The sequence below is a fragment of the Pongo abelii genome, chromosome 17, assembly GCF_028885655.2.
Source record: "Pongo abelii isolate AG06213 chromosome 17, NHGRI_mPonAbe1-v2.0_pri, whole genome shotgun sequence".
NCBI lineage: Eukaryota > Metazoa > Chordata > Mammalia > Primates > Hominidae > Pongo > Pongo abelii.
Window position 1 is genome coordinate 6,808,212 of NC_072002.2, and position 72,089 is coordinate 6,880,300.

The following is a 72,089-nucleotide window of genomic DNA, read 5'->3' on the forward strand; positions in this document are numbered from 1 at the left end:
TGGAACGTGGAATGGAATATGGAGTGGAACGTGGAATCGAAAATGGAATGGAATGTGGAAGGGAATGGGGAATAGAATGCGGTATAGAATGGAATGGAATGGAATGTGGAATGGAATGTGGAATGGAATGGAATGGAATCTGGCATGGAATGGATTGGGATGTGGAATGCAATGGAATGTGGAATGAAATACAATGTTGAATGGAGGGCAATAGAATATGGATTGGAACGGAAAGGAATGTGGAATGTAATGGAAAGGAATGGAATGCGAAATGGAGTGTGGCATGGAAAGTGAAATGGAATATAGTATGGAATGTGGAATGTAATGAAATGGAATGTGGAATGGAATAGAATGGAATGGAATGTGGAATGGAATGGAATGGAATGTGGAATGAAATGGAACGGAACGTAGAATGGAATGTGGAATGGAATTCGGAATGGAATGGAATGGAAAGGAATGTGGAATTTAACAGAATGGAATGTGTAAAGGAACGGAATATTATGTGGAATGGAATAGAATGGATCGTAGAATGGAATGTGGAATTGATTGTTTAAAGGAATGTGGAATGGAATGGAATGAAACGTGGAATGGAATGGAATGGAATGGAATGTGAAATTGAATGCGTAATGGAATGTGTAAACGAATGTGGAATGGAATGAACTGTAACGAGGAACGGAGTGCAGTGGAACGTGGAATGGAATGCAATGGAACGTGGATTGGATCGTGGAATGGAATGTGGAATGGAATGTGGAATGGAATGGAATGTAGTGTGAAATGGAATGTGGAGAGGAATGGAATGGTATGTCGAGTGTAATGTAGAATGGAATGGAATGGAATGTGGAAAGGAATGTGGAATGGAATGGAATAGAACAAGGAATGGAATGTGGAATGGAATGTGGAATGGAATGCAACGGAATGTGGAATGGAATTGAATGGAATGTGAAATGGAATGTGGAACAGAAGGTGGAATGGAATGTGGAATGGAATGGAATGGAATGGAATTCGGAATGGAATGTATAATACAAAGGAATGGAATGTATAATAGAAAGGAATGAAATCTGGAATGGAAAAGAATGTGGATTGGAATGTATAATGGAAAGGAATGGAATGTGTAATGGAATCGAATGGAATGTGAAAAGGAATGTGGAAAGGAAGGTGGAATGGAACTTGGAATGGAATGGAATGAAACGTGGAATGGACTATGGAATGTAATTCTATGAAACGTGGAAGGGAATGGAATGGAATGTGGAATTGAAAGTGGAAAGGAACGTGGAATGGAACGTGGAATGGAACATGGAATGGAATGTGGAATGGAACTTGGAATGGAATGGAATGGAATGGAATGCGGAATGTAATGGAATGGAATGAGAAATGGAATGGAATGGAAATAAAAGTGTAATTGAATGGAATGGAATGTAGAATGGAATGGAATGGAACATGGAATGGTATGTGAAAAGGAATGTGGAATGGAAGTGGAATAGAATGGAATAGAAAGTGAAATGGAATGGAATGGAATGTGGAATAGAATGGAATGGAATGGAATGTGGAATGGAATGTGGAATGGAATGTGGAATGGAATGGAATGGAATGTGGAATGGAACGGAACTGAATGTGGAATGGAATGTGGAATGGAATGGAACGTGGAAAGGAATGGAATGGAATTTGGATTTTAAATAAATGCAATGTGGAATAGAATGGAGTGTAATGGAATGTGTAATTGAATGTGAAAACGAATGTGCAATGGAATGAATTGGAACGTGGAATGGAGTGTAGTGGAACGTGGAATGGAATGTAATGGAAAGTGGATTGGAACGTGGAATGGAATGTGGAATGGACGGTGGAATGGAAAGGAATGGACTGGAATGTGAAATAGAATGTGGAGTGGAATGGAATTTAATGTCAAATCGAATGTGTAATGGAAGGGAATGGAAAGTGGAATCAAAAGTGGAATGGAATGGAATATAACATGGAATGGAACGTGGTTTGGAATGGAATGGAACGTGGATGGAATAGAATGAGACTTGGAATGGAATGTGTAATGGAACGTGGAGTGCAATGTGGAAGGGAATGTGGTATGGAATGGAATTGAATGTGGAATGGAAAGTGGAATGGAATGGAAAGAAATGTGGAATGGAATGGAATTTGGAATGGAATGTAATGGAATGTGGAATGTAATGCAATGGAATGTGGAATGGAATTGAATGTTATTTGGAATGGAATGTGGAATGGAATTGAATGGAATGTGCAATAAAATAGAATGGAATGAAATGGCATGCAAAATGAAATGTGGAATGGAATATGTAATGGAATGTGGATTGGAATGTGGCATGGAATGAAGTGGAACGTGGAATGGTATGGAAAGGAACGTGGAATTGAATGGAATGGATTGTGGAATGGAACATGGAATGGAACGCAGAATGGTACGTAGAAAAGAATGGAATGGAATATGGATTGGAATGGAATGGAATGTGGAATGGAAAGTGGAATGGAATGCAATGGAATGTGGAATGGAAAGTGGAATAAAATGGAATGGAATGTGGAAAGCAATGGAACGGAATGTGGAATGCAATGTGCGACGGAATAGAATAGAATGTGGAAAGGAAATTGGAATGCAATAGAATGTGTAATGGAAAGTGGAATGCAATGTGGAATGGAATGGATTGCAAAGTGGAATGGAAAGTGGATGGAATGTATGGAATGTGGAATTGAATGGAATTGGTTTGTATGGAATGTGGAGTGGAATGGAATGGAAAGTGAAATGGAACGTGGAATGGAAAGTGGAATGGAAGGTGGAATGGAAGGTGGAATGGAATGTGGAATGTAATGGAAGGGTGTGTGGGTTGGAATGCAATGGAATGTGGAACGGAATGGAATGGAATTGAATGGAATGTGAAATGGAATGTGGAATGGAATGTGAAATGCAATGAAGAATGGAATGTTGAATTGAATGACACGGAATGTAGAATGGAATAGAATGGAATGTGGAATGGAATGAAATGGGATGTGGAATGGAATGAAATGAGACGTGGATAGGAATTTGGAATGGAACGTGGAATGGAATGTGCAATGGAATGCGGAATGGAACGTCGAATGGAATGGAATAGAACGTGGAAGGGATCGTGGAATGGAATGGAAAGGAAAGTGTAATGGAATGCGGAATTGGTCGTGGAATGGAAAGTGAAATTGAATGGAATGGAATGTGGAATTGAATGTGGAGAGGAATGGAATGGAATGTGGAATTGAATGCGTAATGGAATGTAATGGAATGTGGAAAACAATGAGCAATGGAATCGAATGGAATGTGGAATGGAATGTGGATTGGAATGGAGGGGAATGTGGAATGGAATGGAATGCAAAGAGGAATGGAACGTGGACAGGAATGCAATGGAATTTGGAATGGAATGTGGAATGGAAAGCAATGTGGAGTGGAATGTGGAATCGAGAGTGGAATGGAATAGAATGGAACGTGGAATTTAATGTGGAATGGAACGGAATGTTATGTGGAAATTGGAATGGAATGGAATGGAATGTGGAATGGAAAGGAATGTGGAATGGAATATTGAATGGAAAGTGAAATGGAATGTGGAATGGAACGTGGAAAAGAACGTGGAATGGAATGTGGAATGGAACGTGGAATGGAATACGGAATGGAATCTGGAATGGAAAGTAATGGAATGGAAGATGGAATGGAACGTTGAATGGAATGGAATGGAACGTGGAATGCAAACTGGAATTAAATGCGGAATGGAATGTTGAGTGGAACATGGAATGTAATGGAGTGGAACGTGAAATGGAAAGTGGAATGGAATTTGGAATGGAACGTTAAGTGGAATGTGGAATGGAATCTGGAATGGAAAGGAATGGAATGTGGAATGGAATAGAATGGAATGGAATTTGGAATGGTATGGAATGGAATGGAATTGGGAATGGAATGGAATGGAATGTTATGGAATGTGGAATGGAATGGAATACAACGCGGAATGGAACGTGGAATGGAAAGTGCAATGGAATGTGGAAAGGAAAGTGGAATGGAATGTGCAGTGGATTTGAAAGGTATGTGGAATGGAACAGAATGGAATGTTACGGAATGTGGAATGGAATGGAATACAACGCGGAATGGAACGTGGAATGGAAAGTGCAATGGAATGTGGAAAGGAAAGTGGAATGGAATGTGCAGTGGATTTGAAAGGTATGTGGAATGGAACAGAATGGAATGTTATGGAATGTGGAATGGAATGGAATACAACGCGGAATGGAACGTGGAATGGAAAGTGCAATGGAATGTGGAAAGGAAAGTGGAATGGAATGTGCAGTGGATTTGAAAGGTATGTGGAATGGAACAGAATGGAATGTGGAATGGAAAGGAATAGAATATGGAAGGGAATGGAGTGGTATGGAATGTAGAATAGAATGAAATGAAATGGAATGGAATGTTGAATGGAACGTGGAATGAAATGGAATGGATTGTGGAATGGAATGGTATGGAATGTTTAATGGAATGGAATGGACTGTGGAATGGAATGGAAAGGAATGGAATTCAGAATGGAATGGAATGGATTGAAATGAAATGCGGAATGGAATAGAATGGAATGCGGAATGGAATGGAACGGAAGGGAATGGAATGTGGAATGGAATGGAATGGAATGTGGAATGGAATGGAATAGAAGGGAATGGAATGGAATTTGGAATGGAATGGAATGGAATGGAATGGAATGCAATGCGGAATGGAGTGGAATGGATTGCGGAATGGAATAGAATGGAATGGAATGGAATGGAATTTGGAATTGAATTTACTGGAATGTTAAATGGACTGCATTGGAAAGTGGAATGAAATGGAATGGAACGTGGAATGGAATCTAGAATGGAATTCAGGTTGGAATGGAATGGAATGGAATGTGGAATTGAATAGAATAGGATGTGGAATGGAATGGAGTGGAATGTGGAATGTCATAGAATAGAACGTGGAATGGAATGTGGAAAGGAATGTGGAATGTAATGCAATGGAATGTAGAATGAAATGGAATGGAATGTGAGATGGAATGTAACGTGGAATGGAAAGGAATGGAAAGTGCATTGGAATATAAAGGAATGTGGATTGTAATGGAATATAATGTAATGGAATGTGAAATGTAATGTGAAATGGAATTTGGAATGGAATGTGAAACGTAATGAGGAATGCAATGTGGAATGGAGTGAAATGCAATGTGGAATGGAAAGGAATGGAACGTGGAATGGAATGGAGTACAACAGGTAATGGAACTTAGAAGGGAACGTGGAATGGAATGTGGAATGAAATGGAAAGGAATGTCTTCTGGAATGTGGAAAGAAATGGAATGGAAAGTGGAATGGAATGTGGAATGGAAATGAATGGAAACGAATGTGAACTGGAAGGTGGAAAGGAATGTGAAATGGAATGTGTAATGGAATGATGAATTGAATGTGTAATGTAATGGAATGGAATGTGAAATGGATTGTGGAATGGAATGTGGAATGGAATGAAATGGAAAGTGGAATGGAATGGAACGGAATGGAATTTAACGTGGAATGGAACGTGGAATGGAATGCTGAATGGAATTTAATGGAATGTGCAATGGAATGTGGAATGGAATGGAATGGAATGCTGAATGGAATGTGGAATGGAATGTGGAATGGAATGTGGAATGGAATGTGGAATGGAATGGAATGGAATGTGTAGTGGAGTGGAATGGAATGTGAAATGGAATGTGGAATAGAAGGTGGAATGGAATGTGGAATTTAATGGAATGGAATGAGGAATGGAATATGGAATGGAATGGAATGGAAAGTGAAATGGAATGTATAATGGAAAAGAATGGAAAGTGGAATGGAATTGAAAGGAATGTGAAATGGAATGTGGAAAGGAAGGTGGAATGGATCGTGGAATGGAATGGAATGGAACGTGGAATGGACTATGGAATGGAATGGTATGTAACGTGGAATGGAATGGAATGGAATGAGGAATCGAACGAGAAATGGAACTTTGAATGGAACGTGGAATGTAACGTGGAAAGGAATGTGGAATGGAACGTGGAATAAAATGGAATGCAATGCCATGGAATGGAATGCAGAATGGAATGGAATGGAACGAGGAATGGAATGGAATGGAAATCAATGCGGAATTGAATCGAATGCAAAGTAGAATGGAAAGGAATGGAACGTGGAAAGGAATCTGAAATGGAATATGGAATGGAATGTGGAATAGAATGGAATGGAAAGTGAAATGGAATGGAACGGAATGTGGAATACAATGAAATGGAATGGAATGTGGATTGGAATGTGGAATGGAATGTGGAATGGAACAGAATGTAATGTGGAATGTAACGGAATAGAATATGGAATGGAATGGAATGGAATGTGGAATGGAATGGAACATTTAATGGAATCGAACGGAATGTGGATTGGAATTGAATGCAATGTGGATTAGAATGGAATGGAATGGAATGTGAAATGGAATGTGTAATGGAATGTGGAAACGAATGTGCAATGGAATGAACTGGAACGTGGAATGGAGGGTAGCGGAACGTGGAAAGGAATGCAATGGATCGTTGTTTGGAACGTGGAATGGAATGTGGAATGGAATGTCGAATGGAACGGAATGGAATGTGAAATGGAATGTGAAGTGGAATAGAAAGGAATGTCAAATGGAATGTTGAATAGAATGGAATAGAATGTGGAATCAAATGTGGAATGGAATGGAATAGAACATGGAATGGAACGTGGAATGGAATGGAATGGAACGTGGAATGGAATGGAATGCAAAGTGGAAAGGAATGTGGAATGGAACATGGAGTGCAATGTGGAATGGAATGTGGTATCGAATGGAATTGAATGTGGAATGGAAAGTGGAATGGAATGGAGTGGAATGTGGAACGGAATGGAATGGAATTTGGAATAGAATGGAATGAAATGGAACGTGGAATGGCATGGAATGGAATTTGGAATGGAATGGAATGAAATGTGGAATGAAATGGAAAGGAATGTGGAATGGAATTGAATGGTATGTGGAATGGAATGTGCAATGGAATTGAAGGGAATGTGCAATGGAATAGAATGGAATGAAATGGCATGAGAAATGGAATGTGTAATGGAATGTGAAATGGAACGTTGATTGCAATGTGGAATGGAATGAAGTGGAACGTGGAATGATATTGAATGGAACGTGGAATTGAATGGAATGGAATGTGGAAAGGACGGTAGAATGGAACGTGGAATGGAACGTAGAATGGAACGTGGAAAGGTATAGAATGGATTCTGGAACGGAATGGAATGGAATGTGAAATGGAAAGTGGAATGGAATGCAATGAAATGTGGAATGGAAAGTGGAATGGAATGGAAAGGAATGTGGAAAGGAATGGAATGGAATGTGGAATGCAATGTGGGATGGAATGCAATGGATGTGGAATGGAAATTTGAATGCAATGGAATGTGGAATCTAAAGAGAAATGCAATGTGGAATGGAAAGGATTGGAATGTGGAATGGAAAGTGGAATGGAATGTAATGGAATGTGGAATGGAATGGAATTGGTTTGTATGGAATGTGGAATGGAATTTGATTGAATGTGGAATGGAATGTGGAATGGAATGGAATGGAAAGTGAAATGGAACGTGGAATGGAAAGTGGCATGGAACGTGGAATGTAACGTGGAATGGAATGTGGAATGTAATGGAAGTGAAAGTCGAATGAAATGGAATGGAATGTGTAATGGAATGGAATGGAATGGAATGGAAGGTGAAATGGAATCTGGAATGGAATGTGAAATGGAATGTGGAACGGAATGTGGAATTGAATGAAATGGAACGTGAATGGAATGGAATGGAACGTGGAATGAAATGAAATGGGACATGGAATGGAAGGTGGAATGAATGGTGGAATGGAATGTGGAGCGGAATGCGCAATGGAACGTGGAATGGAATGGAAAGGAACGTGGAATTGATCGTGGAATAGAATGGAAAGGAACGTGTAATGGAATGTGGAATTTGTCGTGGAATGGAATGTGGAAGGCAGTGGAATGGAATGTGTTATGAAACGTGGAATGCAACGGAATGGAATGTGGAATGGAATGAGCAATGCAATTGAATGGAATGTGAAAGGAATGTGGATTGGAATGGAGGGGAATGTGGAATGGAATGGAATGGAAAGTGGAATGGAATGTGGACAGGAAAGCCTTGGAATTTGGAATGGAATGTGGAATATAAAGGAATGTGGAATGGAATGTGGAATCAAAAGTGGAATGGAATGGAATGGAACGTGAAATGTAACATGGAATGGAAGGGAAATGTATGTGGAATGGAATGTGGAATGGAAAGTGGAATGGAAATTGGAATGGAATGGAATGGAATGGAATGTGGAGTGCCATGTGGAATGGAATGTGGAATAGAATGGAATGGAATGTGGAATGTAGTCTGGAATGGAATGTAGAATGGAACGTGGAATGGAATCTGCAATGCAAAGTGGAACGGAATGTGGAAACGAATGGAATGGAACTAGGAATGGAATGTGGAAACGAATGCAATAGACAATAGAATGGAATGTGTAATGGAAAGGAATGGAATGTGCAATGGAATGTAATGGAAAGTGGAATGGAATGGAATTGAATGTGGAATGGAATGAGGAATGGAATGGAATGGAATGTAAAATGGATTGAAATGGAATGGAATGTCTAATGGAATGTGGAATGGAATTTGGAATGGAATGGAAAGGAATGTGGAATGGAATGCAATGGAATGGAAAGTGGAATGCAATATAATGGAATGTGGAATGGAAGGGAATGTTTTGGAACGTGGAATGGAATACAATGGAATGTGGAATGTAACGGAAAGGAATGGAATGGAATGTGGAATGGAATGAAATGGAATCTGGAATTGAAAGGAATGGAATGTGGAGTGAAATGAAATGGAATGGAACGGAATGTGTAATGGAATTGAATGGAATTTAATGTGCAATGTAATGGAATGGAATGTGGAATGGAATGGAATGGAACAGAATATGTAATGGAATGTGGAATGGAATGGAACGGAATGTCAAACGGAATGGAATGGATTGTGGAATGGAATGTGCAGTGGAGTGGAATGCAATGTGGATTGGAATGTGGAATGGAATGGATTGGAATGTGGAATGGACATGGAATGGAATGTGGACAATAACGTGGAATGGAATGTGGAATGGAATGCGGAATGGAACCTGGAATGGAATGGAATGTAAAGTGGAATGGAATCGAAAGGATTGTGAAATGGAATGGAATGGAATGAGGAATGCAATGTGGAATTGGTGGGAATTTGGAAAGGAATGGAACAGAATGGAATGTGGAGTAGAATGGAATGGAATGTGGAATGTAGTGGTAACGAATGTTGAGTGGAATGGAATGGAATACGGAATGGAATGGAATGGAATGTCGAATGCAATGGAATGCAATGGAATGGAATGGGATGTGGAATGGAATGGAAATTGGAAAGGAATGGAATGGTATGGAGTGGAATGCAATGTGGAATGGATTGGAATGGAATGTGGAGTTGAATGGAATGGAATGGAATTCAATGGAAAGTGGAATGGAATGGAATATGAAATGGAATGCAAAGGAATGACGAATGGAATGTAACGGAGTGTGGAATGAAATGGAATGGAATGTGGAAAGAATTGGAACAGAATTGAAGTAAATGGAACCTGGAGTGGAACGGAATGTGAAATGGAATGTAATGGAAATAGGAATGGAATGTAATGGAATGTGGATCCGAATGTGGAATAGAAGGGAAAGGAATATGGAATGGAATGGAATTTAACGTGGAATTTAATGTGAAATGGAATAGAATGGAACGTGGAAAGGAAAGTAATGGAATGTGGAGTGGAATGGAATGGAATGTGGAAAGGAACGTGTAAGGTAATAGAATGGAATGTGGAATGGAATGGAATGGAATGTTACATGGAATGTTGAATGGAATGTGCCATGGAAAGTAACGGAAAGAGGAATGCAATGTTGAATGGAATGGAAAGGAAAGGAATGGAATGTGGCATGGAAAGTAATCGAATGTGAAATGGAATGTGGAATGGAATGGAAAGGAAACTAGAAAAGAATGGAAAGGAATGTGGAATGCAAAGTGGGATGGAATGGAATGGAAAGTGGAATGGAAAGTTTAATGCAATGGAATGTGGAATGGAAGGTGGAATGCAATGTGGAATGGAATGGAAAATGGAATGTGGAATGGAATGTGTAATAGAATATAATGGAATGTGGAATAGAATGGAATTGTTTTGTCTGGAAGGCGGAATGGAATGGAATACAATGTGGAATGAAATGTGGATTGGAATGGAATGGAACGTGAAATGGAACATGGAATGGAACGTGTAATGGAACGTGGAAAGGAACGTGGAATGGAATGTGGAATGTAATGGAAGGGAATGTGTATTGGAAAGGAATGGAACGCTGAAAGGAATCTGTAATGGAATGGAATGGAAATAAATGGAATGTGGAATGGAATGGAATGGAATGTGGAATGGAAAAGAATGGAATGTGGAATGGAATGGTATGGAATATGGAATGGAATGGAATTGAAAGGAATGCTGAATGGAATGGAGTGGAATGTGGAATGGAATGGAATGTGGAATGGAATATGGAATGGAATGGAAAGGATTGTGAAATGAAATGGAATGGAATGTGGAATGGAGTCTGGAATGGAATGTGGAATGGAATCTGAAATGGAAAGTGGAATGGAACGGAATGGAATGGAATGTGTAATGGAATGGAATATAATTTGAAAAGGAATGGAAGGGAATGGAATGGAATTAAATGGAACTTTTAACGGAATGGAATGAGAAATGGAATGGAATGGAATGAGGAATGCAATGTAATGAAATGTGGAATAAAATGGGATGGAATGTCGAATGGAATGTGGAATGAAATGAAATGGAATTGGAATGGAATGTGTAATTGAATGGAATGGAACGTTGTATGGAATGGAAAGTAATTTGGAATGGAATGTGGAATGGAAAGTGGAATTGAATTTATTGGAATGTGAAATGGAATTGAATGGAACATGGAATGGATTGTGGAATGGAATGGAGTGTGGAATGGATCGCTGAAAGGAAAGTGGACTAGAACGTGTAATGGAACGTGAAAGGGAATGGAATGGAATGTTTGGGAAAGTGGAATGGAAAGTGGAATGGAATGGAGTCGAACGAGAAATGAAATGTTGAATGGAATGAAAAGAGGAATGGAATAGAAATGAATGGAATGTGGAATGGAATGGAATGGATCGTGGAATGGAACATGGAATGGAACGTGAAATGAAATGGAATGAAATGTGGAATGGAATGTCTAATGAAATTCAATGGAATGTGGTATGGAATGAGAAATTGAATGGAATGGAATGTGGAAGGGAATGTGGAATGCAATGAATTGGAATGTGCAATGGATTGTGGAATGGAATGGAATGGAATGGAATGTGGAATTGAATGGAATGTGGAATGTAATGGAATGGGGAATTCAATGTAATGGAATGGAATGTGGAAAGGAATGGAATGGAATAGAATGTGGAATGGAATGGAAAGGAATATGGAATGGAATGTGGAATGGAATGGGATGCATTGTGGAATGGACTCTAGAATGGAATGTAATGAAATGTGAAATCGAATGGAATATGGAATGGAATGTAGAATGGAATGGAATGGAATGTGGAATGGAATGCGGAATGGAATGAAATGGGAAGCGGAATGGAATGTGGAATGGATAGGAATGGAATCTTTATTGGAATGCCATGGAATGTGGAATGGAATTAAATGGAATGTGTAATGGAATGGAGTGGAATATGCAATGGAATGCAATGGAATGGAATTGAACGTGGAATGGAATGTGGAATGGACAGTGGAATGCATTGGAATGGAATGTGGAATGGAATGGAATGGAAGGTGAAATGGAATGGAATGGATTGGAATGGAATATGGAATGTAATGGAATGGAATGTGGAATGGAATGGAATGGAATATGGAATGGAATGGAATGGAATGGAATGTGGAAGAGAATGGAATGGAAAGGAATGGAATGGAATGTGAAATGGACTGGAAATTAATGTGGAATGGAACGGAATGCAATGTTGAATGGAATTTGGAATGGAATGGGATGGAATCTGGAATAGAATGTGGAATGGAATACAATGGAAAGGAATGTGGAATGGAATGGAATATAAAATATGGAAAAAAATGGAATTGAAGATGGAGTGGAATGGAAAGGAATGTGGAATGGAATGTATACGGTAATGAATGGAATGTGGAACGGAATGCAGAATGGAATGGAATGGAATGAGGAATGGAATAGAATGGAATGTGGAATGGAATGGAATGGAATGTGGATTGCAATGGAATGGAATGTGGAAAGGAATATAATGGAATGTGGAATGGAATGGAATGGAATGTGGAAGGGAATTGAATGGTGTGTGGAATGAAATAGAAAGGAATTTGGAATGATATTGAATGGAATGGTATGGAATGTGGAATGGAATGTGGAATGGAATGTAATGGAATGTGCAGTGGATTGTGGAATGGAATGGAATGCAATGGGACATGCAATACGGAATGGAAAGGAATGGAATGTGGAATGGAATGTGGAATGGAATGGAATGGATTGAAGAATGGAATATGCAATGGAATGGAATGCACTGTGGAATGGAATGAGGAATTGAATGTGGAATGGAACGTGGAATGCAAAGGAATGGAATGTGGAATGGAACGTGTAATGGTATTGAGTGGAACGTAGAAGTGAACACGGAATGTAATGGAATGGAACTTTGAGTGCAGTGTGGAATGGAATACGGAATGGAATGTGGAAAGGAATGTGGAATGGAATGGATCGGAATGTGCAATGGAATGGAGTGGAACGTAGAATGGAATGTGGAATGGAATGGAACGGAATGTAGAATGTAATGTGGAATGCAATTGAATGGAATGGAAAGTAATGTGTGATGGAATTGAATGGAATGTGGAAAAGAATTTAATGGAATGTGTAATGGATTGTTGAATTCAGTGGAAAGGAATGTGGATTGGAATGTTCAGTAGAATGGAATGGAATGGGGAATGCAATGGTGTTGAACGGAGTGAGGAATGCAATGGAAAGGATTGTCGAATGGAGAATGGAATGGAATGGGATGCAATGTGGAATGGAATGTGGAATGGAATGGATTGGAATGTGGAATGGAATGTGGAAAAGAATGAGAAACAGAATTGAATGGAATGTGGAATGGAATGTGGAATGAAATGGATTGAAATGTGGAATGGAATGTGGAATGGAATAGAAAGAAATTGATTGGAATGTGGAATACAATGTGGAATGGAATGGAATGGAATGGAATGTGGAATAGAATGGAATGGAATGTGGAATGGAATGGAATGGAATGGAATCTGCAATGGAGAAGAAAGGATTGCGGAAAGGAATATGGAATGGAATGGGATACAATGTGGAATGGAATCTGCAATGAAATGAAATGGAATTTGGAATGGAATGTGGAATGGAATGGAATGGAATGGAAAGTGGAATAGAATGGAATGGAATGGAATGTGGAATGGAATGGGATGCAACGGAATGTGGAATGGAATGCAATGGAATGGATTGTGGAATGGATTGTTGAAAGGAATGGAATGGAATGCGGAATGGATTGTTGAAGGAACTGAAACGGAATGTGGAATGGAATGTGTAGTGGAATTGAATGGAATATGGAATGGAATGGAGTGGAATGCAATGTGGAAAGGAAAGGAAAGGATTGTCGAATGGAATTTGGAATGTAATGTGATGCAAAGTGGAATGAAATGTGTAAAGGAATGGATTGGAATGTGAAATGGAATGTGGAATAGAATGAGAAATAGAATTGAATAGAATGTGGAATGGAATGAGGGATGAAATGGATTGGAATATGGAAAGGAATGTGGAATGGAATGGAATGGAATGTGGAATGCAATGGATTGGAATGTGGAATTCGATGGAATGGAATGGAATGTTAAATGGAATGGAATGGAATGGAATGTACAATGGAATGGAAAGGATTGCAGAATGGGATATGGAATGGAATCGCATGCCATGTGGAATGGAATGTGGAATGAAATTTAATGGAATGTGGAATGGAATGGAATGGAATTTGGAATGCAATGGATTGGAACGTGGAATTCGATGGAATGGAATGGAATGTGGAATGGAATGGAATGGAATGTGCAATGGAATGGAAACGATTGCAGAATGGGATATGGAATGGAATGGCGTGCCATATGAAATGGAATGTGGAATGAAATGGAATGGAATGTGGAATGGAATGTGGAATGTAATGGAATGGAATGTGGAATGGATTGGAATGGAATGGAATTTAAAATGGAATGGAAAGGAAAATAATGTGGAATGGAATGGAATGGAATGGAAAATAATGTGGAATGGAATGGAATGGAATGGAATGGAATGTGAAATGGAATGTAACGGAATGTAGAATGGAATGTGGAATGGAATGGGATGGAATGTGGAATAGAATGTGGCTGTAATGGAATGGAAAGGAATGTGGAAATGAATGTGCAATGGAATGTGGAATGGAAATGAATGGAATGTGGAAGGTAATGGAATTGAATGTGGAAAGGAATGGATTGGAATGTGGAATGGAACGAATGGAACATGGAATGGCATGGAATGGAATGTGGAATGCAATTGAATATAATGGAATCGAATGTGGAATGTAATTGAATGGAATGTGGAATGGAATTTGCAAAGGAAAGTGGAATGGAATTGAATGGAATGTGGAATGGAAAGTGGAAAGGAATGGAATGGAATGTCGAATGGATTGTTGGATATAATGGAACGGAATGTGGAATAGAATGTGGATTGGAATTGAATGGAATGTGAAATGCAATGGAATGGACTGACAAAAGGAATGGAATGGAAAGGAATTTAATGTGGAATGGAATGTGGAATTGAATAGAATGGAATGGGGAATGGAATGTGGAATGGAATGGAAACGAATGTAGAATGGAATGGAAAGGTTATGGAATGGAATGTAGAATGGAAAGGAATGGAATGTGGAATGAAGTGCGGAATGGAATGGAATGGAATGCGGAATGGAATGTGGAATGGATTGGAATGGAATGTTTGATGGAATGCCATGGAACGTGGTAAGGAATTGAATGGGATGTGTAATGGAATGGGTTGGAATGTGGAATGGAAATCAATGGAATGTAATGGAATGTGCAATGGAAACTGGAATGGAATGGAATGGAATTTGGAATGGAATGAAATGGAATGTGAAATGGAATGGAATGGAATTTTATGTGGAATAGAATGGAATAGAATGTGGAATGAAACCGAATGGAATACGGAATGGAATTGAATGGAATGGAATGTGGAATAGAATGGAATTGAATTGAATGGAATGGAATGTGGAAAGGAATGGAAATTAATGTTGCATGAAATGGAATGGAATTTGGAATGCAATGCGATGGAATGTGGATTGGAATGTGGAATGGAATCGAATGGAATGGAATGTGGTAAGGAATTGAATGGGATGTGTAATGGAATGGGGTGGAATGTGGAATGGAAATCAATGGAATGTAATGGAATGTGCAATGGAAACTGGAATGAAATGGAATGGAATTTGGAATGGAATGGAATGGAATTTGGAATGGAATGAAATGGAATGTGAAATGGAATGCAATGGAATTTTATGTGGAATAGAATGGAATAAAATGTGGAATGAAACCGAAGGGAATACGGAATGGAATGGAATGGAATGGAATGTGGAATAGAATGGAATTGAATTGAATGGAATGGAATGTGGAAAGGAATGGAAATTAATGTTGCATGAAATGGAATGGAATTTGGAATGCAATGCGATGGAATGTGGATTGGAATGTGGAATGGAATCGAATGGAATGGAATGTGGAATAGAATGGATTATAATGGAATACGGAACCAAATGCAATTGAATGTGGAACGGAAAGTAGTGGAATGAGAATGGATGGTTGAAAGTAGTGGAATGGAATATGGAATAGAATGTGGAATGGAATTGAATGTAATGTGGCATGGAATGTGGAATGGAATGGAATGGTATGTGGAATGGAATGGAATGGAATGTGGAAAGGAATGGAATGGAATATGGAATGGAACAGAATGGAATGTAGAATGGAATTGAATGGAATGTGGTATGAAATGGAAAGGAATGTGGAAAGAAATTGAATGGAATGGAATGGAAAGTGGAATGCAATGTGCAATGGAATGGAATTTGGAATGGATAGTGTAATGGAATGGAATGGAATGTGGCATGGAATGTGGAATAGTAAGGAATGGAATGTGGAATGGAAAGTGGAATGGAATGGAATGGAATCTAGAATGGATTATGCAATGTAATGGAATGGAATGTGGAATGGAATGTGGAATTTAACGTGGAATGGAATGTGGAATGCAAACGAATGGAATGTGGAATGGAATGTGGAATGGAATGCAGTGGAAAGTTTAATGGAACGCCGAATGGAAACGAATGGAAGTTTGAGTGCAATGTGGAATGGAATGTCGAATGGAACGCAGAAAGGAACGTGGAATAGATTGGAATGGAACGTGGAATGAAATTTGGAATGGAATGTGGAATGTAATGTGGAAAGGATGTGGAATGGAATTGTATGGAATTTGGAATGGATTCGAATTGAACGTGGAATGGAACGTGAAATGGAACGTGGAAAGGAATGGAACGTAATCTAGAAAATAATGTGGAAGGCAATTGAATGGAATGGAAAGGAATGTGGAATGGAACTGAAGGGAATGTTGAATGGAATGTGGAATGGAAACTGGAATGGAATGGAATGGAATGTGGAATGGAACTTGGACAGGAATGGAATGCAATGTTGAATTGATTGTTGAATGTAATGGAACGGACTGTGTAATGATATGTGGAGTGGAATGGAATGGAATGTGGAATGGAATGGAATGGACTCAGGAATGGATAGGGAGGGAATGGCATTTAATGTGGAATGCAATGTGGAATGGAATGGACTTGCATGTTGAATGGAATGCAATGGAATGTGGAATGAAATGGAATGGAATGTAGAATGGAATGGAATGGTATATGGAATGGAATATAGAATGGAATGGAAAGGAATGTGGAATGGAATGCGGATTGAAATGGAATGCGGAATGGAATATGGAATGGATAGGAATGGAATATCTAATGGAATGCCATGGAATGAGGTAAGGAATTGAATGGAATGTGTAATGAAATGGAGTGGAATGTGCAATGGAATGCAATGGAATGGAATGGAATGTGGAATGGAAAGTATAATGGAAAGTGGAATGGAATGTAATGGAGTGTGGAACGGAATGGAATAGAATGTGAAATGGAATGGAATGAAATGGAAAGTGGAAGGAGATGGAATGGAATGTGGCATGGAATGGAATGGAATATGGAATGGAATGTAATGGAATGGAATGTGGAATAGAATGGAATGGAATGGAATGGAATGGAATGGAATGGAATGTGGATTGAAATGGAAATAAATGTGGAATGAAATGGATTGGAATGTTGAATGGAATTTGGAATGGAATGAGATGGAATGTGGAATGGAATGTGGAGTGGAACGGAATAAAATGGAATATGAAACCGAACGCAACTGAATGTTGAACGGAATGGAATGGAATACAAATGGAATGTAGATGCTAATAGAATGGAGTGTAGAATGGAATGTGGAATGGAATGGAATGGAAGGTGGAATGCAATAGAATGGATTGTGGAATGTAATATAATGGAATGTGGCATTGAATGTGGAATGGAAAGTGGCATGGAATGGAACGGAATGTTGAAAGAATGGAATGGAATGTGGAATGGAATGCAATGGAATGTGGAACGGAGTGGAATCGAATTTGGAATGGAATTGAATGGAATATGGAATGAAATGGGAAGGAATGTGGAATTAAATTGAATGGAATGTAATGGAGTGCAGAATGGAAAGTGGAATGGAACGGAATGGCACGTGGAATGGATTGTGGAATGGAATGGAATGGAAAGTTTAATGGAATTTGGAATTGAATGTGGAATGGAACGTGGAATGGAATGGAGGGGAACGTGGAAAGGATCAGGAATGGGATGGAATGGAACTCTGAGTGCAATGTGGAACGGAATGTGGAATGGATCGTGGAATGGATTGGAATGGAATGTGGAATGAAATGTGGAATGGAACGTGGAATTAAATGTGGAAAGGAATGTGGAATGGAATGTGGAATGAAACAGAATGGAATGTGGAAAGGAAAGTGGAATGTAATGGAATGGAATGTGGAAAGGAATGGAAAGGAATGTGGAATGGATTGTTGAATGGAATGGAAAGGAATGTGGAATGGAATGTAATGTGGAATGGAATGGAATGTTCTGAGGAATGGAATAGAATGGAATGGAATTTATTGTGGAACGCAATGTGGAATGGAAAGGAATGGAATGCAATGGACTGGAATGGAATGTGGAATGGAATGGAAAGGAATGTAGAATGGAATGGAACAGAATGTAGAATGGATTGGAATATTGAATGGAATGTTGAATGGAATGCCATGGAATGTGGAAAGGAATTGAATGGAATGTGTAATGGAATGGAGTGGAATGTGCAATGGAGTGCAATGGAATGGAAGGGAATGCGGAATGGAATGTGGAATGGGATGGAACCGAATGTGCAATGGAATTGAATGGAATGGATTGGAATGTGGAATGGAATGGAATGGAATGTGGAATGAAATGGAGTGGTATATGGAATGGAATCGAATGGAATGGAATGTGGAATAGAATGGAATCGAATGGAATGGAATGAAATGTGGAACAGAACGGAATGGAATGGAATAGAATGGCATGTGGAATGAAATGGAGTGGAATAAGGAATGGAATCGAATGGAATGGAATGTGAAATAGAATGGAATGGAATGGAATGGAATGAAATGTGGAATGGAATGGAAATTAATGTGGAATGTAATGAGATTGAATGTCAAATGCAATGTGGAATGGAATCGAATGGAATGGAATTTGGAATGGAATTGAATATAATGGAATATGGAACCGAATGGAATTGAATGTGGAACGGAATGGAATGGAATGTGAAATGGAATGTAGAAAGGAATGGAATGGAATGTGGAATGGAATGTGGAAAGGAATAAAATAGAATGCGGAATGGAACGTGGAAAGGAAAGTGGAATGGAATGTGCAATAGAATGGAATGGAATATGAAACCGAATGTAGAATGGAATGGAATGGAATGTGGAATGGAATGTGGAATGAAATGGAATGGAATGTGGAATGGAATGGAAAGGAATGTGGAAAGGAATGTGGAATGGAATGGAATGGAGGGAGGAATGCAATGAGGAATGGAATATAATGTGGAATGGAATGTGGAATGGAATGTGGAATGGAACGTGGAATAGAACTTGGAAATGAGTGTGGAATGGAATGTGGAATGGAACGTGGAATGGAACGTGCAATGGAAGGTGGAATGGAACGTGAAATGGAATGGAATGGATTCCGGAATGGATTGGGGAATGGAATGGGGAATGGAATGTGTAATGGAATGGGGAATTGAGTGCGGAATTGAATGGAATGGAACGTGGAATTGATTGTGGAAAGGAATGTGGAATGGAACGGAATGGAATGTGGAATGGAACGTGTAATGTAATGCAATGGAATGTGGAATGGAACGTCGAATGGAAAGAAATGGAATTCAACGGAATTTGGAATGGAATGTGGAATATAATCTGGATTGGAATGTGGAAAGCAATGGAATGGAATGTTGAATGGTTTGTGGAATGGAATGGTATGAAATGTGGAATGGAATGCGGTATGGAAGGTAGAATGGAACGTCGAATGGAATGTGGAATGGAATGGATTGGAATGTGGAATGCAATGTGGAATGGAATGTGGAATGGAGTGTGAAATGGAATGGAATGTGGAATGCAATGTGGAATGGAAAGGAACGGTATGTTTAAATGGAAAGCTATGTGTAATGGAATATGGACTGGAATGGAATGCAATGTGGAAGGGAATGTGGAATGGAATGGAATGGAACTTGGAATGGAACGTGGAATGGAACGTGGAATGGAATGTGGAATGGAATGGAATCTGTAATGTAAGGGAATGGAATGCGGAATGGAATGTGGAATGGAATGGAATGGAAAGGAATGGGAAGTGGAATGCAATGAAATGGAAAGTGGAGGGGAATGGAATAGAACTTGGAATGCAATGTGGAATGGAACGTGGAATGGAAGGTGGAATGGAATGGAATGGAATGTGGAATGGAAGAGAATGGAAATTGGAATGGAACGTGGAATAGAACGTGGAATGCCACGTGAAGTGGAATGTGGAATGGAATGTGGAATTGAATGGAATGGACTGTGGAATGGAGTGGAATGGAATGTGGAATGGAATGGAATTTAGAATGTAATGGAATGTAGTGTAATGCGGAGAGGAATGGAATGGAATGCGGAATATAATGGAATGGAATGCGGAATGGAATGGAAGGGAATGTGGAAGAGAAAGGAATGGAATGGAATGGGGAATGGAATGGAATGTGGAATATAATGGAATGGTATGTGGAATGGAATACGGAATGGAATGTGGAATTGAATGTAAGGGAATGTGGAATGGAATGGAATGGAATATGGAATTGAATGGAATGGAATGGAATGGAAGGTGAAACTTAATGTGGAATGGAATGTGAAAAGGAATGTGGAATGGAATGTGAAAAGGAATGTGGAATGGAATGTGCAACAGGATGAAATCGAACGTGGAATGCAATGGAATGGAAAGTAGAATGGAATGGAATAGAAAGTGGAATGGAACGTGGAATGGAAGATAGAATGGAACGTGGAATGGAATGTGGAATGAAAGTGGAATGGAATGTAATTGAATGTGGAATGGAATGGAAGGGAATGTGGGATGGAATGTGGAATAGATTGTGGAATGGAACGGATTGGAATGTGGAATGGAAAGTGGAATGGAATGTGGAAGGGAACGCGGAATGTGGAACGGGACGAAATTTAACGTTGAGTGCAATGGAATGGAACGTAAAATTGAATGGAATAGAACGTGGACTGCAACGTGGAATGGAACATAGAATGGAACGTGGAATAGAATGTGGAATGAAAGTGGAATGGAATGCAATTTAATGTGGAATGGAATGGAATGGATTGTGGAATGGAATGTGGAATGTAACGTGGAACAGAATGGAAGGGAAAGTGTAATGGAATGGAATGGAAAGTGGAAAGTTATGGAATGGAATTCGGAGTGGAATGTGAAATAGAACGGAATGTAATGTGGAACTGACTGTAGAATGGAATGTGAAAGGGAATGTAGAATGCAATGTGGAATGGAATGTGGATTTTAATGTGGAATGAAATAGAATGGAATGCGTAATGGAACGTGGAATGGAATGTAATGTAATGTGGAATTGACTGTGGAATGCAATGGAATGGAATGTGGAATGGAATGTGGAATTGAATGGAATGGAATTTAGAATGGAATGTGAAAAGGAATGTGGAATGGAATGGAATATGGAATGGAACATGGAATGGAATGTGGAATGGAATGTGGAATGGAATGGAAAGGAATGGAATTGAATGTGGAATAGAATGGAATGGAATGCAATGTGAAATGGAATGGAATGCAATGTGGAATAAATGAAGTTGAATTTGGAATGGAATGGAATGGAATGGAATGTGGAATGGCATAGAATGTGGAATGTAATCAAATGGAATGGAATGTGAAACGGAATGGAATGGAATGTGAAATGGAATGGAATGCCATGTGTAATGGAATGGAATGTAATCGAATGTGGACTGGAATGTGGAATGGAACGTGGACTGCAATGTGGAGTGGATTGGTATTGAATGTGTAATGCAACGTGCAACAGAAAGGAATGGCATGTGAAATAGGACCTGGAATGTAATGAGGAATGGAACGTGGAATAGAACTTGGAATGGAATGGATAGGAAAGTAGAATGGAATGTGGAATGGAATGGAATGGAATGTGGAATGGAAAGTGGAATGGAAAGAAATTGAATGTGGAAAGGAATGTGGAAAGCAGTGTGGAATGGAATGTAATGGAATATGGAATGGAATGTGGAATGGAATGTGGAATGGAATGTGGAATGGAACGGAATGGAATGTGGAATGGAATGTGAAATGGAATGGAATGCAATGTGGAATGGAACGTCGAAAGCAATGGATTGGAAAGTGGATTGGAACTTGGAATTGAATGGGAAGGAACGTGTAATGGAATGTGGAATGGAAAGAGGAATCAACCGTGGAATGGAACGTGGAATGGAATGGAATGGATAGTGGAATGGATTGTGGAATGGAACACGGAATTTTCTATGGAATGTAAAGTGGATTGGATAGGAATGGAATGTGGAAATGAATGGAATGGGATGTGCAGTGGAACGGAATGGTGTGTGGAATAGAATGTGGAATTGAATGGAATAGAATCCGTAATGAAATGGAATGGAATGGTGTGGAATGTGGAATGGAATGGAATGGAATGGAATGGGTCATGGAATGGAACGTGGAATGGAACATGCAACGAAATGTGGAATGCCATGAAATGGAATGTAGAATCGAAGGGAATGGAATGTGGAATGGAATGTGGAATGGAATGGACTGGATTGGAACGGAATGGAATGTGGAATGGAATGGAATGGAATGTGGAATGGAACTTAATTGAATGTGGAATGGAATGGAATGCGGAATGGAATGGAATGGAATGTGGAATGGAATGTAATCGAATGGAAAGAATGTTTAATTGAATGGAATGGGAAGTGGAATGGAATGGAATCAAATGGGTAACAGAATGGGTAATGGAAAGGAATGGAAGGTGGAATGGAATGTGAAATTTAATCTGGAATGGAACATGAAATGGAATGAAATGGAATGTGGAATGCAATGGAATGGAATGTTGAATTGAAAAGAATGGAATGTGGAATGGAATGTGCAATGAAACGTGGAATGGAAGTGGAATGGAATAGAATGGAACGTGGAAAGGAATGGATTGGATCTTGGAATGAAATGTGGCATGGAATGGAATGGAATGAGGAATGGAATGTGCAATGGAGTGTGTAATGGAATGTAATGTAATGTGGAAAGTAATTTGAAGTTGAAAGGTATTGAATGTGGTATGGAATGGAATGGAACGTGAAATTAAACTTGGAATGGAAAGGAATGTTATGTGGAATGGAATGTTGAATGGAATGTGGAATGGAATGTGGAATGGAATGCAATGGGATGTGGAATGGAATATGGAATCCAATGGAAAGGAATCTGTACAGCAAAGTGGAATGGAAAGTAATGCAATGTGGAATGGAATGGAATGGAATGAGGAATGGAGTGTGGAATGGAATGGAATGGCATGTGGAAATGAATGGAATGGAATGTGGAATGAAATGGAATGGAAACTGCAATAGAATGTGGAACGGAATGTGGAATGGAATGTGGAATGGAATGGAATGGAATCTGGAATGGAATGAAATGGAATGTGGAACAAAATGGAATGGAATGGATTGGGAATGGAATGGAATGGAATGTGGAATGCAACGGAATGGAATCAAATGAGGAAATGAATGGAATGGAATGTGTAATGGAAATGAATGGAATGTGGAATGCAATGGAATGGAATGAAATGAGGAATTGAATGGAATGGAATGAGGAATGGAATGTAATGGAATGTGGAATGGAATGGAATAGAACGTGCAATGGAATATGGAATGGACTGGAATGGAATATTGAATGAAATGAAATGGAACTTGGAATAGCATGTGGAATGAAATGTGGAATGGAAAGTGGAATGGGATGGAATGGAACGTGGAATGGAATGGAATGGAATGCAGAATGAAATGGAATAGAATGGAATGGAATGCGGAATAGAATGGAATGGAATGTGGATTGCAATGGAATGGAATGAAATGTGGAATTGAATGGAATGGAAAGTGGAATGGAATGTGGAATGGAATAGAAGGTGGGATGGAATGGAATGGAATGTGGAATCGAATGTTGAATGGAATGTTGAATAAAATGTAGAATGCAATAGAATGGAATGCGGAATGGGACATGGAATGGAATGCAATAGAACGTGGAATGGAAATTGGAATGGAACTTGTAATGGAACGTGGAATCGAAAGTGGAATGGAACGTGGCATGAAATGTGAAACGGAATGTGGAATGGAATGGAATGGAAGTGGAAATCACAGTCGAATTGAATGGAATGGAACGTCGAATGGAAGGTGGAATAGAATGTGGAATGGAATGTGGAATGGAAAGGGGAAAGGAATGGAATGGATCGTGGAATGTAACGTGGAATGGAATGGAATGCAAAATGTAATGGAATGTGGAATGGAATGTGGAAGGGAAAGTGGAATGGAACGTGGAATGTAATGGAAAGGAACGTGGCATAGAATGGAATGGAACGTGGAATGCAATTTGGAATGGAATGTGGAATGGGACGTGGAAAGGAATGGAATGCAATTTGGAATGGAAAGTGGAATGGAATATCGAATGGAATGAAATGGTATTTGGAATGTAATGTATAATGGAATGTGGAATGTAATGTGGTTTGGAACGGAATGGAATGTGGAATGGAATGGAATGGAACGAGGAATTGATTACGGACTGGAATGTAAACGAATGTGCATGGAATGTGGAATGGAAAGGAATGGAATGTGAATTGGAAAGTGGAATGGAATGAGGAATGGAATGTGGAGAGGAATGCAATGGAATGTGGAATGTAATGAGGAATGGAACGGAATGGAATTTGGAATGGAATGTGAAAAGGAATGTGGAATGGAATGTGGAATGGCATGGAAAGGAATGTGGAATGCAATGTAGAATGGAACGGAATGGAATGTGGAATGGAATGGAATGGAATGTGGAATGGAATGTGGAATGGAAACGAATGGCATGAGGAGTGGAATGGAATGGAATGTGGAATGAAATGGAATGGAACATGGATTAGAATATGGAATGGAATGTGGAATGGAATGTGGAATTGAATGGAATGGAATGTAAAATGGAATGGAATGGAATGTGGAATAGAAAGGAATGGAATAGAACGGAATGGCAATGGAATGGAATGGAATGAGGAATGCATTGGAATGTAAGGAAATGAGGAATTGAATGGAAAGGAATAGGGAATGAAATGAAATGGAATGTAGAATGGACTATCGAATGGAATGGAACAGAATATGGAAAGAAAAGTAATGGAACGTGGAATAGAATGTGGAATGGAATGGAATGGAATGTGGAATGGAATGGAACGTGGAATGGAATGTGAAATGGAATGTGGAATGGGATGTGGAATGGAATGTGGAATGGAATGGAATGGAATCTGGAACTGAACAGAATGGAATGTGGAATACAATGGAATGGAATGGAATGTGGAATGGAATGGAATGTGGAATGCAATGTGGAATGGATTGTGAAATGGAATGCAATGGAAGGTGGTATGGAATGGAAAGGAATGTGGATTGGAATGCAATGTAAAGTGGGATGGATTGGAAAGTGAAGTGGAATGTGGACTGGAATGTGAAATGGAATGTGGAAAGGAATGTGGATTGGAATGTAGAATGGAGTGAAATGAAATGTGGAAAGGCATAGAATGGAATGTTTAATGGAACGAGGAATGGAAACTACAATTGAAAGTGGAATGGAGTGTAATGGAAAGTGGAATGGAATGTGCAATGGAATGTGGAATGGAACGTGGAATTGAACGTGGAAATGTATGTGGAATGGAATGGAATTGAATGTGTAATGTAATGTGCAGTGGAATATGTTATAGAATGGAATGTGGAGTGGAATGTGGAGTGGAATGAAATGGAATATGGAATGGAAAGCCGTGCAATGTGGAGTGGAATGTGGAGTGAAATGGTTAGAATGTGGGATGGAATGTGGAATCGAATGTGCAATGGATTGTGGATTGGAAAGTGGAATTGAAAGTGGAATAGAAAGTGCAATGGAAAGTGGAATGGAATGGAAAGGTATGTGGAATAGAACGTGGAATTGAATGGAATGGAATGTGGAATGGAAAGTAGAATGTAAAATTTAATGGAAGGTGGAATGGAATGTGGAATGGAATGGAATGGAATGTGGAATGGAATGGAATGGAATATGGAATGGAATGGCATGGAATGTGGAATGGAATGTGAAATGGAATGTGGAATGGAACAGAATGGAATGTGGAATGGAATGTGGAATGGAATGTGGAATAGAATGGAATGGAATGTGGAATGGAATGTGGAATGGAATTTGTAAAGAACGGAATGGAATGTGGAAGGGTATGTGGAATTCAAAGTGAAATGGAAAGGAATGGAATATGGAATGGAACTTGGAATGAAATGGGATGGACATGGAAGGGAATGTGTAATGGATCGTGTACTGGAATGGAATTGAACGTGCAATGTAATGTGGAAAAGTATGTGGAAAGGAAAGGAATGGAATATGGAATAGAATGTGGAATGGAATAGAATGGCATGTGGAATGAAATGGAATGCAATGTGAAAAGGAATGTGGAATGGAATGTGGAATGGAATGTGGAATGGAATGCAATGTGGAATGGAATGTGGAATGGAATGTGAAATGGAATGGAATGGATCGGGGAACAGAATTTGGAATGGAACATGGAATGGAATGCAGAATAGAATGGAATGGATTGTGAAATGGAAAGTGCAGTGAAATGGAATGGAATGTGGAATGTAACGTGGAATGGAATGGAATGGAATGGAATGGAATGAGGAATGGAATGTGCAATGGAATGTGGAGTGGAATGGAATGGAATGTGGAATGGATCGTGGAATGGAATGTAATGGAATGTGGAAAGGAAATTGTAATGGAAAGTGCAAAGGAATGGAAAGGAATGTGAAACGGAATGTAGAATGGAATGGAATGGAATGTGGAAAGGAATGGAATGGAATGTGGAATGGAATATGGAATGGAATGGAATGGAATGTGGAATGGAATGGAATGGAGGGAGGAATGCAATGTGAAATGGAATGTGGAATGGAATGGAATGGAATGTGGAATGGAACGTGGAATGAAATGGAAATGAACGTGGAATGTAACTTGGAAATGAAAGTGGAATGGAATGTGTAATGGAACGTAGAATGAAATGTGCAATGGAATGTGGAAATGAACGTGGAATGGAATAGAATGGATTCTGGAATGGATTGTGCAGTGGAATGTGGATTGTAATGGAATGGAATGGGTAATGGAATGTGTAATGGAATAGGGAATGCAAAGGAATGAAACGTGGAATGGAGTGTGGAATGGAACTTGGAATGGAACTTGGAATATAATGTGGAAGGAATGGGGAATGGAATGGAATGGAATGTGGAATGTAACGGATTGTAATATGGAATGGAATATGGAATGGGTTGCAATGGAATGTGGAATATAATGTGGATTGGAATGGAATGCAATGCCATGTGGATTGTAATGGAATGGAATAGGCAATGGAATGGAATTGAATGTGGAATGGAATGGAATGGAATGCGCAATGGAATGGAATAGAATGTGGAATGGAATTGATGGGTATGTGAAATGGAATGAAATGGAATGTGGAATGGAATGTGCAATGGAATGTGGAATGGAATGTGCAATGGAATGGAATGGAATGTGGAATGGAATGGAATGGAATGTGGAATGGTATGGAATGGAATGTGGAATGAAATGTTTAATTGAATGGAATGGAAAGTGGAATGGAATGTGGTCTGGAATGGAATGGAAAGTGGAAGGGAATGTGGAATGGAATGGAACGGAATGAAATGGAATTTGGAATGGAATGCAATTTAATGGAATAGAAAGGAATGTGGAATGGAAAGGAATGCGTAACGGAATGTAATGGAATGCGGAATGGAATGGAATGGAATGTGGAATAGAAAGCGCAATGTGTTGTGGAATGGAATGTGGAATGGAACGGAATGGAATGAGGAATGGGATCTGGAAAGGATTCTGGAATGGAATGTGGAATGGAGTGTGGAACGGAATGTTGAATGGAATGGAATAGATTGTGGAATGGAATGTTGAATGGAGTGTGGAATGGAAAGGAATGCAATGTGGAATGGAATGTGGATGTAACGGAATGGAATGTGGAATGGAATGTAGAATGTAGTGTGGAAGGGAATGTGGAATGGAACCGAATGGAAAGTGGAATAGAATGTGGAAGGGAATGTGGAATTGAATGGAATGGATTGTGGAATGGAATGGAAGGGAATGTGGGATGGAATGTGGAATAGATTGTGGAATGGAACGGATTGGAATGTGGAATGGAAAGTGGAATGGAATGTGGAAGGGAACGCGGAATGTGGAACGGGACGAAATTTAACGTTGAGTGCAATGGAATGGAACGTAAAATTGAATGGAATAGAACGTGGACTGCAACGTGGAATGGAACATAGAATGGAACGTGGAATAGAATGTGGAATGAAAGTGGAATGGAATGCAATTTAATGTGGAATGGAATGGAATGGATTGTGGAATGGAATGTGGAATGTAACGTGGAACAGAATGGAAGGGAAAGTGTAATGGAATGGAATGGAAAGTGGAAAGTTATGGAATGGAATTCGGAGTGGAATGTGAAATAGAACGGAATGTAATGTGGAACTGACTGTAGAATGGAATGTGAAAGGGAATGTAGAATGCAATGTGGAATGGAATGTGGATTTTAATGTGGAATGAAATAGAATGGAATGCGTAATGGAACGTGGAATGGAATGTAATGTAATGTGGAATTGACTGTGGAATGCAATGGAATGGAATGTGGAATGGAATGTGGAATTGAATGGAATGGAATTTAGAATGGAATGTGAAAAGGAATGTGGAATGGAATGGAATATGGAATGGAACATGGAATGGAATGTGGAATGGAATGTGGAATGGAATGGAAAGGAATGGAATTGAATGTGGAATAGAATGGAATGGAATGCAATGTGAAATGGAATGGAATGCAATGTGGAATAAATGAAGTTGAATTTGGAATGGAATGGAATGGAATGGAATGTGGAATGGCATAGAATGTGGAATGTAATCAAATGGAATGGAATGTGAAACGGAATGGAATGGAATGTGAAATGGAATGGAATGCCATGTGTAATGGAATGGAATGTAATCGAATGTGGACTGGAATGTGGAATGGAACGTGGACTGCAATGTGGAGTGGATTGGTATTGAATGTGTAATGCAACGTGCAACAGAAAGGAATGGCATGTGAAATAGGACCTGGAATGTAATGAGGAATGGAACGTGGAATAGAACTTGGAATGGAATGGATAGGAAAGTAGAATGGAATGTGGAATGGAATGGAATGGAATGTGGAATGGAAAGTGGAATGGAAAGAAATTGAATGTGGAAAGGAATGTGGAAAGCAGTGTGGAATGGAATGTAATGGAATATGGAATGGAATGTGGAATGGAATGTGGAATGGAATGTGGAATGGAACGGAATGGAATGTGGAATGGAATGTGAAATGGAATGGAATGCAATGTGGAATGGAACGTCGAAAGCAATGGATTGGAAAGTGGATTGGAACTTGGAATTGAATGGGAAGGAACGTGTAATGGAATGTGGAATGGAAAGAGGAATCAACCGTGGAATGGAACGTGGAATGGAATGGAATGGATAGTGGAATGGATTGTGGAATGGAACACGGAATTTTCTATGGAATGTAAAGTGGATTGGATAGGAATGGAATGTGGAAATGAATGGAATGGGATGTGCAGTGGAACGGAATGGTGTGTGGAATAGAATGTGGAATTGAATGGAATAGAATCCGTAATGAAATGGAATGGAATGGTGTGGAATGTGGAATGGAATGGAATGGAATGGAATGGGTCATGGAATGGAACGTGGAATGGAACATGCAACGAAATGTGGAATGCCATGAAATGGAATGTAGAATCGAAGGGAATGGAATGTGGAATGGAATGTGGAATGGAATGGACTGGATTGGAACGGAATGGAATGTGGAATGGAATGGAATGGAATGTGGAATGGAACTTAATTGAATGTGGAATGGAATGGAATGCGGAATGGAATGGAATGGAATGTGGAATGGAATGTAATCGAATGGAAAGAATGTTTAATTGAATGGAATGGGAAGTGGAATGGAATGGAATCAAATGGGTAACAGAATGGGTAATGGAAAGGAATGGAAGGTGGAATGGAATGTGAAATTTAATCTGGAATGGAACATGAAATGGAATGAAATGGAATGTGGAATGCAATGGAATGGAATGTTGAATTGAAAAGAATGGAATGTGGAATGGAATGTGCAATGAAACGTGGAATGGAAGTGGAATGGAATAGAATGGAACGTGGAAAGGAATGGATTGGATCTTGGAATGAAATGTGGCATGGAATGGAATGGAATGAGGAATGGAATGTGCAATGGAGTGTGTAATGGAATGTAATGTAATGTGGAAAGTAATTTGAAGTTGAAAGGTATTGAATGTGGTATGGAATGGAATGGAACGTGAAATTAAACTTGGAATGGAAAGGAATGTTATGTGGAATGGAATGTTGAATGGAATGTGGAATGGAATGTGGAATGGAATGCAATGGGATGTGGAATGGAATATGGAATCCAATGGAAAGGAATCTGTACAGCAAAGTGGAATGGAAAGTAATGCAATGTGGAATGGAATGGAATGGAATGAGGAATGGAGTGTGGAATGGAATGGAATGGCATGTGGAAATGAATGGAATGGAATGTGGAATGAAATGGAATGGAAACTGCAATAGAATGTGGAACGGAATGTGGAATGGAATGTGGAATGGAATGGAATGGAATCTGGAATGGAATGAAATGGAATGTGGAACAAAATGGAATGGAATGGATTGGGAATGGAATGGAATGGAATGTGGAATGCAACGGAATGGAATCAAATGAGGAAATGAATGGAATGGAATGTGTAATGGAAATGAATGGAATGTGGAATGCAATGGAATGGAATGAAATGAGGAATTGAATGGAATGGAATGAGGAATGGAATGTAATGGAATGTGGAATGGAATGGAATAGAACGTGCAATGGAATATGGAATGGACTGGAATGGAATATTGAATGAAATGAAATGGAACTTGGAATAGCATGTGGAATGGAAAGTGGAATGGGATGGAATGGAACGTGGAATGGAATGGAATGGAATGCAGAATGAAATGGAATAGAATGGAATGGAATGCGGAATAGAATGGAATGGAATGTGGATTGCAATGGAATGGAATGAAATGTGGAATTGAATGGAATGGAAAGTGGAATGGAATGTGGAATGGAATAGAAGGTGGGATGGAATGGAATGGAATGTGGAATCGAATGTTGAATGGAATGTTGAATAAAATGTAGAATGCAATAGAATGGAATGCGGAATGGGACATGGAATGGAATGCAATAGAACGTGGAATGGAAATTGGAATGGAACTTGTAATGGAACGTGGAATCGAAAGTGGAATGGAACGTGGCATGAAATGTGAAACGGAATGTGGAATGGAATGGAATGGAAGTGGAAATCACAGTCGAATTGAATGGAATGGAACGTCGAATGGAAGGTGGAATAGAATGTGGAATGGAATGTGGAATGGAAAGGGGAAAGGAATGGAATGGATCGTGGAATGTAACGTGGAATGGAATGGAATGCAAAATGTAATGGAATGTGGAATGGAATGTGGAAGGGAAAGTGGAATGGAACGTGGAATGTAATGGAAAGGAACGTGGCATAGAATGGAATGGAACGTGGAATGCAATTTGGAATGGAATGTGGAATGGGACGTGGAAAGGAATGGAATGCAATTTGGAATGGAAAGTGGAATGGAATATCGAATGGAATGAAATGGTATTTGGAATGTAATGTATAATGGAATGTGGAATGTAATGTGGTTTGGAACGGAATGGAATGTGGAATGGAATGGAATGGAACGAGGAATTGATTACGGACTGGAATGTAAACGAATGTGCATGGAATGTGGAATGGAAAGGAATGGAATGTGAATTGGAAAGTGGAATGGAATGAGGAATGGAATGTGGAGAGGAATGCAATGGAATGTGGAATGTAATGAGGAATGGAACGGAATGGAATTTGGAATGGAATGTGAAAAGGAATGTGGAATGGAATGTGGAATGGCATGGAAAGGAATGTGGAATGCAATGTAGAATGGAACGGAATGGAATGTGGAATGGAATGGAATGGAATGTGGAATGGAATGTGGAATGGAAACGAATGGCATGAGGAGTGGAATGGAATGGAATGTGGAATGAAATGGAATGGAACATGGATTAGAATATGGAATGGAATGTGGAATGGAATGTGGAATTGAATGGAATGGAATGTAAAATGGAATGGAATGGAATGTGGAATAGAAAGGAATGGAATAGAACGGAATGGCAATGGAATGGAATGGAATGAGGAATGCATTGGAATGTAAGGAAATGAGGAATTGAATGGAAAGGAATAGGGAATGAAATGAAATGGAATGTAGAATGGACTATCGAATGGAATGGAACAGAATATGGAAAGAAAAGTAATGGAACGTGGAATAGAATGTGGAATGGAATGGAATGGAATGTGGAATGGAATGGAACGTGGAATGGAATGTGAAATGGAATGTGGAATGGGATGTGGAATGGAATGTGGAATGGAATGGAATGGAATCTGGAACTGAACAGAATGGAATGTGGAATACAATGGAATGGAATGGAATGTGGAATGGAATGGAATGTGGAATGCAATGTGGAATGGATTGTGAAATGGAATGCAATGGAAGGTGGTATGGAATGGAAAGGAATGTGGATTGGAATGCAATGTAAAGTGGGATGGATTGGAAAGTGAAGTGGAATGTGGACTGGAATGTGAAATGGAATGTGGAAAGGAATGTGGATTGGAATGTAGAATGGAGTGAAATGAAATGTGGAAAGGCATAGAATGGAATGTTTAATGGAACGAGGAATGGAAACTACAATTGAAAGTGGAATGGAGTGTAATGGAAAGTGGAATGGAATGTGCAATGGAATGTGGAATGGAACGTGGAATTGAACGTGGAAATGTATGTGGAATGGAATGGAATTGAATGTGTAATGTAATGTGCAGTGGAATATGTTATAGAATGGAATGTGGAGTGGAATGTGGAGTGGAATGAAATGGAATATGGAATGGAAAGCCGTGCAATGTGGAGTGGAATGTGGAGTGAAATGGTTAGAATGTGGGATGGAATGTGGAATCGAATGTGCAATGGATTGTGGATTGGAAAGTGGAATTGAAAGTGGAATAGAAAGTGCAATGGAAAGTGGAATGGAATGGAAAGGTATGTGGAATAGAACGTGGAATTGAATGGAATGGAATGTGGAATGGAAAGTAGAATGTAAAATTTAATGGAAGGTGGAATGGAATGTGGAATGGAATGGAATGGAATGTGGAATGGAATGGAATGGAATATGGAATGGAATGGCATGGAATGTGGAATGGAATGTGAAATGGAATGTGGAATGGAACAGAATGGAATGTGGAATGGAATGTGGAATGGAATGTGGAATAGAATGGAATGGAATGTGGAATGGAATGTGGAATGGAATTTGTAAAGAACGGAATGGAATGTGGAAGGGTATGTGGAATTCAAAGTGAAATGGAAAGGAATGGAATATGGAATGGAACTTGGAATGAAATGGGATGGACATGGAAGGGAATGTGTAATGGATCGTGTACTGGAATGGAATTGAACGTGCAATGTAATGTGGAAAAGTATGTGGAAAGGAAAGGAATGGAATATGGAATAGAATGTGGAATGGAATAGAATGGCATGTGGAATGAAATGGAATGCAATGTGAAAAGGAATGTGGAATGGAATGTGGAATGGAATGTGGAATGGAATGCAATGTGGAATGGAATGTGGAATGGAATGTGAAATGGAATGGAATGGATCGGGGAACAGAATTTGGAATGGAACATGGAATGGAATGCAGAATAGAATGGAATGGATTGTGAAATGGAAAGTGCAGTGAAATGGAATGGAATGTGGAATGTAACGTGGAATGGAATGGAATGGAATGGAATGGAATGAGGAATGGAATGTGCAATGGAATGTGGAGTGGAATGGAATGGAATGTGGAATGGATCGTGGAATGGAATGTAATGGAATGTGGAAAGGAAATTGTAATGGAAAGTGCAAAGGAATGGAAAGGAATGTGAAACGGAATGTAGAATGGAATGGAATGGAATGTGGAAAGGAATGGAATGGAATGTGGAATGGAATATGGAATGGAATGGAATGGAATGTGGAATGGAATGGAATGGAGGGAGGAATGCAATGTGAAATGGAATGTGGAATGGAATGGAATGGAATGTGGAATGGAACGTGGAATGAAATGGAAATGAACGTGGAATGTAACTTGGAAATGAAAGTGGAATGGAATGTGTAATGGAACGTAGAATGAAATGTGCAATGGAATGTGGAAATGAACGTGGAATGGAATAGAATGGATTCTGGAATGGATTGTGCAGTGGAATGTGGATTGTAATGGAATGGAATGGGTAATGGAATGTGTAATGGAATAGGGAATGCAAAGGAATGAAACGTGGAATGGAGTGTGGAATGGAACTTGGAATGGAACTTGGAATATAATGTGGAAGGAATGGGGAATGGAATGGAATGGAATGTGGAATGTAACGGATTGTAATATGGAATGGAATATGGAATGGGTTGCAATGGAATGTGGAATATAATGTGGATTGGAATGGAATGCAATGCCATGTGGATTGTAATGGAATGGAATAGGCAATGGAATGGAATTGAATGTGGAATGGAATGGAATGGAATGCGCAATGGAATGGAATAGAATGTGGAATGGAATTGATGGGTATGTGAAATGGAATGAAATGGAATGTGGAATGGAATGTGCAATGGAATGTGGAATGGAATGTGCAATGGAATGGAATGGAATGTGGAATGGAATGGAATGGAATGTGGAATGGTATGGAATGGAATGTGGAATGAAATGTTTAATTGAATGGAATGGAAAGTGGAATGGAATGTGGTCTGGAATGGAATGGAAAGTGGAAGGGAATGTGGAATGGAATGGAACGGAATGAAATGGAATTTGGAATGGAATGCAATTTAATGGAATAGAAAGGAATGTGGAATGGAAAGGAATGCGTAACGGAATGTAATGGAATGCGGAATGGAATGGAATGGAATGTGGAATAGAAAGCGCAATGTGTTGTGGAATGGAATGTGGAATGGAACGGAATGGAATGAGGAATGGGATCTGGAAAGGATTCTGGAATGGAATGTGGAATGGAGTGTGGAACGGAATGTTGAATGGAATGGAATAGATTGTGGAATGGAATGTTGAATGGAGTGTGGAATGGAAAGGAATGCAATGTGGAATGGAATGTGGATGTAACGGAATGGAATGTGGAATGGAATGTAGAATGTAGTGTGGAAGGGAATGTGGAATGGAACCGAATGGAAAGTGGAATAGAATGTGGAAGGGAATGTGGAATTGAATGGAATGGATTGTGGAATGGAATGGTTTGGAAGATGGAATGGAATGTGGAATTGAATGAGGAATGGAGTGGAATGGAATGTGGAATGGAATGTGCAATGGAATGGAATGGAACGTGGAAGGCAACATCTGATGGAACTTCGAACGGAACATGGACAGGAACGTAGAATGCAATCTGGAAAGGAAAGTAGAATGGAATGGAATGTGGATGGGAATGGAATGGAATGTGGAATGGAATGTGTAATGCATTTGAACGGAATGTATAATGCAATGTGGAATGGAATATAATGGAATTTGAAATGGAATGGATTTTAATGGAATGTGGAATGGAATGGAATGGAATGTGAAATGGAATGAGGAATGAAATAAAACGGAATCTGGAATGGAATGGAACGTAATGGAATGTGGAATAGAATGGAATGTGGATTGGAAAGGAATGGAATGTGGAAGGGAATGGAATGGAATGTGGAGTTGAATGGAATGGAATGTGGAAGGCAAAGGAATGGAATATGGAATGCAATGGAATGGAAAGGAATGGAATGCGGAGTTGAATGGAATGGAGTGTGGAATGGAATGCTGAAAGGAATGTGGAATCTTATGTGGAATGGAATGGAATGGAATGTTGATTGGAATGTGGAATGGAATGTGTAATGGAATGAGTAATGGAATGAAATGGAATGGGGAAAGGAATGTGTAATGGAATCTGGAATGGAATGTTGAATAGAATGGAATGGAATGTGGAATTGAGTGGAATGGAATGTTGAATGGAATTTGGAATGTAATGCAATGGATTGTGGAAAGTATTTTGGAATGGAATGTGGAATGCAATGGATTAGAATGTGGAATGTATTGTGTAATGGAATGGAATGGAATGTTGAATGGAATGTGGAATGGAAAGGAATGTGGAATGGAATGGAATGTAGAATGGAATAGAATGGAATGTGGAATGGAAAGGAATGGAATGTGGAATTAAATGGAATGGAATGCAATGGAATGTGAAATGGAATGCGAAATGGAATGTGGAATGGAAGGGGGAATGGAAAGTGGAATAGAATGAAATGGAACGTGGAATGGAATGGAATGGAAAGTGGAATGGTATGGAATCTCACGTGGAATGGAAGGTGGAACAGAACGTGGAATGGAATGTGGAATTAAATAGGGAATGGAATTCAATGGAATATGGAATAGAATGTGGAATGGAATGGAATGGAATGTGGAATGGAATGGAATGGAATGTGGAATGGAATGTGGAATGGAATGTGGAATGGAATGGAATGGAATGTGGAATGGATTGTGGAATGGATTGGAATGGAATGGAATTGAATGTGGAATGGGATGGAATTGAACTTGGAATAGAATGGTATGGAATGTGGTGTGGAATGAAAGGGAACGTGGAATGGATTGGAATGGAATGTGGAAAGGAATGGAATGCAATGGAATGGAATGCGGAATGGAAAGAAATGTTATGTGGAATGCAATTGAATGGAATGGAACGTGGAATGGAATGGAATGGAATGTGGAATAAAATGGAATGGAATTTGGAATGGAATGGGGAATCCCACGGAATGGAATGTGGAATGGAAAGTGGAATGCAATGGAATAGAATGTCGAATGGAATATGGAATGGAATGTGGAATGGAATGGAATGGAATGTGGAATGGAATGTGGAATGCAATGTGGAATGGAACAGAGTGTAATACGGAATGGAATGTGGAATGGAAAGTGTAATGTAATGGAATGGAATTGAATGTGGAATGGAATGTGGAATGGAAAGGAATGGAATGTGGAATGGAACGTGGAATGCAATCGAATGGAATGGAATAGAATGTGGAATGGAAAGGAAAGGAATGTGGAATAGAATGTGGAATGCAATGGTTTGCAATGGAATGCGTAATGGAATGGAATGTGGAATTGAAAAAATGGAATGTGGAATGGAATGGAATCATATGGAATGTAGAATCGAATGGAAAGTTTTGGAATGTAGAATGGAATGGAATGGCATGGATTGGAATGTGTACGGGAATGGAATGGAATGTATAATGGAATGGAATGGAATGTGGAATGGAATGGAATGGAATGAGGAATGGAATGGAATGGAATGTGGATTGGAATGCAATAGAATGTGGAATGGACGGAGTGGAATGGAACGGAATGTGCAATGGAATGTGGAAAGGAAATTCAAATGGAATGTGGAATGGAATGAGAAAAGGAATGAATTTAACATGGAATGGAACGGAATGGAACATGGAATGCAATGGAGTGGAACGTGGAATGGAATGTGGAATGGAACTTGGAATGGAACATGGAATGTAATCTGCAAGGAATGGGGAATGGAATGGAATGGAATGTGGAATGTAATGGAATGTAATATGGAATGGAATATGGAAAGGAATGCAATGGAATGTGGAATATAATGTGGAATTGAATGGAATGGAATGCAATGCCATGTGGATTGGAATGGAATAGAATGTGCAATGGAATGGAATGGAATGTGGAATGGAATGGAATGGAATGTGGAATGGAATGGAATGGAAAGGAATGTGGAAAGGAATTGATGGGTATGTGAAATGGAATGGAATGGAATGTGGAATGGAATTTGGAATGGAATGGAATGGAAAGCAATGTGGAAAGGAATTGATGGGTATGTGAAATGGAATGGAATGGAATGTGGAATGGAATGTGGAATGGAATGCCGAAATGAATGGAATGGAATGTGTAAAGTAATGTGGAATGGAAGGGAATGGAATGTGGAATGGAATAGAATGGAATGTGAATTGGAATATGGAATGGAAGGTGGAATGGAATGTGGCATGGAATGGAATGGAACGAAGAATGGAATATGGAATAGAATGGAATGGAATGCGGAATGGAATTGAATGGAATATGAAATAGAATGTGGAATGGAAGTTGCAATGGAATGTTGAATGGAATGCAATGGAACATGGAATGGAATATGAAATATAACTGTATGGAATGTGGGATGGAATGGAATGGAATGTGCAATGGAACGTGCAATGGAACGTGCAATTTAACGTGTAATGGAAAGTGTAATGGAACGTGGAATGGAATGGAATGGAATGCGGAATAGAAGGGAATGTGATGTGTAATGTAATGTGGAATGGAATGGAATTGAATGTTTAATGGAATGCAGTGCAATGTGGAATGGAATTGTATGGAAAGGAAAGGAATGTGGAATTGAATAGAATGGATTATGGAATGTATTGGAATTGGACATGGAATGGGACGTGGAATGGAACATGGAATGGAAAGTGAAATGGAATGGGCAATGGAAAGTGGAATGAAACGTGGAATGGAAAGTGGAATGAAACGTGGAATGCAATGTTGAATGGAATGGTATGGGAAGTGGAAAGGCACGTGGAATGGAAAGCGAAATGGAACTTGGAATCGAACGTGCAATGGAACATGGAATGGAACGTGGAATGGAATCTGGATTGGAATGGAATGAAATGTGGAATGGAAATTGAAATGGAACGTGGAATGGAACGTGGAATGGAAAGTCGAATGGAACGTGGAATGGAGTGGAATGAAAAGTTTAATGGAATGAAATTGAATGGAATATGCAATGAAATGTGGAATGGAACAGATCGTGTAGTTGAATGGAATGGAATTTGGAATGGAATAGAATGCAATGTGGAATGGAATGTGGAATGGAACGGAATGGAATGTGGAATGGAAAGTGGAATGGAATGGAGTGTAATGAGGAATGGAATGGAATGGAATATGGAATGGAATGGAACGGAATGTGGAACGAAATGGAAATGAATGTGGAATGGAATGGAATGGAATGTGGAATTCAATGGAAAGGATCATGGAATGGAACATGGAATGGAACGTGGAATGGAATGGAAAGGAAAGTGGAATGGAAGACGGAATGGAACGCGGAATGGAATGGAAAGTGGAATTGAATGGAATGGAATGTGGAATTGAAAACAATGGAATGTGGAATGGAATGGAATGGAACGTGGAAGAGACTGTGGAATGAAATGTGGAAAGAAATGTGGTATGTTAAGGAACGCAATATGGAATGGAAAGAAATGGAATGTGGAATGGAATGTAACGAGGAATGGAAAGGAATGGAATGTGGATTGGAATGGAATGGAATATGGATTGTAATGGAATGTAATGGAATGGAATATGAAATGGAATGTGACATGGAATTTGGATTGGAATGTGAAACGGAATGTGGACTGCAATGTAGAATGGAATGAAATGCAACATGGAATGGAATGGAATGGAACGTGGAATGGAATGGAAGGCAACTTGCAATGGAACGTAGAATGGAACGTGGAATGGAATGTGGATTGCAATGCGCAACGGAACGTGGAATGGAATGGAAAGTGGTGGGGAATATGGAATGGAATGGAATGGAAAGTGGAATGGAATGTGGAATGCAATGGAATGTAATCGAATGTCAAATGGAATGTGGAAAGGAATGTGAAATGGGATGTGGATAGGAATGTGGAATAGAATGTGAAATGGAATGTGGAAAGGAATGTGGAATGTAATGAAATGGAACGTCAAATGGAATGTGGTATGTAATGTGGAATGGAATGGAATGGAATGTGGAATGGAATGTGGTATGGGATATGGAATTGAATGGAATGGAATGTGGAATGGAATGGAATGGAATGTGGAATGGAATGGAATGGAATGTGAAAGGGAATGTGGAAAGCAATGTGGAATGAAATGTGGAATGGAATGTGGAATGAAATGGAATGGAATGTGGAATGGAATGTGGAATGGAACAGAATGGAACATGGAATGGTACGTGGAATGAAACATGTAAGGGAATGTGGAATGGACCGTGGAATGGAATGTGCAATGGAATGTGGAATGGAACGTGGAATGGAATGCAATGGAAAGTATAATGGAACTTGGAATGGAATGCAATGGAAAGTGGAATGGAACATGGAATGCAATGTGGAATGAATCGTGGAATGGAATGGAATGGAATGTGGAAGGGAATGTGGAATTGAATGTGGAATGGAATGTGGAAGGCAATGGAATGGTATGTGGAATGGAATGTGGAATGGAATGGAATGGATTGGAATGTGGAATTCAAGGTGCAATGGAAAGTGGAATGGAACGTGCAATGCAATGTAAAGGAATGTGGAATGGAATGTCGAATGTTGTGGAATAGAGTTTGGAATGGAATGTTCAATGGAATGTGGAATGGAATGGAATGTGGAATGGGAGGTGGAATGGCATGGAATGGAAGGTGTAAATGGAATGGAATGGAATGTGTAATGGAATGTGGAATGCAATGGAATGCAAAGTGGAATGGAAGGTAAGGGAATGTGGAATTGAATGTTTAATGGAATGTGGAATGAAATGCAGAGGGAAATATTTAATGGAACGTTGAATGGAATGGAATGGATCGTGGAATGGAACGTGGAATGGAACGTGGAATGGAAGTTGGAATGGAGAGAGGAATGGAATTGAATGGAACGTGGAGAGGAATGTGGAGTGGAATGGAATGGAATATGGAATGGAATGTGGAAGGGAATGGAATTGAACGGAATGTAGAATGGAAAGTGGAATGGAATGGAATGGAATGTGGAATGGAATGTAGAATGGAATGTGGAAAGAAATGTGGAATGGAACCTGGAATGGAATGTAATTTAACGTGTAATTGATTGGAATGAAATGTGGAATGAAATGTAACGGAATGTGGAATGGAAAGTGGAATTTAAAGTGGAATGGAAAGGAATGGAACGTGGGATGGAACGTGGAATGGAACTTGGACTGGAAAAAGGAATGGAATGTGGAATGGAACGTGGAATGGAATGGAATGGAATGGAATGTGGAATGGAAAGTGCAAAGGAAAATGGAATGGAATGGAATGGAACGTGGAATGTAATGTGGAATGGAATGCGGAATGGAATGGAATGGAACATGTAATGGAATGGAATCGAATGTGGAATGCAATGTGGAATGGAATGGAATGGAATGTGTAACGTTATGTGGTATTGGATGTGTAATGGAATGGAATGGAATGTGGAATGCAATGTGGAATGGAACGGAATGGAATGTGAAAGGGAATTTGGAATACAATTTGGAATGAAATGTGGAATAAAATGGATTGGAATGTGGAATTTAATGTGGAATGCAATGGAATGCAATGTGTAATGGAATGTGGAAATGAATTGAATGGAATTGGGAATGGAATGTGGAATAGAATGTGGACTGGAATGGAATGGAATGTGGAATAAATTTTGGAATGCAGTGAAATGGGATGTGGAAAGGAATGTAGAATGGAATGTGGAATGGAATGGGATGAAATGTGGAGTGGAATGTGGAATGCAATGGAATGCAATGTGGAATGGAATGAGGGATGGAACATGGAACGGAACATGGAATGGATTGGAAAGGAATGTGGAATGGAACGTGGAATTGAATGGAATGGAAAATGGAATAGTATGTGGAATGAAACGTGTAAGGGAATGTGGAATGGAATGTGGAATGGAATGTGCAATGCAATGTGGAATTGAACGTGGAATGGAATGGAATGGAAAGTGGAATGGATCGTGGAAGGGAATGGTATGGAACGTGGAATGGAACGTGGAAGGGAATGTGGAAAGTATCGTGTAATGGAACGTGGAATGGAATGGAATGGAATGTGGAATGGAATGTGGAATAGAATGTGGAATGGAATGTGGAATGCAATGGAATCGTATGTGGAATGGAATGTGGAATGGAATGGAATGGTATGGAATGTGGAATAGAATGTGGAATTGAACGTGGAATGGAAAGTGGAATGGAACGTACAATGGAATGTAACTGAATATGGAATGGAATGTGGAATGCTATGGAATCGAGGGTGGAATTGAATGTGGAATTGAATGTGGAATGGAACGGAAGTTGGAATGGAATGTGGAATGGCATGGAATGGAATGTTTAAAGGGAAAGTTGAATGGAATGGTAGGTGGAATGGAATGCAGAATGGCATGGAACGGAACGTTTAAATGGAATGGAATGGAATGTTATAAGGATGGTGGACTGCAATGGAATGCAATGTGGAATGGAATGGAATGGAATGTGGAATTGAATGTTTAATGGAATGTGGAATGAAATGAGGAGTGGAACGTGGAATGGAACGTGGAATGGAATGGAATGGATCACGGAATGGAAGGTGGAAAGGAACTTGGAATGTAAGATGGAATGGAGCGAGGAATGGAATGGAATGGAACGTGGAATGGAACGTGTAATGTAATGGAATGGAATGTGGAATTCAATATGGAATGGAATGGAACTGATTGGAATGTGGAATGGAATGGAATGGAATGCAGAATCTAATGGTATGGAACGTGGAATGGAAGGTGGAATGGAATGTGTATTGGAATGTGGAATGGAACAGGGAATGGAATGGAATGGAAAGTGTGATGGAATGGAATGGAATGTGGAAGGGAAGGTGGAATGGAAATGAATGGAATGTAGAATGGAACGTGGAATTTATCGTGGAATGGAAAGGAATGGAACGTGGAGTGGAATGTGGAATGGAACTTGCAATGGAACTTGGAAAGGAATGAGGAATGGAACGTGAAATGGAATGGAATGGAATGTGGAATGGAACATGGAATGGAATGTGGAATGGAACATGGAAAGAAACGTGGAATGGAACGTGGAATGGAATGTGGAATGGAACATGGAATGGTACGGAATGGAATGTGGAATTGAATTGAATGGAGTGGAATGTGGAGTGGAATGGGACGGAATGTAATGGAATGTGGAATGGAATGGAAAGGAATGTGAAATGGAAATAGAATGGAATGTTTAATGGAATGGAATGGAATGTGGAATGGAATGGAATGGAATGGAATGTGAAATGGAATGTGGAATCGATTGGAATTGAATGTGAAATGGAATGGAATGGAATGGAAATTGGGATGGAATGTGGAATTTAATGTAACAGAATGGAGTTTAATGTGGAATGGAATGGAATGGAATGGAATGTGAAATGGAAATAGAATGGAATGTTTAATGGAATAGAATGGAATGTGGAATGGAATAGAATGTAATGTGGAAAGTAATGGAAAGGAATGTGGTATGGAATGTGGAATGGAATGGAACGGAACGTGGAATGGAATGGAATGGAATGGAATGGGAGGTGGAATGGAATGGAATGGAATGGAACGGGACGTGGAATGGAATGGAATGGAATGGAACGGGACGTGGAATGGAATGTGGAATGGAATGTAATGGTATGTGGAATGGAATATAATGGAATGTAGAATGGAATGGAAAGGAATGTTAAATGTAATTGAATGGAATATGGAATGGAATGGAATGGAATGGAATGTGGACTGGAATAGACTGGAGTTGAATGGAATAGAAAGTGGAATGGATTAGAATGGAATGTGGAATGGAATGGAATAGAATGCCATGTGAAACGGAATGGAAGGGAAGGTTTAATGGGAGGGAGCGGAATGTGGAATGGAATGGAATATGTAATGGAATGGAATGGAATGTGGAATGGAATGGAATATGTAATGGAATGGGATGGAATATGAAATGCAATGTGTAATGCAATGGGATGGAATGTGGACTGGAATGGAATGGAATGTGGAATGGAATGAAACAGAATATGGAATGGAATTGGATGGAATGTTGAATGGAGTGTGGAATGGAATGGAATGCAATGTGGAATGGAATGTGGAATGGTATATAACGGAATTTGGAATGGAACGTTGAATGGAATGGAATGTGCAATGGTAGGGAATGGAATGTGGAATGGAATGTGGATTGGAATGTGGAATTTAATGTGTAATACAATGTGGAATGGAAAGGTATGGAATGTGGAATGGATTGGAAAGGAATGGAATGGAATGTGGAATGGAATGGAATGGAATGTTTAATGGAATGGAATGGAACCTGGAATGGAACGTGGCATGGAATGTGGAATGGAACGTGTATGGAACGTGCAATTGAACGTGGAATAGAAAGTGGAATTGAAAGAGGAATGGAATGGAATATAATGTGGAATGGAGAGGACTGGAATGTGGAATGGAATGTGGAATGGAATGGAAAGGAATGTGGAATGTACTTTAATGGAACTTGGAATGGATTGGAAAGGCAAGTGCAATGGAATTGAATAGAATTTAATGTGGAATAGAATATAATGCAATGAGGAATGGACGAGAATGGAATGTGGAATGGAATGTGTAATGGAATGGAATGGAAAGGAATGGAATGTTCCATTTTACGTTCCATTCCACAATACTTTCCATTTTACGTTCCATTCCACAATACTTTCCACTTTCCATTGCACTTTCCATTCCGTTCCTTTCCACAATCCATTCCACATTTTACTCCACATTCCCTTCCACATTCCATTCCGTTAAACTCCAAGTTTCATTGCACATTCCATTCCACATTTCATTCCATTCCATTCCATTTCACATTCCATTAAGTTACATTCCACATTCCTTTCCTCATTCCATTCCACATTCCTTTCCATATTTCATTCCACATTCCATTCCATTCCATTCCATATTCCATTCTATTCAACATTAGATTCCATTCTATTCCACATTCGATCCCATTCCATTCCACATTCCATTCCACATTTCATTCCATTCCATTTCACATTCCATTCCATTCCATTCCACATTCCTTTCCATATTCCATTCTACATTCCATTCCACATTCTGTTCCATATTCCATTCCACATTCCCTTCCATTCCATTCCATTATCGTTCCATTCCATTCCACTGCATTCCGCATTCCTTTCCATTTAACAATGAATTCCATTCCACTCCACATTCCATTCAACTCCATTCCGCATTCCATTCCATTGCATTCCACATTCCATTCCACTCCACACTCCATTACATTCCATTGAATTACACATTCAATTTCACTTTCCAATCCAGATTCCATTCCATTCCACATTCCATTCCATTGCGTTCCACATTCAATTCCATTCCACATTCCATTCCATTCCGTTCCACATTCAATTCCATTCGGTTCCATATTCCATTATATTCCACTCCATTCCACATTCCATACTATTCGTTTCCATTCCACATTCCATTCCACATTCCATCACTTTCCATTCCAAATTTCATCAACATTTCATTCCATTCCATTCCGCATTAATTTCCATTCCATTCCCCATTCCAGTCCATTCCATTACATTCCATTTTATTCCACATTCCATTCCTTTTCATTCCATTCCGTATTGCATTCCATTCCATTCCACATTCCATCCCACTCCATTCCACATTTCATTCCCTTCAATTCCATTCCATTTCACATTCCATTCCATGCCATTCCACATTCCACTCCATTGTTTACCACATTCGATTCCACATTGCATTCAACATTGTTCCACTTTCCATTCCACATTCCATTCCACATTCCATTCAATTCCATTCCTCTTTCCATTTCAACCCATTCAATTGCATTCCACATTGCATTCCATTCCATTCCATATTCCATTCCTCACCATTCCACATTCCATTCCTCACCATTCCGCATTCCATTCCATTCCATTACACATTCCATTATGTTACATTCCACATTCCATTCAATTCCATATTCCATTCCACATTCCATTCCATTCCATTCCAAATTCCATTCCATTCCGACCCAAATTCAATTCCATTCCATTCCATTCCACATTCCATTCCATTCCATTACATTCAGATTCCATTCCACTTTCCATCCCTTTCCATTCCACTTTCCATTCTACATCCCATTCCATTCCACATTCCATTCTAAATTCCATTCCATTCCATTCCACATTCCATTCTATTCCATTCCATTCCATTGCACATTCCATTCCATTCCATTCCTCTCCATTCCATTCCACATTCCTCTGCATTCCATTCCATTCCACGTTCCATTCAATTCCATTCCACATTCCATTCCAAATTCCATTCCATTCCATTCCACATTCCATTCCACATTGCATACGATTCTATTCCACATTCCATTCCACGTTCCTCTGCAGGTTCCATTCCACGATCTTTTCCACTACATTCCATTCCATTCCTTTCCATTCCGTTCTGAATTCCTTTCCATTCCATTCCAAATTACACTCGACATTCCGTTCCATTCAATTCCACATTCCATTCCATTCCATTCCACTTTCCATTCCGTATTCCATTCAATTCCATTCCATTCCACATTCCATCCCATTGCATTCCACATTCCATTCCATTCTATTCCGCTTTCTATTGCATATTCCATTCCACATTCCATTCCCTTCCATTACATTACATTCCACATTCCACTCTTTCCATTACAAATTTCATTGACTTCCATACCACATTCCATTCCACGCCATTAAACATTCCATTCCATTCCATTCCACATTCCATTCTGCATTCCATTCCATTCCACTCCACATTCCATTCCACATTCTATTCCATTCCATTATACATTCTGTTCCATTTTCCATTCCATTCCTTTCTACATTCCATTACATTCAATGCCAAATTCCATTCCATTCCATTCCTTTCCATTCCACTTTACATTCCATTCCATTCCGCATTCCATTCCATTCCATTCCATATTGCATTTCACATTCCATTCAATTCCATTGCAGTCCATTCCACTTTCCATACTATTCCTTTACACATTCCATTCCATTCCATTCAACAATCCATTCCCCATTACATTACCTTACATTCGACATTCCATTCCACATTGCATTCCATTCCATTCAACATTCCATTCAACTTTTCATCCCAATCCATTCCATATTCCATTCCACATTCCCTTCCATTCCATTCCACATTCCATTCCATTCGATTCCATTCCAAATTCCATTCGATTCCATTCTTTTCCATTCAAGATTCCATTCCTATCTATTGCACATTCCATACCATTCCACGTTGCATTCCATTACACATTCCGTTCCACGTTCCGTTCCACTATCCATTTCACGTGCCATTCCATTCCATTTCACAGTCCGTTCCACATTCCAATCCATTCCACTCCACATAACATTGCATTAAATTCCACGTTGTATTCCATTGCATTCCCTTACACGTTCCATTCCACGTTCCGTTCCACAATCCATTTCACGTTCCATTCCTTTCCATTCCACACCCCTTTCCACTCCACACCCCTTTCCACATTCCAATCCATTCCGTTCCACATTATATAGCATTCCACATTCCATTCAATTCCATCGCATTCCACATTCCATTCTACATTCCATCCCATTCCATTTCACATTCCATTCAACATTCCATTCCATACCAATCCACATTCCATAGCAGATTCCATTCCATTCTACATTCCATTCCATTCCGTTCCACATTCCATTCCATTCCGTTCGACTTTCCATTCCACTCCATTCCATTCCATTCCATTTTCCATTTCATTCCATTACAGTCCAGATTCCATTCCACATTCCATCCCATTCCATTCCACATTCCATTCCACATTCCTTTCCAATCAATTAAACATTCCATTCCATTCCATTACGTTCCATTCCACATTCCATTTCATTTCGTTCCTTCCATTCCACATTCCATTCCATTCCATTCCATACCACATTCCATTCCACATTCCAATCCATTCCTTTCCACGTTACATTGCATTCCATTCCACTTTCCTTTCCATTCAATTCCATTCCTTTCCATTCCACATTCCATTCCATTCCATTCCATTCCGTATTCCATTCCATTCCGTTCCACATTACATTTCATTCCATTCCACATTCCATTCCATTCCCTTCCACGTTTCATTTCACATTCCATTCCACATTACATTCATTTCATTCCACATTCTATTCCACAGTCCATTCCAAATTTCATGCCACATTCCATTCCATTCCATTCCACCATCCATTCAACATTCCATTCCATTCCATTCTACATTGAATTCCACATTCCATTCCGTTCCATTCCACTTTCCAATAACCGTTCCATTCCACGTTCCATTCCACTTTCCATTCCATACCATTCCACGTTCCATTCCACGTTCCATTCCATTCCATTCCAAGTTCCATTCCACATTCATTCCACGTTCCATTCTATTCCATTCCATGTTATATTCCACGTTACATTCCATTCCATTCTGCATTCCATTCCACGTTCCATTCCATTCTATTCCACGTTCGATTCCATTCCGTTCCAGGTTCCATTTCATGCCGTTCCACTTTACATTCCACATTTCAATTCACATTCCATTCCATTCCATTCCATTCCACACTCCTTTCCGTTCCATTCCACATTCCATTCCATTCTATTCCACACTTCTTTCCATTCCATTCTTTTCACCATTCCATTCAATTCCATTCCACATTCCATTCCATTCCATTCTGCATTCCATTTCATTCCATTCCATATTCCATTCCACCTTCTCTTCCACAATCCATTCCATTCCTTTCAACATTGCATTCCACACTCCATTCCACATTCCATTCCACACTGCATTCCACATTCCATTCCACATTCCATTCCGTTCCATTTCACATTCCTTTCCATATTCCATTCCACATTCCATTCCATTCCATACCACATACCATTCCAAATTCCATTCCATTCCATTTCACATTCCGTTCCATTCCATTCCTCATTCCCTTCCACATTCCATTCCACATTCCCTTCCACATTCCATTCCCCATTCCAATCAACATTATAATCCATTCCATTCCACATTCCGTTCCATTCCATTCCACACTCCATTCCACATCCGATTCCACATTCCTTTCGGTTTCGTTCCACATTCCTTTCCACATTCCATTCCACATTCCATTGCATTTCATTATACATTCCATTAAACATTCCATTCCATTCCGTTTCACATTACATTCCATTTCACATTCCATTGCGTTAAATTCCAGATTCCTTTCCACATTCCATTGAACATTCCTTTTCACATTCGGTTCTACATTCCGTTCCACATTCCATTCCAATCCATCTCACATTCCATTCCATTGCATTCCACATTCCATTTCACATTCCATTCCGTTCCATTTCACTTTTCTTTCCCCATTCCTTTCCATATTCCATTCCTCATTTCTTACAACATTCCATTCCACATTCCATTCCATTCAGTTTCACATTCTGTTCCACATTCCATTTCACATTCCATTCCATTCAATTCCTCTTTCCATTCCATTCCACATTCCGTTCCATTCCATTCCCTATTACTTTCCATTCCATTCCACGTTCCATTCAATGATCCATTCCAAGGTCCAATCAATTACATTCCACGTTCCATTCCACATTCCATTCCTTTCCATTCCAGTTTCCTTTCCACATTCCATTCCACATTAAATTCCATTCCATTCCGCATTGCATTCCATTCCATTCCACATTTCTTTCTATTCAATTCCACATTCCATTACACGTTCCATTCCATTCCATTCCACTTCCCATTCCACGTTGCATTCCACTTACCCTTCCAAATTCCAATCCACATTCCATTTCACATTCTATTCCACTCCATTTCACATTCCATTCCAGATTCCACTCCATTCTGCTCTATTCCACATTTTATTCCATTCCATTCGACATTCCATTCCACATTCCATTCCACTCCTTTCTGTTCCACATTCTATTCCATTCCATTCCACATTCCATTCCACATTCCATTCCAATTCATTTTATTCCACATTCCGTTGCATTCCAATCCACATTCCATTCCTTTCCATTCCACATTCCATTCCACATTCCATTCCACATTCCATTCCACGTTCCATTCCACATTCCTTTCCATTCCATTACACATTCCATTCCATTACATTCCACATTTCATTTCACATTCCTTTCCTCATTCAATTCCATTCCAATCATTTCCAAATTCCATTACATTCCATTCTGCATTCCATTCCATTCCATTCCACATTCCACTGCAAATTCCATTCCATAATCCATTCCACTCCACATTCCATTCCATTCCATTAAACATTCCATTCCATTTCATTCCATTCCACATTCCATTCCATTCAATTCGCCATTCCATTCCTTTCCATTGCACATTCCATTCCATTCCATTCCATTCCACGTTCCATTCCATTCTATTCCACTTTCCATTCCATTCCTTTCCACAATGCATTGCACATTCCATGCCATTCCATTCCACATTCCATTCCGCATTCTGTGCCATTCCATTCCATTCCACATTTAATTCCATTGAATTCCAGGGTCAGTTCCATTCCATTCCGCATTCCATTCCATTGCATTCCACAATCCTTTCCAATCCATTCCACTTTCCATTGCAATCCATTCCAAGTTCCATTCCATTCCATTTCGCATTCCATTACATTCCATTCCACGTTCCATTTCACATTCCAATCCATTCCATTCCACAGTCTTTTCCATTCCATTCCGCGTTCCATTATACATTCCATTACATTTCATACCACATTGAATTCCATTCCATTCCATACCGTATTCGATTCCATTCCATTCCAATCTATTAAATCTTCCATTCCATTGCATTGCATTCCACATTCCATTCCACTACATTCCATTGCACGTTCCATTCCACATTCCATTACACACTCACTTCCATTCCACATTCCATTCCACATTCCATTCCATTCGATTCCTTGTTTCATTACATTACTTTCCACTTTCCATTTCCATTACACACTCACTTCCATTCCACATTCCATTCCACATTCCATTCCATTCGATTCCTTGTTTCATTACATTACTTTCCACTTTCCATTGCATTCCACATTTCATTCGGTTCCATTCCATTGCATTCCGCATTCCGTTCCATTCCTTTGAAATCCGCATTCCATTCCATTCCATTCCTTTCCACATTCCAATCCACGTTCCATTCCATTTCATTAAATATTTCATTCTATTTCCATTTCACATTCCATTACATTCCATTGCATTCCACGTTCCACTCCATTCCGTTCCATTCCTTTCTGCATTTAATCCCACTTTCCATTCTATTCCATTTCACATTCCATTCCATTACATGACACATTCCATTATATATTCCATTACAATCCATTCCAAATTCCATTCCATTCCATTCCACAATCCATTCCACATTCCATTCCACATTCCTTTCCATTCCACATTCCATTCCATTTCATTCCACATTCCATTCCATTCCATTAAACATTCCATTCAATTTCCATTTCATATTCCATTGCATTCCACTCCTTTCCACATTTCATTTCATTCCATTCCATTCCATTCCACATTGCATTCCATTCCACATTTCGTTCCACATTCCATTCCATTCCATTCCAAATTGCGTTCCACATTCCAATACATTGGTTTCCACATTGCATTCCCTTCCATTCCACATTCCATTCCATTCTACATTCCATTCCATTCCACAATCCATTCCATTCCACTCCACATTCTCTTCCATTCCATTTCACATTCCATTCCACATTCCATTCTATTCCAATCCACATTCCATTTAACATTCCATTCCACATTCCATTCAATTCCATTCCACAGTTCTTTCCATGTTCCACTCCTCGTTCCACTGCACTTTCCATTCCATGTGCCATTCCACTTTCCATTCCACTTTGTATTCCTTTCCATTCCACATTTCATTCCAATCAATTCCACATTCCTTTCCTTTCCTTTCCACATTGCATTCCATTTCATTCCACTTTCCATTCCACATTCCATTCCATTCCATTCCACATTCTGGTCCACATTCCGTTCAACATTCCATTCCATTCCACGACACATTCGCCATTCCATTCCAAGTTCCATTCCATATTCTGTTCCATTCCATTCCACGTTGTATTCCACCTTCCATTCTTTTCGATTCCACATTCCATTGCATTTCATTCCGCTTTCCATTCCACATTCCTTTCCATTCCATTCCTTTCCACAAGCCATGCAATTCCACTCCACTATCCATTCCATCTCATTCCACATTCCATTCTATTCCATTACACTTTCCATTCCACATTCTATTCCACGTTCCATTCCAATCCACGTGCCACTCCACGTTCCATTCCACTTTCATTCCACGTTCCATTCCACGTTCTATTCCATATTTTATTCCATTCCATTTCACATACTTTTCCACGTTCCATTCCGTTCCATTCCACTTTCAATACCAGGTTCCATTCCATTCCATTCCACTTTCCATTCCATTTCATTCCTCGTTCCATTCGATATCATTCCATTCCACATTCCAGTCCATGCCATTCCATTCCTTTCCACGTGCCATTCCACGTTCCTTTCCAGGTTCCATTCCACCCCATTCCACATAGCATTGCACATTCCATTCCATTCCTTTCCACATTCCACGGCATATTCCATTCCATTCCATTCCATTCCACGATCCATTGCATTCCATTCCACATTCCATTCCACATTCCATTCCATGTTCCATTCCTCTTTCCATTCCACGATCCTTTCCAAGTTCCAGTTCTCATTCAATTCCACCCTCCATTCCACGTTTCATTCCTTTCCATTCCACATTCCGTTACACATTATATTCCATTCCATTCCACATTCCATTCCGTTCCAATCAATACCACATTCCATTCCACCCCTTTCCACATTCCATTCCATATTCCATTCCATTGCATTCCACATTCCATTCCATTCCATTCCACATTCCTTTCCACATTCCTTTCCACATTCCATTCCAAGTTCCATCCAATGTTTCATTCCACCATCCATTCCACATTCCATTCCACGTTCCATTCCACATTCCGTTCCAGGTTCCATTCCACGTTCCATTCCATGTTCCATTCCACATTCCATTGCACATTCCATTCCATTCCAGGTTCCATTCCACGTTCCATTTAATGTTCCATTTCACATTCCATTCCATTACATTCCACATTCCATTCCCCGTTCCATGCCAGGCTATATTCCACGTTCCTTTCCACATTCCACTCCATTCCATTACACATTCCATTCCACGTTCCACTACATTGCATTCCACATTGCATTCCACATTCCATTCCATTCCATTCCAAATTCCATTCCATTCCACATTCCATTCCATTCCATTTGATATAGCATTCCACATTCCACTCCATTCCATTCCACATTCAATTCCAAATTCCATTGATTCCATTCCACATTCCATTCCAGTCGATTTCAAATTCTATTCTATTCCAATCCATTCCTTTCCACATTCCACTCCTTTCCGTTCCACATTCAAATCCATATTACATTCCATTCCATTCCATTCCACGTTTCATTCCACATTCCATTCCATTCCATTCCAGAGTGCATTCCACATTCCTTTCCATTCCATTAAACATTCCTTTGCTTTTCATTCCACATTCCATTCCCTTAGATTCCACATTCCATTCCAAATTCCATTCCATTCCATTCCACATTCCATTCCTTTCCATTCTATTCCACATTCCATTCCACTTTCCATTCCATTCCATTCCATTCCACATTCCATTGCACATTCCATTCCATTCCATTCCATTCATCTTTCCATTCCACATTCCATTCCATTCCATTCCATTCCACATTCCATTGCATTCCATTCCACTTACCATCCCACATTCCATACCATTCCACATTCCATTCCACATTCAATTCCAATCAATTCCACAGTCCACTCCATTCCTATCCACATTCAATTCAACGTTGCAATCCATTCCATTCCACATTCCATTCAATTCCATTCCACATTCCATTAACATTCCATTCCATTCCATTCCACATTCCATTCCACGTGCCACTCTACGTTGCATTCCACTTTCCATTCCACGTTCCATTCCATCTTCTATTCAACATTTTATTCCATTCCTTTTCATATACCATTCTGCGTTCCATTCCATTCTATTCCACATTCAATACGAGGTTCCTTTCCATTCCATTCCACATTCCATTCCATTCCATTCCATTCCACATTCCATTCCATTGGATTCCATTACCCATTCCATTCCATTCCATTCCACATTCCATTCCACATTCCTTTCCACGTTCCATTCCACGTTCTATCCCACGTTCCATTCCACCATCCATTCCACATTGCATTCCACATTCCATTCCATTCCTTTCCATTCCTTTCCATTCCACGTTCCATTCCATTCAATTAAACAATCCATTCTGTTTCCATTTCACAGTCCATTACATTCCATTGCATTCCACATTCCACTCCATTCCATTCTGCATTCCATCCCACTTTCCATTCCACTCCATTTCATATTCTATTCCATTACATAACACATTCCATTCCACATTCCTTTACAATCCATTCCAAATTCCATTCCATTCCACTCCACATTCCATTCCACGTTCCATTCCATTCCATTCCACATTCCATTCCATTCCATTCCGCATTGCATTCCACATTCCATTCCACATTCCATTCCATTCCATTCCACCTTCCTTTCCAGATTCCATTCCATTCCATTCCATTGCATTCCACATTCCGTTCCACATTCCATTCATTTCCTTTCCATTCCATTCCACGTTCAATTCCATATTCCATTCCATTCTAATCCATATTCCATTCCATTTAATTATGCTTTCCTTTAGACATTCCTTTCCATTCCATTCCATTCCACAAGCCATTCAATTCCACTCCAGAATCCACTCCATTCTATTCCACTTTGCATTCCACGTTCCATTCTATTCCATTCCACTTTCCATTACACATTCCATTCCACTTTACATTCCTTTCCTTTCTACATTCCTTTACATTCCATTCTATTCCATTCTACATTGTATTCCATTCCATTACGTTTCACATTCCATTCCATTCCATTTCACATTCCATTCCATTCAATTCCATTCCTCATTCCATTCCATTCCACATTGCATTCCATACCATTCCACATTTCATACCCTTCCATTCCAAATTCCATTCCATTCCTTTCCATTCCACATTCCATTCCATTATATTCCACATTCCATTGCATACTATTCCACGTTCCATTCCTCATTTCATTACACATTCTGTTCCATTTCATTCCACGTGTCTTTCCATTCCATTCCACATTGCATTCCAAATACCATTCCATTCGTTTCCACATTCCATTCCATATTCCATTCCGTTCCTTTCCACATATCTTTCCATTCCATTCTCTTCCATTCCACATTTCATTGCAAATACCATTCCATTCGTTTCCACATTCCATTCCATATTCTATTCCGTTCCTTTCCACATACCTTTCCATTCCATTCTCTTCCATTCCACATTCAATTTAATTCCATTTCACATTCCATTCAATTCCATTCCCTTCCATTCCAACTTCCACTCCATTCTATTCCACATTCGATTCCATTCAATTCCATTCCGTGTTCCATTCCATTCCATTCTACGTTCCATTCCATTCCATTCCACTTTCAATTCCATTCCTTTCCACGTTCCATTCCATTCCATTCCACATTGCATTCCATTCCATTCCATTCCATTCCACATTCCATTCCATTCCATATTCCAATCCACATTCCATTCCATTCCATTCCATTGCACATTCTATTCCACATTCCATTCCACATTCCATTCCATTCCATTCCACATTCCATTCCACATTCCATTCCACATTCCTTTCCACATTTTATTCCATTGCATTCCACATCACATTTCACATTATATTCCATTCCACAGTCCATTCCTTTCCATTCCACATTGCGTTCCATTGCACTCCATTCCATTCCACGTTCCATTGCATATTTGATTCCATTCCATTCCACTCCATTCCATTCCATGTTCCATTCCACATTTGCTTCCATTCAATTCCACTGCATTCCATTCCACATTCCATTCCATTACACTCCATTCCATTCCATATTCAATTCCACATTCCATTACAAGGCATTCGAGATTCCATTCCACACTATATTCCATTCCATTCCACATTCTATTCCACATTCCATTCCATTCCATTCCACATTCTTTTCCAAGCTTTACACATTCCATTCCATATTCCATTCCTTTCCTTTCCACATTCAATTACACATTCCATTCCATTCCATTCCACATTCCAATTCATCGCATTCCACATTCCATTCCACATTCTTTCCATTGCATCAACATTCCATTCCATTTCATTCCACATTCCTTTCCGCATTCCATTACATTCCAATCCACATTCCATTCAATTCCATTCCACATTCTATTCCTTTGAATTCTACTTTCATTTCCATTACATTCCCCATTCCATTGCATTCAATTCCAAATTCCGTTCCATTCCATTCGACGTTCCATTCCATTCCATTTCACCTTCCATTCCATTCTATTCCATGTTCCATTCCATTCCATTCCACGTTCCATTTCACATTTCATTCCATTCCATTCCATCCCATTCCACATTGCATTCCATTCCTTTCCATTCCACATTCCATTCAGCTTTCCATTCCATTCCATTCCTCATTCCATTCCACTTCATTCCACGTTCCCTTCCACATACCATTCCACATTCCATTCCATCCAATTCCACATTCCATTCCACATTCCATTACATTCAATTCCACATTCCATTCTGCAGTCCATTCCATTCCATTCAACATTCCATTACCCATTCCTTTCCATCCCATTTCACATTCCATCCCACATTCCATTCCATTCCTTTCGACATTCCATTCCTTTGCAGTACATATTGCATTCCATTCAATTCCACATTCCATTCCACATTCCATTCCATTCCATTCCACATTCAATTCCATTCCGTATACCATTCAATTCCATTCCGTATACCATTCCATTCCATTCCATTTCATTCCATTCCACATTCCATTCCAGTACACGTTCCATTCCACATTCCATTCTATACCATTACATATTCCATTCCATTCCATTCCACATTCCATTCCGTTGCATTTCACGTTCCATTCCACATACCATTCAACATTCCATTCCATTCCATAACACATTCCATTCCAAATTCCATTCCATTCAATTCCACATTCCATTTTGCATTCCATTCCATTCCATTCCACTTTCCATTCCACATTCCATTCCATCCCATTCTATATTCCATTACACTTTCCATTACTTTGCATTCCACATTCCATTCTAATTACATTCCATTCCATTCCACATTAAATTCCAAGTATTCCACATTCCATTCCACATGCCACTGCATTCCGTTCCACATTCCATTCCACATTCCACTGCATCTCATTCCACATTCCATTTCATTACATTCCACATTCCGTTCCAAATACCATTCCTTTCCATTCCACATTCAATTCCACATTCCATTCTTTTCCATTCCAAATTCCATTCCATATTCCATTCGATTTCATTCCACGTTCCATTCCACATTCCATTCCATTCCATTCCAGATTCCTTTCCATTCCTTTCCGCATTCCATTCAATTCCATTCTACATTCCATTCCACATTCCATTCCATTCCATTGCACAATCCTTTACATTCCATTCCACATTCCATTCTACATTGCATTCAATTCCTTTCGACATTCCATTCCATTGCAGTTCACATTCCATTCCATTCTATTCCACATTTCATTCCACATTCCATTGCCTTCCATTCCATATTCAATTCCATTGCGTATTCCATTCCATTCCTTTCCATTCCACATTCCATTCCTTTCCACGTTCCATCCCATATTACATTCTATTCCATTCCACATTCCTTACCATTCCATTCCACTTTCCATTCCATTGCGTTTAACATTCCATTCGATTCTATTTCAAATTCCATTCCATTCCACATTGCACTCCACATACCATTCCATTCCGTTCCACATTCCATTCCACTTTCCATTCCATCTCATTCCACATTCCATTTCATTGCATTCCACGTTCCATTCCTTTCCATTCCACATTCAATTCCACATTCCATTCCTTTCCATTCCAAATTCCATTCCACATTCCCTTCCATTCCATTCCACATTCCTTTCCGTTCCATTCCACGTTCCATTCCATTCCATTCCACATTGCATTCCACATTCCAATCCATTATATTACACATTTCATTCCAGATTCCATTCCATTCCATTCAGCTTTCCATTGCACGTTCCATTTCAGTTTCCATTCCACGTTAAATTCCACATTCCATTTCACGTTCCGTTCCATTCCATTCCATTCCACATTCCATTCCATTCCAATCCACTTTCCATTCCAAATTCCAATCTATTCCATTCTACATTCCATTGCATTCCATTCCACTTTCCATTCCAAATTCCATTCCATTCCATTCCACATTTGATTCCACAATCCTTTCCATTCCATTCCACATTCCATTCCATTCCATTCCGCATTGCATGCCAATCCATTGCACATTCCATTTCAGATTCCATGCCATTCCATTCCATTCCTCATTCCATTCCCTTGCATTCCTCTTTCAATTCCATCACATTCCACATTCCATTGCCTTCCATTCCATTCCACGTTCCATTCTATTCCATTCCATTCCACGTTCCATTCTATTCCATTCCAATTTCCATTCCATTCACTTTCACGTTCCATTCCATCCCATTCCAAGTTCCATTCCATTCCATCCCATTCCAAAATCCATTCCATTCTATTTCACATTCCATTCCATTCTATTCCAAATTCCATTCCGTTCCATTCCACATTCAATTCTATGCCATTCCTTTCACATTCCATTTTATTCCATTCCACATTCTATTCCATACCATTCCATTGCATTCCACATTACATTCCAAATGCCATTCCACATTCCTTTACATTCCATTCAACATTCCACCCTACATTACAATCCATTCCATTCCACATTCCATTTCATTCATTTGCGTTCCATTCCACATTCCATTCCATTCCATTGCACCTTTCATTACATTCCCTTCCATGTTCCATTCCACATTCCATTCCACTTTCCATCCCACTTTCCATTCCACTTTCCATTCAATTTTCCATTCCCCATTCCATTCCACGTTCCATCACACGTCCCATTCCATGTTCAATTCCAGTCCATTCCACATTCCATTCCATTCGATTCCATATTCCATTCCACTCTATTCCACATTGCATTGCATTGCCTTCCACATTCCATTCCATTCCATTCCATTCAACTTTCCATTCCACATTTCATTCCATTCCATTCCACATTCCATTCCAAATTCCATTCCATTCCATTCCACATTCCATTCAACATTCCGTTCCAAATTCCATTCCACATTCCATTTCCGAATACATTCATTCCATTCCATTTCATATTCCATTCCACATTCCATTATATTCCATTTCACTTTCCATTCCACATTCCATTCCATTCCTTTCCATGTTCTATTCTACTCCATTTCAAATTCCGTTCCATTTCATTCCATTCCACATTCCATTCCATTTCACTTTCCATTCCATTCCACATTCCATTCCATACCATTCCACATTCCATTCCTTTCCATTCCACATTCTATTTCATTCCATTTCATTACATTCCACACTCCGTTCCACATTCCATTCCTTTCCATTTCACGTTCCTTTCCATTCCATTCCGTTCCATTCCACAATCCATTCCATTCTATTCCACATTCCATTCCTTTCCATTCCGAATTCAATCCCGTTGCATTCCACATTCTATTCCATTCCATTACTTTACACATTCCATTTCATTCCATTCCACATTCCTTTCTATACCACTCCATTCAATTCCACTTTCCAATCCACATTCTCTTCCACATTCCATTAGATTCCATTACACATTCCACCATATATTCCAATCCATTCCATTCCACATTCCATTCCATTCATTTCCATTCCATTCCACATTCCATTCCATTCCTGTCCTCCTTCCATTCCATCCCCTTCGATGTTCCATTCCACGTTCCATCCCACTTTCCATTCCACGTTCCATTCCATTTTCCATTCCACATTCCTGTCCACGTTGCATCCCACATTCCATTCCAATTTCAATTCCAGTCCATTCCACATTCCACTCCTTTCCATTCCATATCCCATTCCATTCCATTCCGCATTGCATTGCATTGCTTTCCACATTGCATTACATTCCATTCCCCTTTCCATTTCACATTCCTTTCCATTCCGTTGCAGATTCCATTCCACATTCCATTCCAATTTCCATTCCACTTTCCATTCTACATTCCATTCTACATTCCATTCCATTCCTTTCCACATTCAATGCCATTCCATTCCATTCCACATTCCATTCCACATTCCATTACTCATTCCATTATACATTCCATTCCATTGCATTCCACATTCCATTCTATTACATTCCATATTCCATTACAAATTCCATTACATTCCGTTTCACTTTCGATTCCACATTGCATTCCTAATTCCATTACATTCCATTCCACATTCCATTCGGCATTCCATTCCACATTCCTTTGCATTCCATTCCACATTCCTTTGCATTCCACATTACATTCCATACCTTTCAACATTCCATTCCTTTCCATTCCAGATTCCATTCCATTCCATTCCACATTGCATTCCACATCCCATTCCATTCCATTTCACATTCTGTTCCACATTCCTTTCCATTCCATTTTACATTCCATTCCATTTCATTCCACAATCCATTCCATTTCTTTCCACATTCCATTCTATTCCATTCCTTTTCACATTCCATTACTTTCCATTCCACAATCCATTGCGGACCATTCCATTCCATTAAACATTCCTTTCCACATTGCATTCCACTTTCCATTCGATTGCATTTCACAATCCACTCTACATTCCAATCCATTACATTCCACATTCCATTGCATTTCTTTCCATTCCATTCCACATTCCATACAATTTCTTTCCACCTTCCGTTTCATTCTCTTGCACGTTCCGTTCCATGTTGCACTCCAAGTTCCATGCGACTTTCCATTACACTTTCCATTCCCTTTTCCATTCCTCGTTGCATTCCACATTCCCTCCCACATTCCAATCCATTTTCAATTCTGGTCCATTCCACATTCCATTCCATTCCATTCCATTCCACATTCCATTCCACATTCCATTCCGCATTCCATTCCATTCCATTCCATTCCATTCTACATTCCGTTCCAAATTCCATTGTATTCCAATTCACATTCCATTCCATTCCATTCCATTCCATTCAGTATTCCATTCCAATCCATTCAAAATTCCATTCCGTTCCATTCCTTTCCACATTCCATTTCTTTTCATTCCACATTCCATTCCACATTCCATTCCATTCCATTCCACATTCCACTCTACATTGCAATCCTTTCCATTCCGTTTTCCATTCCATTCCACATTCCATTCCATTCCTTTCCCTTCCATTCCAAACTCCATTCCATTCCATTCCACCCTCCATTCCATTCTTTTCCACGTTCCATTACACGTTCCGTTCCACGTTCCATTCCACATTCACTCCCACATTCCACTTCCTGTTCAATTCCAGTCCATTCCACATTCCATTCCTCTCCATTCCATATTCCATTCGATTCCATTCCACATTGCATTGCATTGCTTTCCACTTTCCATTCCATTCCAAACCACTATCTGTTCCACATTCCAATTCATTCCATTCCATATTCCATTCCAAATGCCATTCCATTCCATTCCACGTTCCATTCCATTCCATTCCGCCTTCCATTCCATTCCCTTCCACGTTCCATTCCAGCTTCCATCCCACTTTCCATTTCACTTTCCATTGCACTTTCCATTCCAAGTCCCATTCCACGTTCGACTCCACGTTCCATTCCATGTTCAATTCCAGTCCATTCCACATTCCATTCCACATTCCATCCACATTCTAAACCATTCCATTCAATTCCATTCCACAATCCATTCCGTTCCGTTGCATATTCCATTCCATTCCATACCACATGCCATTCCACTTTCAATTCCATTCCATTCTGCATTCCATTCTAGATTCCATTCCATTCCATTGCACATTCCTTTCCATTCGACTTTCCAATCCACATTCCATTTCATTCCATTCCACAATCCATTCCATTCCATTCCACATTCCATTCCATTCCGTTTAACAATCCATTCCATTCCGCATTCCATTCCACATTCCATTTCATTCCATTCCACAATCAATTCCATTCTATTACACATTCCACTGCATTCCATTCCATTCCATTCCATTTCACATTCCTTTCCATTCAATTCCACATTCCATTCCATATTCCATTTCATTCCATTCCAAATACCATTTCGTTCCATTCCACATTCCATTACTTTCCATTCCATTTCGTTCCATTCCGTTCCATTCCATTCCATACCATTTCTTATTCCCTTCCATTCCATTCCATTCCATTCCACATTCCTTTCCATTCCATTCCATTCCATTCCAATCCTTTCCATTCCACATTCCATTCCACATTCCATTCCATTCCATTTCACGTTCGATTCCATTCCATTCCATTCCATTCCATTCCACAATCCATTCCATTCTATTCCACGTTCCATTCCATTCTGTTCCAAATTCCATTACATTCGAGTCCACATTCCATTCTATGCCATTTCTTTCCACATTCCATTTCATTCCATTCCACATTCCATTCCATACCATTCCATTCCATTCCAGATTCCATTCCACATTCCATTCCACATTCCATTCCATTCCATTACACATTCCACCCTACATTCCAGTCCATTCAGTTCCAATTTCCATTCCATTCATTTCCCTTCCATTCCACATTCCTTTCCATTCCATTCCACCATCCATTCCATTCCCTTCCACGTTCCATTCCATGTTCCATTCCACTTCCCATCCCACTTTCCATTCCACGTTGCATTACATTTCCCTTTCCCCATTCCATTCCAAGTTCCATCCCATTTTCCATTCCATGTTCAAATCCAGTCCATTCCACATTCCATTCCGTTTCATTCCATATTCCATTCCACTCCATTCCACATAGGATTGCATTGCTTTCCACATTCCATTCCATTCCAGTCCATTCCACATTCCATTCCACATTCCATTCCATTCCATTCCGCATTCCAATCCAAATTCCATTCCATTCCATTCTGCATTCCATTCCTTTCCATTCCACATTCCATTTCATTCCATTTCATTACATTCCACACTCCGTTCCCCATTCCATTCCTTTCCATTTCACGTTCCTTTCCATTTCATTCCGTTCCATTCCACAATCCATTCCATTCTATTCCACATTCCATTCCATTCCATTCTATTCCACATTCCATTACATTCCATTCTGAATTCAATTCCGTTGCATTCCACATTCTATTCAATTCCATTACTTTACACATTCCATTTCATTCCATTCCACATTCCATTCTATACCACTCCATTCAATTCCATTTTCCAATCCACATTCTATTCCAGATTCCATTACATTCCATTACACATTCCACCATATATTCCAATCCATTCCATTCCACATTCCATTCCATTCATTTCCATTCCTTTCCACATTCCATTCCATTCCTGTCCTCCTTCCATTCCATCCGCTTCGATTTTCCATTCCACGTTCCATTCCACGTTCCATCCCACTTTCCATTCCACGTTACATTCCATTTTCCATTCCACATTTCTGTCCACGTTGCATCCCACGTTCCATTCCAATTCCAATTCCAGTCCATTCCACATTCCACTCCATTCCATTCCATATCCCATTCCATTCCATTCCGCTTTGCATTGCATTGCTTTCCACATTCCATTACATTCCATTCCCCTTTCCATTCCACATTCCTTTCCATTCCATTGCAGATTCCATTCCACATTCCATTCCAATTTCCATTCCACATTCCATTCTACATTCCATTCCATTCCATTCCACATTCATTGCCATTCCATTCCATTCCACATTCCATTCCACATTCTATTACTCATTCCATTATACATTCCATTCCATTGCATTCCACATTCCATTCTATTACATTGCATATGCCATTACAAATTCCATTACATTCCGTTTCACTTTTGATTCCACATTGCATTCCTAATTCCATTACATTCCATTCCACATTCCATTCGGCATTCCATTCCACATTCCTTTGCATTCCATTCCACATTCCATTGCATTCCACATTACATTCCATACCTTTCAACATTCCATTCCTTTCCATTCCAGATTCCATTCCATTCCATTCCACATTGCATTCCACATCCCATTCCATTCCATTTTACATTCTGTTCCACATTCCTTTCCATTCCATTTTACATTCCATTCCATTTCATTCCACAATCCACTCCATTTCTTTCCACATTCCATTCTACTCCATTCCTTTTCACATTCCACTACTTTCCATTCCACAATCCATTGCGGACGATTCCTTTCCATTAAACATTCCTTTCCACATTGCATTCCATTTTCCATTCGATTGCATTTCACAATCCACTCTACATTCCAATCCATTACATTCCACATTCCATTGCATTCCTTTCCATTCCATTCCACATTCCATACAGTTTCTTTCCACCTTCCGTTTCATTCTCTTCCACCTTCCGTTCCACGTTCCATTCCAAGTTCCATGCCACTATCCATTACACTTTCCATTCCATTTTCCATTCCTCGTTGCATTCCACATTCCCTCACACATTCCAATCCATTTTCAATTCTGGGCCATTCCACATTCCATTCCATTCCATTCCATTCCACATACCATTCCCCATTCCATTCCATTCCATTCCACATTCCATTCCATTCCATTCCATTCCATTCCATTCCATTCCATTCTACATTCCGTTCCAAATTCCATTGTATTCCATTTCACATTCCATTCCATTCCGTTCCATTCCATTCAGTATTCCATTCCAATCCATACAGCATTCCATTCCGTTCCATTCCTTTCCACATTCCATTTCTTTTCATTAAACATTCCATTGCAGACAACTCCATTCCATTCCACATTCCATTCCACATTCCATTCCATTAAATTCCACATTCCACTCTACATTGCAATCCATTCCATTCCGCATTCCACTCCATTCCACATTCCATTCCATTCCTTTCCCTTCCATTCCAAACTCCATTCCATTCCATTCCACGCTCCATTCCATTCTCTTCCACGTTCCATTACATGTTGCGTTCCACGTTCCATTCCACATTCACTCCCACGTTCCACTTCATGTTCAATTCCAGTCCATTCCACATTCCATTCCTCTCCATTCCATATTCCTTTCTATTCCATTCCACATTGTATTGCATTGCTTTCCACTTTCCATTCCATTCCAAACCACTTTCCATTCCACATTCCACTTCATTCCATTCCACATTCCATTCCAAATGCCATTCCATTCCATTCCACATTCCATTCCATTCCATTCCACCTTCCATTCCATTCTCTTCCACGTTCCATTCCAGCTTCCATCCCACGTTCCATTTCACTTTCCATTGCACTTTCCATTCCAAGTCCCATTCCACCTTCCACCCCGCGTTCCATTCCATGTTCAATTCCAGTGCATTTCACATTCCATTCCACATTCCATCCACATTCTAAACCATTCCATTCAATTCCATTCCAAAATCCATTCTGTTCCATTGCATATTCCATTCCATTCCATTCCACATGCCATTCCACATTCAATTCCATTCCATTCTGCATTCCATTCTAGATTCCATTCCATTCCATTGCACATTCCTTTCCATTCGACTTTCCAATCCACATTCCATTTCATTCCATTCCACAATCCATTTCATTCCATTCCACATTCCATTCCATTCCGTTTAACTATCCATTCCATTCCACATTCCATTCCACATTCCATTTCATTCCATTCTACAATCCATTCCATTCTATTACACATTCCACTGCATTCCATTCCATTCCATTTCACATTCCTTTCCATTCAATTCCACATTCCATTCCATATTCCATTTCATTCCATTCCAAATACCATTTCGTTCCATTCCCCATTCCATTCCTTTCCATTCCATTTCGTTCCATTCCGTTCCATTCCATTCCATACCATTTCATATTCCCTTCCATTCCATTCCATTCCATTCCATTCCCTTCCACATTCCTTTCCAATCTATTCCATTCCATTCCAATCCATTCCATTCCACATTCCATTCCACATTCCATTGCATTCCATTTCACGTTCGATTCCATTCCATTCCATTCCATTCCATTCCATGCCACAATCCATTCCATTCTATTCCACGTTCCTTTCCATTCTGTTCCAAATTCCATTACATTCGATTCCACATTCCATTCTATGCCATTTCTTTCCACATTCCATTTCATTCCATTCCACATTCCATTCCATACAATTCCATTCCATTCCAGATTCCCTTCCAGATTCCATTCCACATTTCATTCCTTTCCATTACACATTCCACCCTACATTCCAGTCCATTCAATTCCAATTTCCATTCCATTCATTTCCATTCCATTCCACATTCCTTTCCATTCCATTCCACCATTGATTCCCTTCCCTTCCACGTTCCATTCCACGTTCCATTCCACTTCTTATCCCACTTTCGATTCCACTTTGCATTACATTTCCCTTTCCCCATTCCATTCCAAGTTCCATCCCATTTTCCATTCCATGTTCAAATCCAGTCCATTCCACATTCCATTCTGTTCCATTCCATATCCCATTCCACTCCATTCCACATAGGATTGCATTGCTTTCCACATTCCATTCCATTCCAGTCCATTCCACATTCCATTCCACATTCCATTCCATTCCATTCCGCATTCCAATCCAAATTCCATTCCATTCCATTCCGCATTCCATTCCACACTCCATTCCAAATTCCATTCCTCATTCCATTCCAGATTGCATTCACTCCATTCCTTTCCATTCCACATTCCATTCCATACCATCCCATTCCATTCCAGATTCCATTCCACATTCCATTCCGCATTCCATTCCATTCCATTCCACATTCCACCCCACATTCCAGTCCATTCCATTCCAGTTTCCATTACTTTCATTTCAATTTCATTCCACATTCCATTTCATTCTATTGCACCTTCCATTCCATTCCCTTCAACGTTCCATTCCACGTTCCATTCCACGTTCCATTCCACGTTCCATCCCACCTTCCATTCCACTTTACATTCCAGTTTCCTTTCCCCATTCCATTCCAAGTTCCATCCCATGATCCATTCCATGTTCAATTCCAGTCCATTCCATATTCCACTCCATTCCATTCAATATTCCATTCCACTCCATTCCACATTGCATTGCATTGCTTTCCACATCCCATTCCATTCCATTCCATTCAACATTCCATTCCACTTTCCATTCCATTCCATTAAACATTCCATTCCAAATTCCATTCCATTCCATTCACATTCCATTCCACATTCCATTCCAAATTCCTTTCCAAATTCTATTCCACATTCCATTCCAGATTGCATTCATTCCATTCCATTTCGTATTCCATTCCACATTCCATTATATTCCATTTCACTTTCCATTCCACATTCCTTTCCATTCCGATCCACCTTCTATTCCATTCCATTTCAAATTCCATTCCATTTCATTCCATTCCACAATCCATTCCATTCCACTTTCCATTCCATTCCACATTCCATTCCATACCATTCCACATTCCATTCCATTCCATTTCACATTCCATTTATTTCCACTTCATTACATTCCACTTTCCGTTCCACATTCCATTCCATTTCACGTTCCTTTCCATTCCATTCCATTCCATTCCATTCCATTCCATTCCATTCCATTCCATTCCTTTCCATTCCTCATTCCATTCAATTCTATTCCACATTCCTTCCCAATCCATTCTGTATTCAACTCCATTCCATTCCACTTTCCATTCCGTTCCATTCCTTTCCACATTCCATTAAAGTCCATTACACATTCCATTCCATACCACTCCATTCCATTCCACTTTCCATTCCACATTCCATTCCACATTCCATTCCTTTCCATTCCACATTCCACCCTACTTTCCAGTCCATTCCATTCCAATTTCCATTACTTTCATTTCAATTTCATTCCACATTCCATTTCATTCTATTGCACCTTCCATTCCATTCCCTTCAACGTTCCATTCCACGTTCTTTTCCACGTTCCATTCCACGTTCCATCCCACCTTCCATTCCACTTTACATTCCAGTTTCCTTTCCCCATTCCATTCCAAGTTCCATCCCATGATCCATTCCATGTTCAATTCCAGTCCATTCCGTATTCCACTCCATTCCATTCAATATTCCATTCCACTCCATTCCACATTGCATTGCATTGCTTTCCACATCCCATTCCATTCCATTCCATTCAACATTCTATTCCACTTTCCATTCCATTCCATTAAACATTCCATTCCAAATTAAATTCCATTCCATTCACATTCCATTCCACATTCCATTCCAAATTCCATTCCAAATTCTATTCCAGATTCCATTCAAGATTGCATTCATTCCATTCCATTTCGTATTCCATTCCACATTCCATTATATTCCATTTCACTTTCCATTCCACATTCCGTTCCATTCCGATCCACATTCTATACCATTCCATTTCAAATTCCATTCCATTTCATTCCATTCCACAATCCATTCCATTCCACTTTCCATTCCATTCCACATTCCATTCCATACCATTCCACATTCCATTCCATTCCATTTCACATTCCATTTAATTCCACTTCATTACATTCCACTTTCCGTTCCACATTCCATTCCACGTTCCTTTCCGTTCCATTCCATTCCATTCCTTTCCATTCCTCATTCCATTCAATTCTATTCCACATTCCTTTCCAATCCATTCTGTATTCAACTCCATTCCATTCCACTTTCCATTCCATTCCATTCCTTTCCACATTCCATTAAAGTCCATTACACATTCCATTCCATACCACTCCATTCCATTCCACTTTCCATTCCACATTCCATTCCACATTCCATTCCTTTCCATTCCACATTCCACCCTCTTTTCCAATCCCCTTCATTCCACATTCCATTGCATTCAAATCAATTCCATTCCACATTCCGTTCCATTCCATTCCACATTCCATTCCATTTCCTTCGACGTTCTATTCGACGTTCCATTCCAAGTTCCATCCCACTTTCCATTCCAAGTTCCGTTCCATTTTCCATTCCACATTCCATTCCACGTTTCATCCCACGTTCCATTCCGTGTTAAATTCCAGTCCATTCCACGTTCCATTCCATTCAATTCCATATGCCATTCCATTCCATTCCACATTGCATTGTATTGCTTTCCACATTCCATTGCATTCCATTCCACATTCCATTCCACATTACATTCCATGTATTTCCACATTCCATTCCAAATTCCATTCCATTAAATTCCACATTCCATTCCACTTTCCATTGCAAATTACATTCGACATTCCATTCCACATTGCTTTCCACATTCCATTCTACATTTCATTCCATTCCATTCCACATTCCATTCCATTCCATTCCATTCCACATTCCATTCCACATTGTATTAGTCATCCCATTCCACATTCCAATCCATTGCATTCAACATTCTATTCTAGTCCATTCCACATTCCATTCCATATTCCTTTCCCTTGCATTCCACATTGCATTTCATTCCATTCCATTCCGTTCCATTCCACATTCCATTCCACATTCCATTCCACATTCCATTCTATACCATTGCACATTCCATTCCATTCCATTCCACATTCCATTCCATTCCATTCCATTCCATTCCATTCCTCAGTTCATTCTACATTCCATGCCATTCCACATTCCATTCCATTAAATTACACGTTACATTCCACTTTCTATTTCATGTTACTTTCCATTACATTCTACGTTCCATTGCGTGTTCCATTCCACTTTGCATTAGATTTCATTCCACCTTCCAATCCACTTTCCTTTAAACATTACATTCCGTTCAATTCCACATTCCATTGCACATTCCATTCCATTAATTTCCACTTTCCATTGCACATTCCATTCCATTCCATTCCACTTTCCCTTCTATTCGATTCCACATTATATTCCATTCCATTCCACATTCCATTTGACATTCCATTCCTTTCCATTCCACATTCCATTCCACATTCCATTCCATTCCATTCCAATTTGCTTTCCACACAGCATTCCATTCCATTCCATTCCACGTTGCTTACCATTATATTTCATTCCTTTGCACAATGCATTCCATTCCGCTACACCTTCCATTCCACATTCCACTCCAATCCATTCCACATTCCATTCCACATTCCAATCTATTCCACATTCTATTCAATTCCATTCCATTCTGTTCCACATTACATTCCATTGCATTCCACATTCAATTCCACATTCCTTTCCATTCCATTCCATTCCACATTCCATTCCATTTGACTGCACATTCTTTTCCATATTCCATTCCATACCATTCAACATTGCATTCCACTTCGCATTCCATTCAATTGCTCATTCACTTCCAAATTCCATTCCATTCAAGTCCACATTGCATTTGATATTCCATTTTACATTCCATTCCACATTCCATTCCATTCTATTCCATTCATTTCCACATAACATTCTATTCCATTCCATTCATTTCCACATAACATTCTATTCCATTCCACATTCCGTTCTACTCCATTCAACATTCTATTCCCTTACATTCCATTCCACATTCCATTCCATTCCATTCCACGTTCCATTCCACATTGCATTCCATTCCATTGCATATTTCATTCCATTCCATTCCACATTCCATTCCATTCCATTCCACGTTACAGTCCACATTCCATTCCATTCCATTCCACATTCCATTCTATTCCATTTCATTCCATCCCCACATTCCATTCCATTCCATTACAGATTGCATTCCATTCCACTCCATTCCACGTTCCATTCCATACCACGTTCCATTCCGCATTCCATTCCACATTCCATTCCATTCCATTACAATTTCCATTCCACATTCCATTCCACGTTCCATTCCACATTCCATTCCATTCCATTCCACATTCCATACCACATTCCTTTCCATTCCATTCCACATTGCATTCCACATTCCATTCCATACCACGTTCCTGTCCTCATTTCTTTCCATTCCATTCCATGTTCCATTACATTCCATTCCACATTCCATTCCACATTGCATTCCATTCCTTTCCATTCCATATTTTATTCCTTTCCATTCCACATTCCATTCGATTCCATTCCATTCCATTCCATTCCACATTACAGTCCAAAATTCTATTCCATTCCATTCCACATTCCATTCCACATTCCATTCCAATTCATTCCACATACCAGTCCACATTCCATTCATTTCCATTCCACATTACATTCCACATTCCATTCCATATCACGTTCCATTCCAAATTCCATTCCACATTCCAATCCAAATTCTTTTCCATATTCCATTCCATTCCATTCCACATTTGATTCCACATTCTATACAATTCCATTCCACTTTCCGTTCCATTCCATTCCACATTGAAATCCGTCTCAATCCAAATTGCATTCCATTCGATTCCACTTTCCATTACATTCAACATTACATACCATTCCGTTCAATTCTACGTTCCATTCCCTTCAATTCCATTCCATTCCACATTCCATTGCTTTGCAGAATCCATTTCACTTTACATTACTCATTCCATTCCAATCCATTCCACATTGCATTCCTCTACATTCCACATTCTATTCCAGATTCCATTCCATTCCATTCCACATTCCGTTCCATTCCATTCCACATTCCCTTCCATTCATTTAAACATTCCATTCTATTTCCATTTCCCATTCCATTCCATTCCATTCTATTCCACATTCTGTTCCATTGAATTCCACATTGAATTCCATTCCACATTCCATTCCATTCCATTCCACATTGCATTCCAATTTCCAATCCATTGCTTTCCACATTCCTTTCCATTGAATTCCACTTTCA